The 60,948-nt window shown below is 43.5% G+C and overlaps 2 protein-coding genes across 4 annotated transcripts; both read right to left on the bottom strand.

Annotated features, from left to right (window-relative positions):
• Positions 1 to 2,310: 2,310 nt before the first annotated feature.
• Positions 2,311 to 13,553, bottom strand: LOC135517913 (BCL2/adenovirus E1B 19 kDa protein-interacting protein 3-like). Its single transcript, XM_064942617.1, has 6 exons — positions 13,273 to 13,553; positions 5,367 to 5,604; positions 4,577 to 4,664; positions 4,137 to 4,234; positions 3,634 to 3,783; positions 2,311 to 3,006 (listed from the first exon to the last, which is right to left on the bottom strand). Exons 1-6 carry the CDS (start codon positions 13,403 to 13,405, stop codon positions 2,958 to 2,960), a joined length of 756 nt encoding a protein of 251 aa, XP_064798689.1. The 5' UTR covers positions 13,406 to 13,553; the 3' UTR covers positions 2,311 to 2,957.
• Positions 13,554 to 14,516: 963 nt separating this feature from the next.
• Positions 14,517 to 25,386, bottom strand: ppp2r2ab (protein phosphatase 2, regulatory subunit B, alpha b). 3 transcript variants are annotated; one of them, XM_064942614.1, is made up of 10 exons: positions 25,231 to 25,386; positions 23,010 to 23,087; positions 19,475 to 19,572; positions 19,173 to 19,338; positions 18,954 to 19,066; positions 18,464 to 18,641; positions 18,161 to 18,325; positions 17,773 to 17,942; positions 17,354 to 17,445; positions 14,517 to 17,257 (listed from the first exon to the last, which is right to left on the bottom strand). In XM_064942614.1, the coding sequence occupies exons 1-10, from the start codon at positions 25,235 to 25,237 to the stop codon at positions 16,978 to 16,980; spliced, it is 1,347 nt and encodes a 448-aa protein (XP_064798686.1). In that variant the 5' UTR covers positions 25,238 to 25,386; the 3' UTR covers positions 14,517 to 16,977. The 3 variants fall into 3 exon arrangements, with proteins under 3 accessions (XP_064798686.1, XP_064798687.1, XP_064798688.1); XM_064942615.1 differs by lacking the exon at positions 25,231 to 25,386 and adding an exon at positions 21,010 to 21,268 and having other exon boundaries at positions 23,010 to 23,090; XM_064942616.1 differs by lacking the exon at positions 25,231 to 25,386 and adding an exon at positions 21,028 to 21,268 and having other exon boundaries at positions 23,010 to 23,090.
• Positions 25,387 to 60,948: the final 35,562 nt, after the last annotated feature.

Raw genomic sequence — 60,948 nt, 5'->3', positions numbered from 1 at the left:
AGTCAATCACCACCTTCCGGAGACACCTGAAACCCCACCTCTTCAAGGAATACCTAGGATAGGATAAGTAATCCTTCTCACCCCCCCCTTAAATGATTTAGATGCACTATTGTAAAGTGGCTGTTCCACTGGATGTCAGAAGGTGAATTCACCAATTTGTAAGTCGCTCTGGATAAGAGCGTCTGCTAAATGACTTAAATGTAAATGTTAAATGTAAATGATTACCGCCCCGTGGCACTCACTTCGGTAGCCATGAAGTGCTTTGAAAGGCGTGTCATGGCTCACATCAACAGTATCCTCCCGGACACCATAGATTCACTACAATTCGCATACCGCCTCAACAGATCCACAGATGACGCAATCTCAATTGCACTCCACACTTGCCCTTTCTCACGTGAACAAAAGGAACACCTATGTGAGAATGCTGTTCATGGACTACAGCTCAGCATTCAACACCATAGTGTGCACAAAGCTCACCACTAGGCTAAGGACTCAGGGACTAAACACCTCCCTCTGCAACTGGATCCTGGACTTCCTGACGGGCCACCCCCAGGTGGCAAGAGTAGGCAAAAACACATCTGCCACGCTGATCCTTAACACTGGGGCCCCTCAGGGGTGTGTACTTAGTCTCCTCCTGTATTGCCTGTTCACCCACAACTGCGTGGCCAATCACGACTCCAACACCATCATTAAGTTTGCTGACGACACAACAGTGGTAGGCCTGATCACCGACAACGATGAGACGGCCTATAGGGAGAAGGTCAGAGAACTGACAGTGTGGTGCCAGGACAACAACCTCTCCCTCAATATGAGCAAGACGAAGGAGCTGATCATGGACTACAGAAAAAGGTGGGCCGAACAAGCCCCCGTTAACATCGATGGGGCTGTAGTGGAGCGGGTCGAGAGTTTCAAGTTCCTTTGTGTCCACATCACTAACAAACTATTGTGATCCAAACATACCAAGACAGTCATGAAGATGGCACAACAAAACATTTTCCCCCTCAGGACAATGAAAAGATTTGGCATGGGTCCCCAGATCCTCAAAAGGTTCTAAGGCTGCACCATCGAGAGCATCCTGACTGGTTGCATCACTGCCTGGTATGGCAACTGTTCGGCATTTGACCATAAGACGCTACAGAGGGTAGTGCGAACGGCCCAGTCCATCACTGTAAGAGGAAAGCCCATAAAATTGTCAGAGACTCCAGTCACCCAAGTTATATTTTCTCTGCTACAGCACGGCAAGAAGTACCGGAGCGCTAAATCTAGGACCAAAAGGTTCCTCAACAGCTTCTACCCCCAAGCCATAAGACTGCTGAACAATTCATAAAATCGCCACCGGACAATTCACATTGACACCCCCCTCCCTTTTGTTCACGGTTGCTACTCGAGTTTTTTTTTTTTTTTTAACCTATGCATAGTCACTTCACCCCCAACTACATGTACCCCCACACACACACACACTGACTCGGTACCAGTGCCCCTGAATATAGCTTCATTATTGTTATTGCGTTGCTTTTTATTATAACTTTTTATTTTAGTCTACTTGGTAAGTATCTTCTTCTTCTTGAACTGCACTGTTGGATAAGGGCTTGTAAGTAAGAATTCACGGTAAACTCACTGGAACAAACCATAGAGAAGCCCGGGTGTCAGATCAAAGACAGACACTGACCAACAGAACCACAATGGAGTCTTGAGAACAGAGGTGAGGCACGTGGCTACTGAGAAGAATTGAGGTTCAAGGTGGACCTCAGTTCCTTTTGGCAGATGTGTAGAGGGAAATAAAAAGAGGTTGATGTCAGCAATATCCAACGGTGGATTGTTAGTACAAACAGCCCCATCTTAAATCTCAACTTTGAAACACTGCGGTCCCTCTTTGAGCACGGTGACGTACTGCAGGTCGCAGTGACATTCAGAGCATGCTTGAATTTGTCCATGTAGTTGTACCTCTAAAACTAATCTGCCTTTGGAATCCATTCCAACTCCAGCTATCAGTGTGGTGAAACATCAGGGTTAATCCCCAGCTGGACTAACAAACTACATAAACTCGTTCTTAAAATGTCTGCATGTATGCTGTACAAGTGTGTAAGATGACCTGTCAGTTGCGCAGGCATATCAGAGGTTTACCCATTGAACCAAACCTAAATAACTAGGTCCATGGTATGTCGTAGAGAAATCAAGACAGAAACAAAACAATGACACGTACTGGACACATCTCATCTGGCAGGCCAAGCGGATTCTCTCCAATGCACAGCATCTGGTGGTTGTGGATATGACATGGCCACAATGGCCAAATAAATTTGATAAACACCCTTAATCAAAACTCAGGCTTTATTATGGTGGTAAAAATATTTAAAAAAAAAGACCATAACATCTACAGTAAATTGTATTTATAGTTATAGACAAAATGATTACTTTCAAAGGCATGCTCACATTTTCAGGTTAGCTTCATTCTTTATGAAATTAGTTAGACACTTTCAGGGTCAAGTGATGGGCTTGAGAGAGTCACCCAACCACCGATGTAGCCCAAGATTGTGCCATCTACTTCTATTTTGTAAATCTGTGGGGCAGACAGCTCATTCTTGTACCAGGCATGACAGAGTGCTGGAGCTAGTGTGTAGAGGAGTTTGGTTTTATGCTTTGCCCCCTCCCCCAAAAACACACACTTTATAAACAATTACACCAAAAACAAGAGGAAAAGGGAACATGACCTCACTTTTCATGACCTCACCAATACAAATGAGGAAAGAAGGGGGGTAGGGGGGGCTGGAGGCAACACATCTGTCCTAAGAACACAGCACGGTTCAGGTCTGCGCAGTTTACAGGAGGAGGAAATGCTTTAGGCGGGAGAAAGCAGAGAGAGAAAGAGGGGGGCAAAGGAGAGGAATAGTTTGAGGAGAGAGGGGCATTCTTCATACAACAGCGGAATTTCTCCCGCAGGCACTCGTTCAGCTTCTAGCTCAGAAAGAACTCGTAGGGGGCGTGCTCAACCTCTTCCCAATGTACACCCTGAGGGGGAGAGAGAGAGCAGTTACACCCCGAGTCATTAACTAGTCGGCTGATAAGTGATAGATGGAGTTGTGGATTGTCCCTGCCGTGTCGTGTGTGCTGTCAAAGTGTGTGTTAAGGGTGTGGCGCAGCAGGTGTCAATCCATCCCAGCAGTAGCTGTTCTACTATCCAGACCCAGACATATACACAGGGCTCGAGCATTGCAGCTGCCCACTGTGTTGCCACCACACGCCCTCTGCTGTAATCATTTTCTGTACATGCAGTTTTGTTCCAGGGATATCTGATTCCCAGTAAACAAAACAACATGATATATTGGATCTGATTGGGGTTCTTCTAATTGTATGCAAACAACTGTAAACAGAAGGAAATTGAAGGCTGTTCAGGAGATTCCATGTGGGAATTGTCTACATTAATCTGTGAAGGAAGTGTTTACTTAGCCAGCTAACGGCTATAATAATGGAAATGTTATTCTCAATGCAGACGCATTGATGGGTTGAAACAAGCCTTTCGTAATGTCATCACTTAGCTTTTTCACTTCCATAAAAAAAAGTGCTATTATCCTACTTATAACACAAATGATTACCTAACGGAGGTTGATCGCAAAAGTGTCCTAGGTTTGCTCTTACCCCAGTCCCAGGACCAGGATGTGTGATAGTAGCAGTGAGGGGATGAACACTTTGAGGAACTCTGCAGAGAAGACACCTCCTTTCTTCATCGCCCCGGTCTTTCTCATGCTGAGTGTGTCTGAATGCCGGGGGTGGCGGAAATGGAACTCCCTACAGGCAAGGACAAATTATGGTTATCATACAGTAACGTCACCATCTTCCTCATCAACATTGTCCCACAGGAGGTTGGTGGCACCCTAATTGGGGAAGATGGTATCAAATACATCAAACAGAGGGTTTTCAAAGTGTTTGATGCCATTCCATGTGCACCGTTCCAGACATTATTATGAGTAGTCCTCCCGTCAGCAGCCCCCTGTGGATTCATTACAGTATTATCCATCATCTCCTTATCATGTGGAAATATTCTATTACTGTATGTACAAACACACTAGGATTTACCTAGGAGACCAGATACAATAAGACTTGTATGTTTTAGGGGCAATGGGGCTGTATACATCACTCACTTAGGAGGAATGTTCTCGGGCCGACTTGACCAGTCTGCTACCCAGTCTGAGTCCTTCATCAGGATATCCATGTCCCTCTCCAGGGTATCTTCCTCTGACTAAAGGGACACATGCTGCGCATTAGGACACTGATCTCAGTACAGACAACAGGGGGAGGCAGAGACAATATGGCTGACCGCCCATACAATACAATAAACCCAGTGTGAGGCTGCCATGGTTACAGACACTGACAGAGTGTGTGTGTGTAACTGTAATGGAACCTAAAGCGGAGGCTACTGCCGTGTACATGGATTCAAACCCACCGGGTTAGTGTTTCCTGTTGCCATCGCAACAAAGGTTATGGTTGTCATTCACAAGAGACTGAGGGAAGCAGCAGGTTATATTACCATGGAAACATACGTGACGTAGGTAGCTCAGGCACACCAAGTAATAACTCTTACTTGACCATCTCTTCTGCTGCTCACGTCCACATCAAAGATGATCTGTCCATCATGATCATCCTCCTGGGGACTAGGAGGCCGGGGAGGACTGTGTGGAGGATCAAACAACAAAATAAAAACAGTCACAGCCAATTACTGCACTCCAAGTATTCTCTCCCTTGGTGCATAGGAATGTACACTTGTATGCAGTAACCAGGTTGAAGATTTGGGGCTTGCTCAAATTCCCAATGCATTAATCAAGAGACCTCGCCTCTGATGGCTCAATGTGCATATGAATCATGCCTCTATTAGGCATTAGGCTTTCACTTTGCCTGTCAGCCTGCCACTTCAAAGTGGATGGATGAGTCTGTCTGTGAGCTCCACCATTAGTAGGCTGTTGTAGAAACACTCCTGGTAAACATTCTCAGGTGACTCATTGACAGCTGACGGACTCAGCTGACCGGGCGACCAGATAAGCCTGTGTTTATCGCAGGCAATCCCATTGCTCAGAGGGTAGGGAAAGCAGAGGTGTGAGTGGATTTAAGTCCAATGACCTCCCCCTGTGCACACACAGGTGATGAAGATGTTTACTATTGCAAACGGATTATATTTACAGCGCCATAACAGCATACAGTACTATATCAATCCAGAGATTAAATCTACATTGATTTTGGGCTAGTATGTGACCTCAACAGTGAATTGAAAAGAGTTACAGGTGATTTTTAAGAATTGTTCTAGATTTTTATTATCTGTACGTAGTTTTTTCAAGGCCAAGTTGAACTGTGTTCTTCCTCATTGTAGCACCACCTACCTGTCACAGGAAGAGTTGCTACGGCTAGACTCATGCTGAGCGTCCAGTAGAATCTTTTCCATGTCTCCGTTATGGATGGAGGATGAGGAAGGCACATGCTCTAGGCCCCCCACAATGGCCTCCACCACCTCCACCTGAGGCAGGGGGAGCAGACCCAGAGCCTGGCCAACGGTAGAGGTAGGCTGGGACAACCCCGCCGCAGCCGCAGCTCTGTTCATCTCCAACTCCACCCAGGACCCTGCAGGACAAGTACATGACATTGGTCACATTTGTCAATTGGGATACTTAGCGAATCTTATCCAACTTCACAACTTATTACATGTACATGATTACGTTCCATGTTTTGTATATCTTTTATGTTGTTTTCTGTCAAAATGTTTTGCAGACCATGGAAAAGTGTGCCTCTATGCTGAACTAATAGCGTAATGACAAAAAAAAAACATACCTAGAACAATATGATGAGGGGGATAAAGAAACACAGTCAGAGAGACTGGCAGAGACACAACCAAAGTTTAAAAAGTTCCAGCACAGTCAAAAACTTGATTATCCTGTTTTACAAAAATTGTATGTATATTTCCAGAATAGAATAATTATGAATTATCACCATGAAATGATAATTCCCTTTAAGTGTAAGAGCTGTTTGAAAAGACCGCCTGAAATGTGTCTGTTTAGGTGGGATGGAGTTTTGGCCTGCCTGGTGACATCAGGCGATATACACTAAAAGTATGTGGACACTTACTTGTCAAACATCTCATTCCAAAATCATGGGCATTAATATGGAGTTGGTTCCCCCTTTTCTGCTATAACAGCCTCCACTCTTCTGGGAAGGCTTTCACTCTTCTGTGGCTCAGTCGGTAGAGCATGGCGCTTGCAACGCCAAGCGTCGTGGGTTCGATTCCCGCTGGGGCCACCCATATGTAAAAAAGTAGTGGCCCCAGCCGACTTGTAAGTCGCTTTGGACAAAAGCGTCTGCTAAATGGGATATATATATATATATATTATAGATGTTGGAATATTGCTGCGGGGACTTGCTTCCATTCATCCACAAGCGCATTAGTGCGGTCAGGCACTGATCTTGGGCGATTAGGCCTGGCTCACAGTCTGTGTTCCAATTCCTCCCAAAGGTGTTCGATGGGGTTAAGGTCAGCGCTTTGTGCAGGCCAGTCAAGTTCTTCCACACAGATCTCGACAAACCATTTTTGTATGGACCTCGCTTTGTGCACGGTGGCAATGTCATGCTGAAACAGGAAAGGGCCTTCCCAAAACTGATGCCACAAAGTTGGAAGAATAGAATTGTCTAGAATATAATTTTATGCTGTGCTGTCAGTTTACAGCACCTGCTGTTATATACGAGCCATGGCCTAGCCTGGCTGATCCATGTTACTACATGAGCCCAGGCAGGGACTCGCTACAGGGGAGACTGCCAATCACAGCTAGGATACAAATTATAGGCAGTCACACTGACCCTGGAGAGACATCCAGTCTCTTTCTCGCTCTGGTTTCCCCATCTTAAAATGTCTCACATACTCCCCGAATTTAGGAAGCTAGGGTTCACAAGCAGAGCACATGATCTCATAGCTGAGAGAGTAAACACACTGGTCATGTGACAGTCAGCCTAGCTGACTTAGTCTCTCAGTCAGTTTCACTGGGCAGACATTGAATGACAGCAGCCCCTAACCCCAAGTCCAACTCAGCAACCCAGGCTCATCCCGAGGATTACACAGTGGCCTGAGCAAAGCCACTGTCGACAGTCCATTGTCCGTGCTCCATGGCCTAAACAAGGTTGCCATGACGCCAGCGTTGAGCCGAACATTCTGGCTGCTGCTCGCTCTGTCGTGGAGCTGTTATCAGCTGTTGTATGGAAACGTATCTTATGATAATAAGAACCAGTATGTATAATCTAACCAATGGCTCCAAAGACTCACATAATCACCAAAGAAGAGTAAGGTAAACTGAATATTCCCATTGTGTGGATGGGACTGAGATATCCTATCCAAGACAATGCAGTGGACATAAAGCTTTCTTCAATTCTGAGAATTACACAGCAAAAATGAGTATCTACTTATTTATAGACGGAGTGAGTAAGCTCTGTCTAACAATAACAAACCTTGTTCCCTCCCTGGCTCGCACTGCAGCTGGAATGTAACTGACTCAACATGTACGCTCAAACTTCCGAATGAAAGGCGCCTGATCCTCACTTTCCTACTCCACCCTACTGTGTCCTGAAAAAACGTTCTGCACTTTCCACATGTCACGGTGTCCAGAAATAGCACAGCATGCCAACTCACTCAGTTCAGGGCTTGGTAATGCTCGATCACATCTGCCCATACCCAGCAGCCCCCATAAAGGGAGGTCAACACAGTGCCGACTGTGTACTTCCTCTAGAGGCATTATATGTGTGACACTGATAAACATGCCTTTTGCTCCCCTTGCAACCCACACACACTGAGATCTTTAAATATACATCCCTCAGTTCATTCCAGACTGAGCACATACTCCATCAATATTTGCTAACAGGATATATCCATATAGGCACCATCATAATGACAAATTTGAGTAGAAGGAAGATCACAACGCAAAAGGGAAATTCTACAACTTTTCAAACTCATTCTGCTTATCGCCAGCACAATAGTGTCTACATGTGAAAACGATGCATTTCTGCATTTGTAGAAAAAAATATATTATAGTTAAATAGAACTATCCGATGACATCAAAAAAACATTTTGAAAACAGAGTTCAGCTCAGAAACATGGTACTTAACTACAATGACCATAAAAAAAGTGAAATACATTTTTAAAAAGTTAGCTTGAATGACAAAGGGGGAACGCTGTTACATTCAATGTCCATTTCCCTGAGGCTGCTGCAGCGCAGGTGCATGTGTACACAAACATTCAAATAGTGCCACACATGCACTCAAACGCATACAGCTGGCCTTGCCGTTTAGATTTTGGTTGTCCTTGATGTCTATTGTTTCTTGCATTGTTGTTTTTCCTCTTTTCTTTTTGTTGGCGCATGTTTTGGGTGGGTTGGAGGGGATGGTAGAGGGAGTCCACAAATTAACAAGCCACACCTGTTAATTAAAATGCATTCCAGGTGACTACCTCATGAAGCTGGTTGAGAGAATGCCAAGACTGTGCAAAGCTGCCATCAAGGCAATGGGTGGCTGCTTTGAAGAATCTAAAATATATTTGGATTTTTATTAAACACTTTTGGTTACTACATGATTCCATGTGTTATTTCATAGTTTTGATCTCTTCATTATTATTCTACAATTCTTTGTATTCCTATGAAAAACTTTAGATGGTGCATGAAGCCGGAAGTATTTGAATTTGAAGCGTGCCATATTGTTGAATGGGGCTGAATGGCACCAAAAAAAAAAGAAAACCCTAAAGATCATGGTGAAAGTGAGCGTAACTAGCGAAAGATCATGGTCGATGTAGTCGTTTTCACCCTGCCTGAGAGTCAACCTCAGGGTTTTGGCAATGGGTCCATTTATCTGCTGCCCCAGAGTCAGATTAACTCGTGCATGCCATTTTTCTTATGTGTCTACCATGAAGGAGGTTAGAAGTAGTTCTGCGAGCCAATGCTAACTAGCGTTACATATAAACTTCCAGTTGTGCTAGTGCTAGTTTGTGCAATTTGAAGGGAATTGTAGAGACATAAAAATGGCATCCACAAGTTAATCTGACTCTGGGGAAGTGGATAAATGGCCTAATTGCCAAAATCCCGAAGAATCCCTTTAATGGGTCTCCTGAGTGGTGCAGTGGTCTAAGTCACTGCATCTCAGTGCTTAAGGCATCCCTACAGAGCATCCCCTGGTTCGATTCCAGGCTGTATCACAACCGGCTGTGATTGGGAGACCCATAGTGCGGTACACAATTGGCCCAGCATCGTCCAGGTTAGGCCGTCATTGTAATTAAGAGTTTGTTCTCAACTGACTTGCCTGGTTAAATAAAAAATGTCTATGGAGACTACTTTTTGCCTGCCAGTCTATGATTGGTCTGTGTCAGCACGTGCTCCTGTGTGACAACAAATGTAGTAGTCAGAATGGATCACTATTTAACTAAATATATCGATTTGTTGTGACTAAAATAATTCAGTATGTATCTAACTTGATCATAATCAACTAATTTTAGACCCCAAAACTGCCATCAATAAAATAAACAAAAGTTTGGCCGTTCTGGCGATAGTAATTGACATAGGCTTTCTACGGCAGACCAGGGCTTTTGGCACTGCAATGTTGTGACTTCACGCTCCAAACCGGAAATCCACCTAACACATTGGGGGCGATTAAACAGCGGAGCCCCGTTGCTGAACATTATGCAAATAATCCACAACATTGTGTTGCTATTGACCAATCGAAGTTCACTATCGTTTCCAGGCCCTACTGAATTGGCTTTTGATGCATAGCAACTAACAAGCAGGCAAGCTTGGCTAGCCAAATTTACAGGTTAAAAGGATCTTGGCCGTTACACACACCCAGACTGCATGAGAGAGGAACGTACACAACACAATGACGAGAGGGACAGAGACAGTTTGTGAAAGTATACCTTATCTACTTTGAAGAACAGAATGAAACTATGGTTGTACGAATACCTGGAAGACCGTGAGTACGGTTGAAAGTAATTATTTATGTCACTTGACTCCACGCAGGTAGAGTAAAATGAACAAAGTCACGCCTGTGATGTGAGAGCATGGGAGGACGTGCCCACGGTTCATATAAAACCGTACGTCAGACAACGCACTGTCTCCGGGAATCTTCCCGTAAAAAGATGACACGTGACAGGAAAGTACTGACGGTCTTCCAGATGTTCGTAGAATCATAGTTACAGTTGAAGTTTACATACACCTTTAGCCAAATACATTTAAACTCAGTTTCACAATTCCTGATATTTAATCCTAGTAAAAATTCCCCGTTTTAGGTCAGTTAGGATCACCACTTTATATTAAGAATGTGAAATGTCAGAATAATAGTAGAGAATGATGTATTTCAGCTTCTCTTTCATCACATTCCCAGTGGGTCAGAAGTTTACATGCACTCAATTAGTATTTGGTAGCATTGACTTTAAATTGTTTAACTTGGGTCAAATGTTTTGGGTAGCCTTCCAGAAGCAGGCATTTGGAAAGTGCCTTGTAGGTCAAGTGCCCAGTAGGTCAAGTGCTGCTGGGTAAATCGGCAGACAGCTGCCCCCTCCCATTCAGTTTCTACCCCCACGCCTGTTTGTGGTGTTTGGGGCTGGCTGCATTGCCTTCAAGCACGTGTTAGGCTGGTGGTAGGGCCAGGGGCGTGTGTAGGGGAGAGCGGCGAGGTTCACACGCGTCAGGCCTCCTTCTGCCACGACTCTGTGATGCCTGGTTTCTGGGTTCCACAGCAGTGTAGCCTGACTCAACTGTTTTCTATGTTCGATGGCCCACTCTGCCACAGGGTCAAAGAGCAGTCCCGGGACCACTAGGAGCTTTCTCATTGTCCGCCTGGAGTTATTGGACACTGGGGCTTGGGCAAGACAGACCTGGTGACGAGTCACAACTAGGGTGAACATCAGTCTGACTAGCTCTCTGGTCATGAACACAAAAGCTTGATGCAATGCATCATTCAGGTTGCAGAGATTCAGGTTCACATGGTCTAGCTGGAGCATCCCGTTCTGTGCTAGCATGAACACAGAGAGTTCCCAACATGGGCAGCTGTGTCATAGACCCATGACAGTAGCTCATCTGTGGCCATGCACGGAGGTCTGGGGCAGCGGGCATCTTCCTTCAGGGCTTTATCTGGGGTAGAGCAGCAGCTCTGCTATGCATTCATCCACTTTAGGCATATGGTCCAGCCAATGTTCTGCGTCACGCATGGCAGATAGCATCCTACTATCCTTGGTGTGGTGGGCGAGAGCCCACGGGTTGGCCCAGCATCTCTGAAGCTCTGTAAGAAAAGCCGGTGAAGGTGGTACACTGAACGGTGTAGATGCCTCAACTCTGCCTAGCCGCGCTTCCCTCACAGGCAGGATGGCGCAGTTAATGCAGAGGTCTGAAAGGGCCTCACGCAGGTGGCTGACACCTAGGTAGCAGGGCACAGGTCATGACCCTCTTCTACTTGTAGTTCAGCTCCACAAGAGGAACAGCCATGAATGCCCAGCATCATGGTGTTGCGGTGTTCTCACAGCTCAGAACGTGATGGTTAAAAAGGACATAAATATAACATATTTCTTATACGATATACTGATTAATCAAATTAACTAACAATAGTAACTGGAGAATGTATTACAACAGCTACCACAATACACAGTAAAGGTAGAGAGCTACAATAATCTGACGGGAGTTGTATAGCACCCGCAAATAATTTCAGGTGAGCCTAGCTATGACCACAGAGCTGGAGAAGGAAAATTATGTTTAAACGTAGGCTTATTTATGGTAAACCAAGCTGAAAACACACAGTGGCATCTAGGTGGAGTTATTATGCTTTATAGCTGGCGAGGCTAACAACCTTCTTAGACGCGGTTATCTAGGGAAGTGACTCGGTTGAGTTTTAAATAGTTGAAGGATGACTAGTGCCCGGTGGCCTTGATAACGAGCAAAGCAGTGGCGGATATCTTGAAAAGGTTAGCGACAGGCTACAGTGGCCAACACACACACAATAACTGGTGGGCTAAATCAGCACAATACAAGGAATCCCAATATCCTCTGATAAAATGGATCGGTAGAGGAGAGCTGTCACATCTTGGAGGGCAAATTTTGCACTCTGACCCATAGGTCACAGGCTGTTGGGTGACAGACTGACAGTACACACAACTCAAGAGTTTTGATTACCCTACCAGGACCTGGGAAGATGCAACCCGAAAAACAGGAGCAGAGGCGCATTTAACTTGCGCGATACAGCTAAACTAACTTTCCAAGAAGAAATAGATACTTTTCTGTCATTGTAATTTCATATTTTTCTATTAAGGTTTACCTAATGTGGACCTGACAGAGGCAATGGAATAGTTGTAATGTTCTGGTAATTGAATGTTCATTATTTTGTTATTTGGCATTTCCATTATTTCACAATACATTGAATGTATAAAAATAAATCAACAAAATCAAAAAACACGATTGGTTATTAAAACAAACTATCCCCAAAATATCACTAAATTGTGTTTAAATTGTTGTTAGGGGATGATAGTGAATACACCTATAATCCAGCAAATGATCATATACCTGGTATAACAGTTCATTAGACTGATCGTATTGTATTACTATTTTCACAGTCGCAGGCTACCCAGAAGTATCAGGCTGTTACATACAAACTGAGTGCAGCAGGTGTGTTTAGAGGTGCACGTGAAGTTTTATCCGCTACTCTTTGCTGGTCTATATTTAAACCCACAGTCAGATTAACTAGGCCAGTTTGCTATGTTTACATCCACGGCAAGAAGACATATCTATTACACAATTAGCTGACTATGCATTTAATAAAGACACTTAATATTCCAAGTATGTTTCGTTAGAAGTATTACGAAAACCTTTCCCCTTTCCTATGTGCACTAAAATGTTAATTTACGAACATCTAATTTAACCCCATTTTTGAGCTCTCAAGACTTCTTCCATCTCGTCTTGTTGACATCCACTTTATCCCGCCTATTCAACACCGCGTACAACAACGATTGGTTTTACTGTTGGTCAATCTTACGGTTTATACAGCCTCTTAAAATCACATTGGTCCATGATACTGTCAATACAGAAAACAGGAGTAGCACAATGTAGGTCCTTCCACAACCCTTCTCCATGACTACATAGAAAACCAACCCAAAACTCACTAGATATTGTTTATACACTCAAAGTCAAATAGTAAAGTATCAAAAGACAATGATTTAAATTACCTGACACGTTTCCTAATAAACAATAACATTAAAATATAGCGAAGCATTTCGACGAATCATACCATTTAGTCCAGCGTCTCCGTTGTTCTCAGCTACAGCAGCAGCTTCAGACATCGTGACTGTGTGCAGGGTGGCTTGCATATGACTGTCAATCGGACACGCACACTCCCTCCAAACATTCGGACGTGCGCGCATCCGCGTACCAAAACTGACCTGAGCCGCCTTGACTTTGTTGCAGAATAGCTACCGCCAACACAGTTAAAATGTGTTCTGTTAGCTGATCTGGAACCAGTGGTTAGGAGCACTGCAATCTTCCTGGAGCTCTGTGATGACGTCAGATGAGTCAGTTCTTTAATAACAAAGGCAGGCAAAAAGCATAGGCAGACTAACATTACGTAACGTACTGGAAATTGACCACCCCCGTTCGTATTATACATCAGTGACACCACATCGTGAGAAAATAACAGGAATACATTATAAAATTGTAGTTCACTACTTTCACAACTCTGTAAAGGCATCATCTGTATATTTACAAGACGTGAAAGAATATTCATTTGAGATCGCGCACATCGGCACGTACCCCAAGATGCCAATGCCATCCCTCAATAGCCAGTTGTGTGTAGTAGATCAAAGGATACCCCTATGCGTGGGGATAAAATGTTGCATTGTGCAATAAAACCCTCAAAACAACTTAAGTTCACCTCACACTTATTTAACAGTTTGGCACTTGTTTATATAAACAAATAAAAATGTCAAGAACTTTATGTACCTGGGGCATAAACAGCCAGCACTCCTATTTCAAAGTGGGTGTTATCAGAGGGATGTCAACATCGGACTAAACAAGGCATGAATATGCTCCAATCTGAAGTGGCATCGAGTTTGTCAGTTTATAGTCCTAAAAACCGGAACTGAGTTAACTCTGCTCGTTCGGCCATTCCTATGGGGGAGGTGGGGAATTAATAGGGTTTTGGGATACCCCTTTAGAGCTTATTTCAGTGTTTAACACGGGTTTAGGTGATCTTATGTTATGTTCTATAAGATATGTTAATGTGATCTTTATGAATTAGGAAAGCCTTTATGTGCTTGTTTTGATTAGATAAACACGTCAAAATTCCCAAAAAGAGAGTTGAAGATCCTCATAGAACAAAACATGATCTCCAAAGCCTGTGTTTACCATAGACCTCATTTTCAGTGTTTATCCAAAACACAGACGAGCCCTGGCAGAGTTAGTTCCTACAAAAAGACTCCATTACTATTGCTCTCTATTAAAATGTAAAGACCAGGGCATGACACATTAGTAACAAAATAAAATTAAAATAAAGTACTTTATTCCTGTCATTGTCACTATAGACTTACAACAGCTGAATTATATTTGTAATTATTGTCAAACATGATTGGAGGTATCATGATTTCAACTGTCAAATTGCACTGTGTGTAGACATAAGTTGACGAGCAAAATCATAGAGCATGGTCTTGGTGAGTTCCACTTCACTCCGATTCAGATACATTTTTTTTTTAACATTGCCTCTTTCATGGCAGTTCTTCATGAAATGCTACACACATCTTTAGCGTTTCACTATGTAATTATATGTATAATATTGGGAGTACTATGACACAGATCAAGTATGACACTGTATAGCACTTGGAATGACTGAGGTTTTCTTATAATGAAGTATTGCTTTTCTGCAATAGAAAGATCATTAAGCGAGGTATGAAAAGGGGATACTCCCGACAATATAAAATACATCTTCAAGAGATGTCACTTCACCTTAAAGAAAACTAATAAAACGGATATTACATTTGTTCCATTTATAAATATGACAAATCTCAGAATGTCTGTCTCTTTGACAACAGAAAACCAATAATTTTTTATTTATTTTTAAAGAGACACAGCAAGAACTCCCTGGTTACCAGACTCAGTAAAGTCTCTCCCAAGCAGTTATAAGGAGTCCTCACTGGGCCAGACAGACTGGTTGTGGAGCTAGTAGTGTGTGCAGACACACACACACACACAAAATGTGGACCTCTTTCCAAATAAGTGAATTTGCCTATTTCAGCCACAGCCTTTGCTGACGGGTATTTTAAAATCGAGCACACAGCGAGCAAATCTCCATAGACAAACAATGGCAGTAGAATGACTTTACTGAAGAGCTCAGTGATTTTCAACGTGGCACCATCATAGGATGCCACCTTCTCAACAAGTCAGTTTGTCAAATTTCTGCCATGCTCGAGATGCCCCAGTCAACTGTAAGTGCTGTTATTGTGAAGTGGAAACGTCTAGGAGCAACAACGGTTCAGCCGCGAAGTGGCAGGCCACACAAGCTCACAGAACGGTATCGCCGAGTGCTGAAGCACGTAAACATCGTATGTCCTTGGTTGCAACACTCATGAGTTCCAAACTGTGTCTGAAAGCAACGTCAGCACAATAACTGTTTGTCGGGAGCTTCATGAAATGGGTTTCCATGGCCGAGCAGCTGCACACAAGCCTAAGAACACCATGTGCAATGCTGGAGTGGTGTAAAGCTTGCCACCTTTGGACGATGGAAACGTGTTCTCTGGAGTATGAATCACGCATCACCAGCTGGCAGTCCGATGGACGACCCTGGGTTTGGCAGATACCAGGAGAATGTTACCTGCCCTAACGCATAATGCCAACTGTAAAGTTTGGTGGTGGAGGAATAACTGGGTTGGGGCTGTTTTCATGGTTCGGGCTAGGCCTCTTAGTTCCAGTGAAGGGAAAACTTAACGCTACAGCATAATGACATTCAAGACGATTCTGTGCGTCCAACATGTGGCAACAGTTGTGGAAGGCCCTATTCTGTTTGAGCATGACTATGCCCCCATGCTGGCGGTTTGTCGAGATCGGCGAGAAAAAAAAACTTGACAGGCAAGCAGAGCCGAGCTCAACATCATCAAACATCAGAAAATCAGCCTACATCAGTGCCCAACCTCACTAATGCTCGTGGCTGAATGAAAGCAAGTCCTTGTAGCAATGTTCCAACATCTAGTGGAAAGCCTTCCCAGAAGAGAGGAGGCCGTTATAGCACCAACTCCATATTAATGCCCATGATTTTGGAATGAAAAGTTTGAAAAGCAGGTGTCCACATACTTTTGGTCATGTAGCATAGGACCAGTCATACTACATACAACATGCTTTCAGTAGATGTTTTAGACTGTTCCTCTGAGGTGCAGCAGTACACCAATAGCAGCTCGGCTCTTTGATAAATGTGTGTCTGAATATTTGTGTGTAAGTAAGAGATGGAGGCTCTTGGAGAAGTATGTGGTATGAGAAACAATAGAAACAGAATACCAGTTCTTGTAATCGAATTAAAACAGAACAGTTTGGCAGTTGACTACTAAAAAAAACATGACTATCGCACCAGACAATGAGAGGTGCTGCTGAAGGGGCAGGGATGATTCTCAGTGTTGGTTTTTCTATAACCCCCCCAAGAAAGTGTGCTTGTCAGACATTCATATAAATTAAACAAGTTACCCATGTTGCCCTGGGGCTGGGCAATACTGGGCAGCCGACACACAGATCGGCACATCACCACCAAAACAATATCATGGTGAGTGACACGTCACTGTGCCACAGAGGCTGATGGTGGGCAAGAATATGGTTTCAGTTTTCCACACCTGGAAACATGGCAAAGTCTGTTTTGTCCAATGACAGGTTAGTTGTTGTTGACGGCGATGTTGTCACACATTTTGTTCTTGACTAAAATTAAAGGCTGAAGGTAGTGGATGTCTGCCTTCACAGAAAACATCTAGTTCACTTTGTCCTGGAATATGTAGAGGTTGTTGGTGGTTGCCACAGCGATGACGTTGTCCTGAGGGTGCCAGGCAGTGTGGAGGATTTTCTTGTTGAAGTCCAGGCTGTCTACACTGATCTCATCCTTCTTCCGCTTCCCGTCGGCACACACCTTGCGGGGCTTCAGGACCTGCTGTGGCTTACTGCCCTCCCGGGACGCCTCCAGGGTCACGTCCCGCCTCTGGCCCCGGTCAAACATCCGGAAGAAGTTGTTGTATGAGCCCGTCATCACCACACTGGAAAGGAAAATGAGAGGGTTAAAACAAGGAAACAAAACCTAGGGCTTGTTATTTTTATGAATACAATTTGAGTACTTGGCAATGGACGTTAACCTGTCATTTCCGTTCCAGCAGCACTCAAACTTGTCAAAGATGCAGTCGTTTTCATAGAGCGAGCACAGCTTACTCCTGAGGTACTCGTGAACCTGCCATGAGGGAAAAAGACAAGCCAGAGCTAATCAACATGGTGTCACATACCGAGTTGACCGCTGAGGTTTGTGTATTTATGAGTCATTTAGGGAAAATATTCTGAATAGGAGGGTTAAGATGATTGAAATGGCCTACAACATAAGTTCAAAGTAAAACTTCTCATTTCAGGGTGTGATAGTGCAGCAGTCTGGCAAGAACAGATGTAGAGTCCCCCTAGCGGACATTATCTGAAGCTACATGCAGGAAATGAGGTGTGGTCAGTCCCTGATAAAAATGTGCACTAAAACAGCCTGTTGTCCCCACACTCCCTCTGCCAGTCTCACCTGGTACGTCTCCACGGGCCTGCTCTCCATGTTCAGGTCCCAAATCTTGACAGACAGGTAGTCCCGGGTCATCATGTAGCGCCCGTTGTGGCTGAACTTGACGTCTGAGATGGAAGAGATTATCTCAGAGAAGAAGGAGCGGTTACTGGGGTCCTCCGGCTCTTCGAACACTGGAGAGGTCAAGTTAGTTCAAGTTAACCACTATTAGAGATAATAAGGTGCATGTTGCTGTGCTAGCCCCCCCCCCGCACCTAATGTGAAAACAAGATATTCCCACATCTAACTATGCAGCGATGTGAATTCAGTCAAGCCATTTTCTAACGTGAAAACCCCGTATACAGAGGTTGTTGCAGTGGCCACTAGGTGCCTGTTGATCATAGGTACTCACATTTGGAGTGCATGTCACATAGTGCAGATGCCCTCATGTCACAGAGGCGGATGGTGCCCTTGCTGCTGCTGTAGACAAAGGTATTGCACTGGTGTGGATGGAACTCAGCTGCTGTAATCACCTCTGTCAGCTCCTCCATGTTGGCTGGCTTTATATCCACAATGTCTGGGAGGGGCTAGAGTCAAGGGGGACGTGCACACCTACTGAGAAGAGATTTGTGACACACCGGGGGTAAACGTAAACACACACACCCCTCTGTCCCTTCCCTCAACCATCCTATAATTAACAGCTTGTCGAGGATACTGAAGCTGCGGTCTGTGATCTCCTGGTGCCAGAGATTGATGCGCAGGTCGTCTGCAGATAGATACGTCTCATGGTCACTGTTTATGGAGATGGAGTTGATGTGGTAGGTGTGCGCGTTGGCAAACACCCTGCGAGGGCTCGCCTCCACCATGAGGTCCATGGGTCTAAACACAGGCACCTGCAAGGGTACAGAGGGTAGTCAGCGGGTGAGGCGCTAAGGGTATAGGCTACACCCACAGTGACTAGTGTTTCTCTATACTATAACTAAGGCCCTATTTTACTGCAATTATTTGACATGCCTAGATTTTATCAAACTGTCCCTCTTTATTTTTGTCAGCTGGTCCAGCACCATCTTCAGATTTTTGTTGGTGTGTGCAATACTCGTTTCTAGAGAGCTTAAAATACAGAATAAAAATCGCACTGTCACATGATTGCACAGAACACAGGGCCCCAACTTTAGCCCCTAGCATGTAATCAACTAAGCACATACTCGAAGTGCAGTGACAGTGTTGGGGTCTATGTAGCGTCCATCCTCCTCTTTCAGGTTGTAGCCCTCTGGTCGCTTGTCTCGTTCACTGATCTTCCACAACTTTATGGTTTTGTCTGCCAATCAGAACACAGGACTAGATAAATATATTTAACAGCTAAACAAAGCTCAGTGATGGGATGCACATATAAAAGTGAAAGTTCAGAGTGAAAACCGACTGACCGTTTGTGGACAACAGGAACTGAGCTGCGTTCTTCTGGGGCAGCCAGCGGATTTTGTTGATCTTCTCCTCGATCTCTAAACTCTTCAAGTAGTCAAACTCGGGCTCATGGCTCTGGAAAGTACTGTAAACATTGTACTCACTACGACACTGTGGCTGACTCTTATTCTGTTGGGGGAGAGAGGGAGTAGACGAAGAGAAAGAAAAAAAGGAGTAAGGAATAGAGGAGGGAGAGGGTAGAAAACTCCAAAATCAAATAAAAATGCTGATTTTGAATTTAAAAACTCCAAACTTCCAGTCTTACCTCTATTTCCTGCTGAAAGATGACTACCCTGCCACCCTTGTCTCCTGTGGCTAGCAGCTCCCCTGAGTGGTTGAACTCCACAGTAGATATGATGTCAGCTGAACACAAAACAGATGCAATTAATTTCGATTGGACTTCTATAAGTCATGAGAAAACCTAACGATGGTAGCCTAGTGGTTAGAGTGTTGGGCCAGTAACCGAAAGGTTGCTAGATCGAATCCCCAAGCTGACAAGGTAAAAATCTGCCGTTCTGCCCCTGAACAAGGCAGTTAACCCACTGTTCCTAGGCCATCATTGTAAATAACAATTTGTTCTTAACTGACTTGCCTAGTTATATAAAATACAAATTCTACCCATCACAACAGGTATTCAGAGAGAAATTAGTTAGATGGTTGTATCCATGACAGCAGTTAGCATTACTAGCACTGGATTTGTTTAGAGGTCTATCGGCTATCCTGGAGTCTTAGGGCTGGATGAGTATCTGGGTGGATGTAGGCCATAGCATTCCACTGAGGATGTGATGGCATCCAAAGCAGACAATGATCAGTAACCAAGTTCCTACAGGCTGCAGCACATTCCCCCAACAGCAGTATGGAGGCTTTGTAGACAAAAGCTGAGACTTTAACCCACTGTTGCCCATTCGAGCAGAAAGACAATGCTGAGAAATGTTGCTGCAGGAGGCTGGGCTAAACACCCTGGGGCATGTAAGTGTGTATCGTGTTTAAGGAGGCCATGGACACACCACATTGTCAATGCCCTGAACACCCACGTTGTTTTCAGCACTTATTTCCATGACTGATCAAAACTTGTTTTCTCATGACACTCTGGTTCCTCTGAGCATTGTTTGGAATATCGAATCACAATACATATAGAACCACTATAATGGTGAAAATTGATAAAGCCACCAGTGATTTTACTTGGTACCGTCTCCACGCAGATCACGGGATAGGGGTCTGTTCCCGAGGAAGCAGTATATCTCTCGCCTCTGGCTTGTCAAAGTCGCAAAAAAAAAAAAGGATTCTGCTAGTCCATGGTGAGAAATCGCAGTCATGATGTCCAGAAGTTATTTTCAGTCATAACAGATGGTAGCATCAACATTATGTACAAAATAATTTAAAAGTTCAATGCAAATAAACTAAAAAAAAATATATACAAAATTTATGGCAGGGGCACGTAAAACATCTGGCTTCTCCTCCGGTGCCAGCTCATAACTTAAGGTTTGAAATGATTGTTATAGTCAAATACATCTGTTTGGGCTTCTTGCCGTCAATTTGCAGTCTACAAATGATTTGTAAATCATGTTCCGGCCCCCTGACCAGTGAAAATGTCACCCTGTGGCTAATCTAGTTGTTGATTCCTGTCATCCATATGCCCAGCGCCAGGGTTTCTTTATTTTTTTTTGTATTTTCTACAATGTAGAATAACAGTGAAGACATCAAAACCTTACAATAACATGGAATCACATAGTAAAAAAATAAATTAAAAGTTAACAAATCAAACTATATTTTATATTTGACATTATTCTAAGTAGCCACCCTTTGCCTTGATGACACCTTTGCACACTCCTGGCATTCTCGCAACCAGCTTCATGATGAATGCTTTTCCAACAGTTTTGAAGGAGTTCCCACATATGCTGAGCACTTGATGGATGCTGTCCCCTCACTGCAGTCCAACTCATCCCAATTGGGTTGAAGTCTGGTGATTGTAGAGGCCAGGTCAACTGATGCAGCACACCATCACTCTCTTGGTCAAATAGCCCTTACACTGCCTGGAGGTATGTTTTGGGTCATTGTCCTGTTGAAAAATAAATTATAGTGGGACTAAGAACAAAACAGATGGGATATTACTGCAAAATTCTGTGGTAGCCATGCTGGTTAAACGTGCCTTGAAATCTAAATAAATCACAGACAGTGTCACCAGCAAAGCACCCCCACTCTTCACATTGGGAACCACACATGCGGAGCGCATCCGTTCACCTACTCTGCATCTCACAAAGACAGCACTTGGAACCAAAAATCTCAAATTTGGACTCCAGACCAAAGGACAGATTTCCACTGGTCTAATGTCCATTGCTCATGTTTCTTGGCCCAAGCAAGTCTCTTCTTATTGATGTCCTTTAATAATGGTTTCTTTGCAGCAAGTCAACAATGAAGGCCTAATTCACAGTCTCCTCTGAACAGATGTTGAAATGTGTGTTACTTGAACTCCGTGAAGCATTTATTTGGGCTGCAATTTTGGAGGCCGGTAACTCTAATGAACTTATCCTCTGCAGCAGAGGTACCTCTGGGTCTTCGTTTCCTGTGGCGTTCATCATGAGAGCCAGTTTCATCATAGCGCTCGATGGTTGTTGCGACTGCACTTGAAGAAACTTTCAAAGTTCTTGAAAATGTTCCAGATTGACTAACCTTCATGTTGTAAAGTAATGGACCATCGTTTCTATTTGCTTATTTGAGCTGTTCGTGCCATAATATGGACTCGATCTGTTACCAAATCAGGCTCTCTTCTGAATACCACCCCTACCTTGTCACAACTGAATGGCTCAAACTTATTAAGGAAAGAAATTGCACATATTAACAGGGCACACCTGTTAACTGAAATACATTCCAGGTGACTACTTCATGAAGCTGGTTGAGAGAATGCCAAGAGTGTGCAAAGATGTCAGCAAGGCAAAGGGTGGCTACTTTGAAGAATCTCAAACACATCACAATATGTTGTGTTTAACACTTTTTTGGTGACTATATGATTCTGTGTGTTATTTCATAGTTTTGATGTCTTCATTATTATTCTACATTGTAGAAAATAGTAAAAATAAATAAAAACCCTGGACTTTTGACTGGTACTCTATGTGTAAACCACACACACGGTTATTATTTTTGACAATATATCGTATCATGTTGATCATGTCGTAATGTTATTTTTGCACTACTTGGCTGTGCCTACACCAAAACGGCAGTGTTTCCCCTTCATAGCTTGTTCTCCATCTTTTTAAATAGGGAGCCAATTTTCAGCACTTATTTCCATGACTGATCAAAACCTGTTTTCACAAGGCTCTCTTGTCCCTCTGCAGCAGACATATGGTAAGCAATGTGTTTGGAACATCAAATCACAATAGAAATCACAGTACGGAATTGCAATACATATCCTATCGGCACCCAAGTATCGTGATAATGTCGCATTGTAAGGTCCCTGGCAATTTCCAGCCCTAGAGTACAGTGCACCATACTGGATGTTCAGACAGACTGTGTCAGCATGAGGCGACAGGACAAAAGAGATAGCAGCAAGCAAGCCATTGTGTGTCAGAAATTGACTATGCAGCCACTCTTACACATAGCACCGGACTGTCTGCGATGCTAGTAGTGTAACATTTAGGGAGATGAGAAGTCATGGGTGACCACCAGGGAATGAAAGAGAACTGGACAAGCGTGTTGCATTGAGTACCATTTATCCAGCACAACATAATTTATTGTTAAATATGAATAAATACTAGGAAGCCATGATGAATCTGCAACAACTATGACCTGTGAAGAGCTCTTACCTTCGGCAACGTCGTCATCAATGGCCCCCTTCACCTGTGAGAAGCACCACTGCACGTCATTGCTCCCACCTCCAGCTCCTGAATGGCAGAATGACAGTTACTGATCGAGATATTGGTCATGACTGGTTATGTTACAAATCTGACAGTGACCTGACTATTGGCACAAAAAAATTCTGTGTACTGCCAGACACAAAATGACCTGTCTTGGTCCCATCTTGTGCATTAAGCTCATTTGTCTTTGATAACATCTGATACTACATGGTCTGAGAACAGTCAAAAAGAACACCAATGACCTCAGGAGTCCTTGGAGACCTATGACTGTACTTCCACAGTCTCTTGATAATACACCTTTTAAGAGAGAACCCTCTGGCACAGTGTAAGATAATAAATAATTAGGTGGGTGCTTATTTGCCCTACTGGAAATGTGTTTTTTTGTATATCCCAACAAACCCTCAGAGTGGGGTCAAGGCCAGAGTCTGCCATTATCAACAGCAACACCGGAGCAATTAGGGTTAAGTGCCTTGATCAAGAGCACATTGACAGCTTTTTCACTTTGTCGTTTCGGATATCTGAACTTGCGACCCTTCGGTTACTGGCCCAACACTGTAACCACTAGGCTACCTGTCACCCTCAGCTGTTAGCGTCAAACATCATACACTAGGTCAAGGCTGGGGAAATACTACTACAGTATTATATAATGGATAAGGAATAGACATTTCCCACAGAGATGTGTAAATAACCATTGAAACAGGTCAACTAGTTCAGCTCTCTGGCTGGGTTATTACAGGTATATTATCCAGAAAGGTTCTCGATAATAATAAATGGTAATTGCACAATGAAACAGGTTGAGTTGTACATTTCCACAAGTAATAATTTATGTTATTGCATAATGGAACTGGTTAGATTCGTTGATAAAAACATGTCTGGGGTGTAGTGTGGTTGGGTGTGTGTTAACTGTAGGAGGAGCAGGTATGAATAGAATGTTGTCAATGTAGAGGGTGAAGCCTAAATGTCCCATCAATAAAAGACAATGGGAAACCTCATACATCTAGCATATGTAACTTGGCTGACTTACAAGTGATCACACTTGTAAGAGTGCTAAATTAGGTTGTCATCTGCCTCTGCAAAAAGTGATACAAGCATCATGGAGCCCTCTGTCAACAAGTAATACCTTATTCCATTATTTGGGCTCCCGAGAGGCGCAGCGGTCTAAGGCACTGCATCTCAGTGCTAGAGGCGTCACTACAAACCTTGGTTCGATTCCTGGCTGTGTCACAACCGGGCATGATTGGGGGTCCCATATGGAAGCGCACAATTGGCCCAGCGTCGTTAGGGTTTGGCCGTCATTGTAAATAAGAATTTGTTCTTAACTGACTTGCTTAGTTAAATAAAATAAATCAGACAACCACTGCAATAGAATCTGGAAAGAAGACAATTCTATATTTAGGGCGCTGCATACTTTCGACACTGAATCTCATGCATAAACTGAGTCATATATGGTTAGCATTGATTTCAGCCAAGTCATTATTGGCCCACCTAGCAATGCAATCCCAGCCTGAGGGAAATGGCACGGTGATCTTCATGTTCAAGCATACATAAATATTAAAGCCCACATCCAGCATACATAAAGCAAAGCCCACATCCAGCAATAGAACCGTGACTCATGGCTAAATCGATAATGGTGGTGGTGTGGCATTAAAGGTGGACATCGTAACGTTACAGGTGCCGTTCGGAAGAAGCCAGTCATCATCCACCCACCCCACCATCTTTCACATCAAGACTCCCGCTCAACTCGCCGATCATGCTAGCGCGACAGTGCCACATTAGGGACAATTTAGCTACCAGAAATACTACTTGGCTGGCTAACTCACTAAAAAGAAAGTATGGCCTTTGGCATAGTTAGGTAGCTAACGTTACAGCTTCAAACTAACAGTCTGCATGAAATAACAGCGAACAGTATGTGATTGAGAGGAACGTGGTGGTAACTATAACTTAGCCACATCTAGCTAACGTTAGCCTGTAAAGTTGGACGTCCCCAGCTAAGATGATTGGTGAGGCCCAGTGACACATGAGTTAGTTAGCTTTAGCAATTTGTTAGCAGACGTACATATACGTCTAAATACAGTATTGTATACAACTAGCTAGCTGGTTAAGGTCGCTAGCTAACGTTATTGCCACCGGTAGAGTTACTGGCAGCTAACGCGTTACTATTTCCATTTACCTGCCATGGCTAGAGCGATTCCCAGGCTTGTTTGTCAGGTTATGACTCGTGCAAGCGGTCTCTCAAATGAAGAAACTGAATCGTGAGACCGAGACGTTCCGGCTTGTTCGCTCACTCACACACCCTCCCAGACAAGTCTTCCCACCCTTCCGACACCCACCATTCACAGACAGTTCAAAATGGCGCTACCGCATCCCACATGACATCATCATAACCCGCCTATTCTTGAGTGGAAACGGTGGGCGTATAACCAGAGGGGACACACCCACTGATGGGACGCACCGTTCTTATTATCATGTATATTATTCAGCATCCTGGGGACGTCCATAACCTTACCTTACCAATTGCCTTTGGCTGATCAGTGGGCAACGGCCGGCCCCTTACCAAGATGGGCAAGCCCGGTTTTCTGATAGGTTGAATTGAGGTCGGACAAAATCAGATTCAAAGTGATTATTACATAAGTTCTTACAATATACGATCATATATTTTAATATGTATGTCACGTTTACATATGGGTTTTAAATATATGATCATATTTTCAAAGTTCATCCAACTCGGAATTCCAAGTCGGAAACTCAGGCCACTCTCGAGAGCTCCACCTTTCAACCTGAGAATCACTGATGTCATGATTTGACCTCGTTTTTCCCCCAGAGTTCTTAGTCATCTTGAAATCATCAGTTAGACAGAAAGGGTGCCTATAAAAATAGCACATTTTACATTGTCACAAAAACGTCCTATTTTGATTTTGGGGGCGGCTAAAACCATAATTTGGTCAAAATACTTATGTAAATAAGGCTTTTATGTTTTTTAATATCTATAAATTTACAAACATTTCCAAAAACCTGTTTTTGCTTTGTCATTATGGGGTATTCTAGAGCAATGGGCCAGTAGCCAAAAGTTACTGGCCCCTTCGCAGGGCTGCTGGGCCAGATGGCTGTTCCCACTTGCTACAAGATGTCCACCATAGTTCCAGTATCCAAGCGAAGGTATTATCCTCAGTAATCTTCCATCCAAGTTGTCAGACCCAGGTGGCTTGTCATTGTTGATAGTCAACAATATGCTTTTTGTCTTCCACACTGACTTTTCGGAATTCAAAATTGCAGTGCTTGTCTTTCATAATTAGGTCAGTCATACTTGGATGTGTAATTTCAGCGTTTGTTGCTGGCATGTCATGCCTAAATCTTGCAGATTAAAAAATCCTTAAAGTAGTTGGCAATATCAGTGGGTTTTGTGATAAAAATGAGCCATCTGAATCAATGAATGATGGAGCTGAGTTAGCCTTTTTGTCCAAAGTGTCATTTAAGGTGCTCCAAAAATTTGAATATCATTCTTTATATAATTGATCTTTCTTCTTTTTATTCAGTTTAGTCACATGATGATGTTGTAATCTTTAATTTCTATGTTGGTGTGAGTATGGTTCCCAATTGGAGGCAGCAGATGATCGTTGCCTCTAATTGGGGATCATAGCACCTCTGGACGCTCCGGACCGAAGGGCGCCTCTCGACGCTGGAAGCTCCTGACTGGAGGGCGACTGGAGGGCAACGCTGGAAGCTCCTTACTGGAAGGCGACGCTGGAGGGTCCGGACTGGAGGGCGTCGCTGGAGGCTCAGGACTGAAGGGCGTCGCTGGAAGCTCCTGGCTGGAGGCCGTCTCTGGAGGCTCAGGGCTGGGTGCAGGCACAGGACTCACCAGGCTGGGAAGACACACAGGAGACCTGGCTCTAGGAGCAGGCACAGGACTCACCAGGCTGGGGAGACATACAAGAGGCCTCCTCCTTGGCCGAGGCACTGGATACACTGGGCCGTGGAGGCGCACTGGTGGTCTCGAGCGCAGAGCTGGCACCACCCGTTCTGGCTGGATGCCCACTTCCACCCGGCGGAACACTGGCACCGAGCACACCGGTCTGTGAATTCTCGGCCGAGGCACATTACGCATCACCCCATAGCCCGGGGCCTGATCAGTCACATGCTCGCCACGGTAAGCACGGGGAGTGGGCTCAGGTCTCCAACCTGACTCCGTCACACTCCCCGTGTGCACCCCCCAAAAACTCTTTTGGGGCTGCCTCTCGGGCTTCCTTGCCAACCGTGTTCCCTCATAATGCTGGTTCCCTTTTCCTGCTGCCTCCGCTCTCCTGGCTGCCTCCACCTGTTCCCATGGGAGGTGATCCCTTCCAGCCAGGATCTCCTCCCATGTGTAGGATGCTTTGCCGTCCAGGATATCCTCCCATGTCCAGTCTTCTCTTCCACACTGCTTGGTCCTTTGGTGGTGGGTAGTTCTGTCACGGTCGTCATATGGAGGAGACCAAGGCGCAGTGTTGTAAGCATACATACTTCTTTATTAATAAGATATCGCCAACAAAACAATAACCATCAACCGAAACAGTGACGCCAACGTAGTGCTCACAGGCAACTATACATGGAAAACTACCCACAAATACAGGGAAAAAGGCTACCTAAGTATGGTTCTCAATCAGAGACAACGATAGACAGCTGCCTCTGATTGAGAACCACACCCGGCCTAACACACAGAAATACAAATCATAGAAAAAGGGACATAGAATGCCCACCCAAATCTCACCCCGACCAAACCAAAATAGAAACATATAAAGCTCTCTACGGTCAGGGCATGACAGAGTGCAATGAGAGGCAGGTGGTTAGAGCGTTGGACTAGTTAACTGTAAGGTTGCAAGATTGAATCCCCCAAGCTGAAAATCTGTAAAAATCTATCGTTCTGCCCCTGAATGAGGCAGTTAATCCACCGTTCCTAGGCCGTCATTGAAAATAAGAATGTGTTCTTAACTGACTTGCCTTGTTAAATAAGGATGAAATGAATTAGTTCATTTTTTATTTTATCTGCCAAATCGGTGTCCAGAAATACTGATTTCCGATTGTTATGAAAACTTGAAATCGGCCCTAATTAATCGTCCATTCCGATTAATCGGTCAACCTCTAACACTGACCATAGAGACTAGGGGGTGTTCTAGTCTTTAATTTCTATGTTGGTGTGAGTATGGTTCCCAATTGGGGGCAGCTGATGATCGTTGCCTCTAATTGGGGATCAGACTTAGTGTGGTCCTTTTCCCACCTGCGTTGTGGGATATTGTTTTGTCTCGTGCTATGTGCGCTGTGAACTGCACGTTCATTTATTTATTTGACGGTTCACCTCAATAAATATGTGGAACGCTACTTACTCTGCGCTTTGGTCCACTCATTATAACGAATGTGACAGCCTCATCCCTCTCCAGCATACAGTTTTTAAATTTCTCATCAATCCACGGGGATTTAACGGTTTTTATAGTCATTTTCTTAACAGGTGCATGCTTATTGGTAACTGGAATAAGCAATTTCATAAATGTGTCAAGTGCAGCGCCTGGTGACTCCCTCATTATACACCACAGACCAGCAAATATTCTTTACATCATCAACATAGGAATTACTACACAACTTTTTGTATGACCTCTTATACACTATATTAGGCCCAGCCATTGGAACTTTGGTTTTCCTAGATATGGCTTCGAGTGTATATTGTGATCACTACATCCGATAGATTTGGATACTGCTTGAAAGCAGATTTCTGCTGCATTAGTGAAGATGTGATCAATACATGTTGATGATTTCATTCCTGTGCTGTTTGTACATGCCCTGGTAGGTTGACTAATAACCTGAACCAGGTTGCTGGCCCTGGTTACAGTTTGAAGCTTTTTCTTGAGTGGGCAGCTTGATGAAAGCCAGCCAATATTAAGGTCACCTATAAAATATACCTCTCTGTTGATATCACATACATTACAAAGCATTTCACAAATATTATTCAGCTATTGACTGTTAGCACTTAGTGATCTATAGCAGCTTCCCACAAGAATGGGCTTTAGGTGAGGCAGATGAACCTGTAGCCATATTACTTCAACCGTATTTAACATATTCTAATTCTAATTCTATTCTAACCTTTACATGAATGTGGCTCTGAATATAGGCATTTCTGTCTTTTCTGTAGATGTTATTGCTACAACTGTATCATCAAATGTATTATCTATCTGTTACTAGCAAGTTATTGATTTCATGAACCTTGTTTCTTAAGTAAAATATGTAAATGTATTCTATTTTTAGCACTTTTCTGGGATTGTTTTTATTGCTTTACTGAGAAGTTTATCAGAAGTAGACATGACAATATTATTTATGTTTGAGCTGATAGGGCAGGGTGAGCTGCATACAGTGGACTTCCTACTAGGGCACACCGCCTCAGTGCAACTCTGGTTCATTGGGCACAAGATTATTGTATACAATAGCTATAGGATCGACATAGGCATTCAGGGGATTTAGAGGGACAAATATTAGGTTACATACATTGTGAATTTCAACGCCCCTGTGATAATGTACATTTGCTGCAGCATTATGACAACTCAATGAGTAAAGCCAGTGTGTCTATGTATGCGGATGACTCAACACTTTACACGGCAGCTACTACAGCGACTGAAATTACTGCAAAATTTCACAAAGCGCTGCAGTCAGTTTCAGAATAGGTAGCGAGAAGTAAGTTAGTCCTAAATATTTCTAGAACATCCCAAAGGTGTTCGATGGGGTTGAGTTCTGAGCTCAGTGCAGGCAACTCAACCATTTCAGTATGGACCTCGCTTTGTGCACAGGGGAATGCCGAAACAGGAAAGGGCCTTCCCCAAACTGTTGCCACAAAGTTGGAAGCACAGAATCGTCTAGAATGTCATTGCATACTGTAGCGTTAAGATTTCTCTTCACTGGAACTAAGGGGCCTAGCTCAAACATGAAAAGAAGTCCAAGACCATTATTCCTCCTCCACCAAACTTTACAGTGTGCACTATGCAAATGAGAAGGTAGCATTCTCCTGGCATCCACCAAACCCAGATTCGTCCTTCGGACTGCTTGATGGTGCGGCGTGATTCATCACTCCAGAGAACGTGTTTCCACTGCTCCAGAGTCCAATGGAGGCAAACTTTACACCACTCCAGCTGACGCTCGGCCATGGAAACCCATTTCATTAAGCTCCTGACGAACAGTCATTTTGCTGAAGTTGCAGTTTGGAACTTAGTCGTGAGTGTTTCAGACGATTTTTAAGCACTACGCGCTTCAGCACTCAGTGGCCCCATTCTGTGAGCTTGTATGGCCTACCACTTTGCGGCTGAGCCTATGTTGCTCCTACATGTTTCCACTTCACAATAACAGCACTTACAGTTGACCGGTGCAGCTATAACAGGGCATAAATTTGATGAACTGACTTGTTGGATAGCTGGCATCCTATGACGGTGCCACGTTGAAAGTCACTGAGCTCTTCAGGCCATTTTACATCCAATGTTTGTCTAGAGATTGCATCGCTGCGTTCTCAATTTTATACACCTGTCAGCAACAGATACTGACTATGCGTGCTCTTCCTGGTACAATAGCGCCCCCAAGATAGACATTTTAGTCAGCATTATACTGAAACTTCCAGTACTTACGCATTTTGACCATTCCCACTTTGAAAGCCTTAGATGGCTCAAAGTGGAGGAGAGAGTCTCTCAGATTAAATTGTGTCTTGTACATAAGATTGTCCACAGTATGGTCCCCAGTTACCTATGTACTGTAAGTACTTTAACTTGGTACAGGATAACCGTAGCTATTCCACTAGAAGGAGTGAAACTGACGTTGTTCCTTTTAGATTTAAAACTGGTATGGGGAAATAAACTTTTTTATACTCAGCTGCCATTCTTTGGAATAGTCTTCCGAAGAATTTGAATCTTATAACCTCCATAGGTAGTTTCAAGTTCTCACTGAAATAATAGTAGTATGTCTCAAGAGTGAGTCGTAAGATTATATTACGTGGAAGAGAAGGAAATGCTAGCATTTTGTCTGCCTTTTGGTGCCTGTTGTTTATCATATTGTCTTGTATATATTAGGGATTGATTGTTTTATATATTAAGGTATGTGAGACAAGGGAGATGTACCTTTCCATAGTTGTTTATTAGGAAAGGGAATTGTACTAATTATCTCATGTTATGTAGGTCCAGCCGTTCGGATAGCCAAATAGATATAGATAGGTTCTGCTGGCCAGAAAGGTAGGTCCCGCCGATGAGATAGCTAGGTCCGGCAGGCCAGCCGACCAGATAGGTAGCCCACCTAGCTCTTTGGCAGGTCAGATATGCTGGTCCTGCCGGCCAGATACAGTGGGGCAAAAAAAGTATTTAGTCAGCCACCAATTGTGCAAGTTCTCCCTCTTAAAAAGATGAGAGAGGCCTGTAATTTTCATCATAGGTACACTTCAACTATGACAGACAAAGTGAGAAGAAAACAAATCCAGAAAATCACATTGTAGGATTTTTAATGAATTTATTTGCAAATTATGGTGGAAAATAAGTATTTGGTCAATAACAAAAGTTTATCTCAATTCTTTGTTATATACCCTTTGTTGGCAATGACAAAGGTCAAACGTTTTCTGTAAGTCTTCACAAGGTTTTCACACACTGTTGCTGGTATTTTGGCCCATTCCTCCATGCAGATCTCCTCTAGAGCAGTGATGTTTTGGGGCTGTTGCTGGGCAACACGGACTTTCAACTCCCTCCAAAGATTTTCTATGGGGTTGAGATCTGGAGACTGGCTAGGCCAAACCAGGACCTTGAAATGCTTCTTACGAAGCCACTTCTTCATTGCCTGGGCGGTGTGTTTGGGATCATTGTCATGCTGAAAGACCCAGCCACGTTTCATCTTCAATGCCCTTGCTGATGGAAGGAGGTTTTCACTCAAAATCTCACGATACATGGCCCCATTCATTCTTTCCTTTACACGGATCAGTCATCCTGGTCTCTTTGCAGAAAAACAGCACCAAAGCATGATGTTTCCACCCCATGCTTCACAGTAGGTATGATGTTCTTTGGATGCAACTCAGCATTCTTTGTCCTCCAAACACAACGAGTTGAGTTTTTACCAAAAAGTTCTATTTTGGTTTCATCTGACCATATGACATTCTCCAAATCTTCTTCTGGATCATCCAAATGCTCTCTAGCAAACTTCAGACGGACCTTGACATGTACTGGTTTAAGTAGGGGGGGGGGACACGTCTGGCACTGCAGGATTTGAGTCCTTGGCGGCGTAGTGTGTTACTTTCCCTTGGGCCTTGTCGTAGCATGGTGTTGTAATGCTACCAAGGCCTGCTCTTCCAGGAGTCACTGTACACACCAGCATGCTGTGCCGTAGCCGTGACTCAGCCTGCTCACTGCGTCCTGAGCTCTCCACTTCCTTCCTGTCCTCACCGCTGTACTGGCCTAGGAGACTTTCGGTGTTGCTATACTCTCTGTATTGTAGCAGCTCCTTGTGCTTCTGCCTTAGGAGCCGTTTGGTGAATTCAAAGGGATTTGCGAAAAAGGCAGGCCGCTTCCCGGCCCTCTCTTTCCTGCGCCTTCTATGCCAGTCAGCTCTCTGCAATGTCCTGAGGATGTTATGTAGCTCTGACATAGCTGGTTTTTCTCCCTGACTCGCATCCTTGAACTGTTCTCAACTCCTGCCTCATCTGGTGGTTCTTTGCTGCTCTGTTGTTTATGGTGCATGGGGCCTTCTCTTTTATCTTCTCCTCCATGCCAAACTTCTCTGCAGCCAAGGAAACAATGATTCTTGTCATTGTCTGGAGATGTCTATCTGCTTCACTTTTTAGCTGATGCTTCAAGGGTTTTTTAGCATCTTCATCAAACTGGAGCCACTCGTATTCCTGTCTGGCTAGAGGACAAACAGGAGGTTGAAGCTTGCAGCACTTGGAGGTTCCGGGTACTGTGGGGTAGTAGTGGAAAAGTACTCAAATGTCATACTTGAGTAAAAATAAAGAGACCTTCATAGAAAATGACTCCAGTAAAAGTGAAAGTCACCCAGTAAAATACTACTTGAGTAAAAGTCTAAAAGTATTTGGTTTTAAATATACTTAAGTATCAAATGTAAATGTAATTGCTAAAATATACTTAAGAATACTATAAACTAAAGTATAAATAATTTCAAATTACCTATATTCAGCAAACCAGACCACATTATTTTCTTGTTTTTTTAAATTTACCAACAGCCAGGGCCACACGCCAACACTCAGACATAATTTACAAACAAAGCATTTGTGTTTAGTGAGTCCGCCAGATCAGAGGCAATAGGGATGACCAGGGATGTTCTCTTGATAAGTGCATGAATTTGATAATTTTCTGTCCTGCTGTAAGGTCCTGGGTGTTGTGAGGGTGAAATCAGGTACAGGAAAGCAGAGTTCAATAAAGTGCTTTTTTAATGCACATACGGTGAACTATGGTCACCCCACTTACGGGTGCTTAAACCAAATGCCCCAGACACAGGGAAACAAAAACAGTCTAGCACTAAATACACGAACATGTACATCTAATGCAAACATCTGGGTTACAACAATCAATCCCGCACAAAGAACCAGGCGGGCCGGCTGACTAATAAAGCCTCACTAATTATAACCAACTCAAAACAGGTGTACTCAATAAACACATAAGGAGGGGGAGAAAATAATCAGTGGCAGCTAGTAGGCCGGCGACGACGACCGCCGAGCGCCACCCGAACGGGAAGGGGAGCCACCTTCGGTCGGAGTCGTGACAGTACCCCCCCCCCCTCCTGACAGGCCTCGAGGTCGACCCGGAGGACGAGGCGCAGGGCGATCCGAATGGATGTGATGGAAATCCTTCAACATTGACGGATCCAAAATGTCCCCCACCGGTACCCAGCACCTCTCCTCCGGACCGTACCCCTCCCAGTCCACGAGGTACTGCAGGCCCCTCACCCGGCGTCTCGAGTCCAGAATGGCCCGTATCGTATACGCCGGGGACCCCTCGATGTCCAGAGGGGGAGGAGGGACCTCCGGCACCTCACCGTCCTGTAGGGGACCAGCTACCACCGGCCTGAGGAGAGAAACATGAAACGAGGGGTTAATACGATAATAGGAAGGGAGTTGTAATCGATAACACACCTCATTTATTCTCCTCAGGACTTTGAAGGGCCCTACACACTGCGGTCCAAGCTTCCGGCAGGGCAAGCGGAGGGGCAGGTTTCGGGTCGAGAGCCAGACCCTGTCCCCCGGGCCTCACTGCTGTGGCGGTCAGCACTCCTTTTCTGCCGTCCACTGGCTTTTTGGAGGGATTCCTGGATGGCCCTCCAGGTCTCTTTGGAGCGCTGCACCCATTCCTCCACCACAGGAGCCTCGGTCTAGCTCGGATGCCATGGTGCCAGGACCGGCTGGTACCCCAACACACACTGAAAGGGGGACACATTAGTAGAGGAGTGGCGTAGTGAGTTCTGGGCCATTTCGGCCCAGGGGATGTATCTCACCCACTCCCCTGGCCGGTCCTGGCAACACGACCGCAGAAACCTACCCACCTCCTGGTTTACTCTCTCCACCTGCCCATTACTCTCGGGGTGATAACCGGAGGTCAGGCTGACCGAGACCCCGATCAGAAATGATGTCCTCCGGCACCCCGTGGGTGAATAATGCCTCCGCAGGTTGTAGGGCTGTAGGGATACCGGGCAACGGGAGGAGACGGCAGGACTTAGAGAACCGATCCACAATCACCAGAACCGTCGTGTTCGGGGGGCTAATCGGTCAGGAAATCTACGGAGAGATGAGACCATGGCCGTTGTGGAATGGGAAGGGGTTGTAACTTCCCTCTAGGAAGGTGCCTAGGAGCCTTACTCAGGGTGCATACCGAACAGGAGGAGACATAAACCTTAACGTCCCTAGCCAAGGTAGGCCACCAATACCTCCCCTGAAGGCTCCCCACTGTCCTCCTCACCCCAGGGTGACCCGAGGAGGGTAGGACGTGAGCCCACAGAATCAGTTGGTCCCGAACACCAAGCGGCACGTACTTCCGCCCCGCCGGACACTGAGGAAGCACGGGTTCAGCCCGTCCACCTCCCATACCACTGGTGCTATCAGCCTTGAGGCAGGAAGGATGGGAGTAGGTTCGGTGGACCTATCCTCGGTGTTGTAAAGGCGGGACAGTGCGTCCGCCTTCACGTTCTTGGAGCCCGGTCTATAAGATAACGTCATCAGTTTGACCGGGATGTTGAGCTGTTGTTCTATTGCGCCCATCAGCCTATAGCACAGACTTCTGCCAAGCCCAGTGAGGGGAGGCTGGGTGTAGTCTGTTGTATATTTGTGTATGTGAGATAATTTGTGGATCTTTTGGGGCGGTATGTGAATAGGAGATTTGCCAAATTGATCTTTGTAAAGGTGTAAAGGTGATCTAGAGTTTTTTCTCTCTAGTTGCACACTGATAGAAATTAGGTAAAATGGATTTCAGTTTTCCTGCATTAAAATCCCCAGCCACTAGGATAATTTTATTGTTTGCTTATGGCCCTCTACAGCTCGTTGAGTTCAGTCAGTGCCAGCATTGGTTTGTGGTGGTAAATAGACAGCTACAAAAATATCTGGAGCTCATCCAGTTTATTCTCCAGTGATTGTACATTTGCCAATAGAATTGAGGGTAAATGCAGATTATCCCTTTGTCAGTTATCCCGCTCGCCAGCCTCTTCTTACAAATTATGTGGATTTGGGACTGTTCTGTGAAGAGCAGTATGTCCGTTGCATCCGACTCATTGAAGAAGAAATCTAGTTCACACGTACAGTGGGGAGAACAAGTATTTGATACACTGCCGATTTTGCAGGTTTTCCTACTTACAAAGCATGTAGAGGTCTGTAATTTTTATTGATCATAGGTACACTTCAACTGTGAGAGACGGAATCTAAAATAAAAATCCAGAAAATCACATCGTATGATTTTTAAGTAATTATTAATTTGCATTTTATTGCATGACATAAGTATTTGATACATCAGAAACAGATAACTTAATATTTGGTACAGAAACCTTTGTTTGCAATTACAGAGATCATACGTTTCCTGTAGTTCTTGACCAGGTTTCCACACACTGCAGCATGGATTTTGGCCCACTCCTCCATACAGACCTTCTCCAGATCCTTCAGGTTTCAGGGCTGTCGCTGGGCAATACGGACTTCAGCTCCCTCCAAAGATTTTCTATTGGGTTCAGGTCTGGAGACTGGCTATGCCACTCCAGGACCTTGAGATGCTTCTTACGGAGCCACTCCTTAGTTGCCCTGGCTGTGTGTTTCGGGTCATTGTCATGCTGGACGACCCAGCCACGACCCATCTTCAATGCTCTTATTGAGGGAAGGAGGTTGTTGGCCAAGATCTAGCGATACATGGCCCAATCCATCCTCCCCTCAATAGGGTGCAGTCGTCGTGTCGCCTTTGCTGAAAAGTATCCCCAAAGATTGTTTCCACCTCCATGCTTCACAGTTGGGATGGTATTCTTGGGGTTGTACTCATCCTTCTTCTTCCTCCAAACATGGCGAGTGGAGTTTAGACCAAAAAGCTCTATTTTTGTCTCATCAGACCACATGACCTTCTCCCATTCCTCCTCTGGATTATCACGATGGTCATTGGCAAACTTCAGACGGGCCTGGACATGCGCTGGCTTGAGCAGGAGGACCTTGCGTGCGCTGCAGGATTTTAATCCATGACGGCGTAGTGTGTTACTAATGGTTTTCTTTGAGACTGTGGTCCCAGCTCTCTTCAGGTAATTGACCAGGTCCTGCCGTGCAGTTCTGGGCGAATCCCTCACCTTCCTCATGATCATTGATGACCCACAAGGTGAGATCTTGCTTGGAGCCCCAGACCGATGGTGATTGACCGTCATCTTGAACTTCTTCCATTTTCTAATAATTGCGCCAACAGTTGTTGCCTTCTCACCAAGCTGCTTGCCTATTGTCCTGCAGCCCATCCTAGCCTTGTGCAGGTTTACAATTTTAGCCTTGATGTCCGTACACAGCTCTCTGGTCTTGGCCATTGTGGAGAGGTTGGTGTCTGTTTGATTGAGTGTGTGGACAGGTGTCTTTTATACAGGTAACGAGTTCAAACAGGTGCAGTTAATATAGGTAATGAGTGGAGAACAGGAGGACTTCTTAAAGAAAAACTAACATGTCTGTGAGAGCCGGAATTCTTACTGGTTGGTTGGTGATCAAATACTTATGTCATGCAATAAAATGCAAATTAATTATTTAAAAATCATACAATGTGATTTTCTGGATTTTTGTTTTAGATTCCATCTCTCACAGTTGAAGTGTACCTATGATAAAAATTACAGACCTCTACATGCTTTGTAAGTAGGAAAACCTGCAAAATCGGCAGTGTATCAAATACTTGTTCTCCCCACTGTATATAATACATGATGAGGTTATTATAATGGACAAAAGAGCAAGATTATTTGTATGTGTCAAACAGCAACCAAGCATCGATTATCATATCACCAGAATAAGACCCTCAATATTTTTGGAAAGGAACATCAAGCTCATCACTTTGCACTTTCACCACCCTGTGAAATTCGTCATTATTTATTTAATCTGTAGGCTAGTAAATTGCATGCTTTTTCTGACGAGTTATCGTGGGAGGACCACACAACATGTCATCACATGACTCCAAGTTTACTTCAATATGATGGTTATTACAGTATATCAATATTTGCTCATAAAAGCGTTTCTCTCATAATTAATTTTACAGACACAAAAAGAGCCCACCTTCTCTATATTATTTTTGTTTTGTCGACATTTGGATAGTTTCCCGAAAATGTTCTGTTTCCATCATGCCCATCATGAAATGTTTTATTCTACATGTACTTTACTCCCATAAAAAGGTTGAATGGAAATCTGGTTATTAGCTAGATTTTCATGTGATTCTTCTAGAACCCCCATAACGAAAATATGCTCATTTTCCCAACATTGGTGCTTCCACCAAATTGACTTTTTGTGGATTTAAATCAGTGCGTGATGACACGGTGCACACAGAATGTACTTTTTTGTTTAGTTTTCATGTACACAATAAAAATACACATTTCAAAGTGCTTCTGTTGCATTTTTAACTCTACCGATAGTTTTGTCACAAAAACTGTTGCTTTAAATAACAAAATGTGCAGTTTGGCTCGTCTACACGATGAGATTATTATGGATAAGAGCAAAAATATTTTTATTTGTCAAACGGCAGTCAAGTATCGATCATCATGTCACCAGAATAAGATCCTCGATATTTATTGGAAAGGAGCATCAAGCGCATCACCATGCATTTAAACCATGCTGTCAAACTCCTCATAATAAACTGCATGGTTTCCTGAGTTGAAGTGGAAGGACCACACATCATATCATCGCGTGACTCCAAATTTACGTTGACATGGTGCGATTATTTTGGGGACATGATGATTGATGCTTACAAATAATATTGCTCTTATCTGCAAGCTGTTGGCTAGAGCACATGTGTCAAGACCACAATGGACACAGTTGCTATATAACCCAACAGTTTTTGTGACAAAACCACCAGTAGAGTTGAAAATGCAATGGAAACCCATTAAACTTATTTTTTTCATTTGGTACATCAGAATTGACTGTAAAAGTTATTTTTTTCTGCAAAGACTAGGTTTGATGGGAACACATATTGTTTTATGCAGATTTTTCAATATTCGTATGAAAATCTGGTTGGAAGGTATTTGGGTGATGGGGGACGGTTTGTTAAAGGTAGTAGATCTCTTTTCTTATCTTCTTAGTTGTATAGGATTAGGTAGGAGAGTTTAGTTTTTCTTAATGCTTGTTTCTTTATTCATTTCGTCTGTAAACTGTGATTGACTACATACTCCAGTACAGTACATGAGAGCTTCACCGTCATGCACCTCATTTGTTTTCTGACCTCAATAATACCATAGAAGAAGAAGCAGTTCGGCTGATTTTGGAGTGTTTTGATGGTGTAATGAGAGATCAGCTGGCGTTAATCTGTTCATCGATGGTTGCAATAGGCCCATACATTTCCAATTGAGCAAATAAACAACACATTTTAAATACTAAAGGTTTTGTGCTTGAAACACAAAACATTTTGTATTTAAAATGTGTTGAATTCTTGAATCAAGACATACTCCATATGTTAGAGCACACTATATTAGAGCACACTATAAGGAGTACAATGACACCAATATGTTGTCTGTATCATGTACGGTTCACAGATCATAGGGTCTTACAGGAGACATAGGTCTAAAAAGGTTCTAAAATGGCCACTTTCATCATGATTTTTCTCAAATTGTTTGTGATACAAATGTAAAAAGTATTTCAAACACCTCCTAATTCAGTTTTTATGTGAGAATTGCCAGAACAATCTGAGATACCAAAAATAGTTTCATCTTCCATGGAATCACCCATACACAAGTTCACCGGGTTAGCAGAACCATTGGCTCTGTAACCGGGTGGCCTCCCAGGCATAAGCACATACACGCATGTTCACAAAACATCTTCTTTCGGGCACATTCTTCGCTAGCTGTAATGTGCCTCTAACTGGGGGTACTTGATTCCATTTTGTGGGGCGTGCTGACAATCAGTGGTATTTGTTGTCTAGTGCTCCTAGCAGCCAGCGATCAAAATAGGTCTAGTTCCCCCACCTGCTGGCTGTGGTATGTAGGCTAAGCATTCAGACAACCTTTCATCTCTACTGTCAGAAATCACAACATTGCTCATTAGAACTCAGTGGTTTATGGAGTAGATTAATCAATTGACAGTGAACCAAAATATCACTCGATGAACAATGTTTTAATTAGCACAATGTAAAAGACTGATTAACTCTGGGTATTATCAGTTCTGACATAGTCCCAGCTGTCTCTTGTGTGTGAGATATTACGTGAAAATGTATTGAATAAGACTGTATATGTGGGAGGAAGGCAGAGAGCCATGTGAGTCAGAGTACAAATAGGAGAGATATGGTGAGAAGGAGATATAAAGAGAAGACCAATGGAACCACTGTGTGAGAGTGTCTGCCTTTAGGTGTATCTGTGTGAGTGAGCTGCTGTTAAGAAAAGTCAGGAACTGCTCTGACAGTCTAGAGATGGGGGTGGAGGGAGTCTTGCAGCTACAGTTATGATAAGATGTTTTACAGATTAGGCTAATTACAGATAAATTAAGTAAGTGGCATGTATTGTATGAAAAAAATATAATAATGTACAGCAAATATTCCATAAAATATAAAATATTCCATAAAAAGCTATGTAATTATCATATTTGAATCACATCCATATCAAGTTTGTTGCAACAATATATCTACAGGCAATGAAACATGCCCCATGAAGACAGACATTGTGAAGCTATAGGAAAGTATTTAATACAAGCAGAGCCACCAAATGTTTTTTTTTCAATTGAAATGACTACCTACTTTATTTAGTAATATTTTAATGCAGCAGGTGGCAGTGTTGTCCTACCTCTCTGAAGCCATATTGCAAAGAGAATAGCTCAGAAACAATCAGAGAATACTAAAGACAGTAGATGGCAGTCTTTCTCCATGACACAGTTGGCTCCACCTAACTAAAGACCCACAGGGACTGCAGCACGGAGGGGGATGGACTGACAAGCGAGAGGAAAGAAGGAAACCATTGTTATGACTAGAGGGCAGTCTTGCCCAACTATACCAGACCGAGAGAAGGAACGAGATAATGCAGAGGGCTGTTGGGGTGTGGGCAGAAGAGAGGGAGAGATGGAAGTTGGGCTTGGGGGGTGATGAGCGTGGGAACGACGGGGGGTTGGCAGTGGAGAGTAGTTAGGGAAGAGAGCTGGAGAGAAGAGGATGCAATTTAGCTAGTCTCGCTGAGGGAGGGGTTGTTAATCTGGCACCCATAGGATCTCATAGACAGCTTCCCTGGTCGACAGGATTTCAAGGGAATGTCTTTTAATTACACTGTGAGAGTCACCCGGTGGTGTGTTAGCTAAGGGTGTAGTCACAGTTTAGCCAAGTGCCTGACTTTGTTATTTATCATAAGCAGGTCAGTTGATGTGAAGATTTGTTGCAGAAGTCCCTCACTACTTTTCCTCCAACACTCATTACACAGGAATACATATATTTCAAAGCTCAAGTGCTACGCCAACAGACATTTTCTCATGTACGTTAAGCAGAATACAGAAATGAAGACAGAGGAGACAGAAAACAAAAGGCTAAAAACAATCATATGTTGTTGTGCTTGCTTTTTATGTACCTCGTATGTATTACCATGCCCATGGTGTCCATTCAATCCAAGGATGATTGGCAAGTTAAGTCACAATTAACCAAACAACCCCCCCCCCCCACCCCAATCGTGTCATTTTTCAGTCTGTTTATGTCTGATGGAAATGAGCACATTTAATCATAGCACTCACTCTGGCTGGTACGCCTAATGCAAAATAAAATAATGGAAAACTAATGAAGTGTTGGAGATGCCCTTATTGTCTCTACTACAGTCACATTAAAGAAAGCCCTTCTCCAGCACACTGTGGTACAATTGAAAACTAAAAAAGGAAAGGAAGCACTGTATGTATAGGACCTACTATTTGATTCCCCTGTGGTTCCATAGTAATCTGATCATTCTGTTTGTGTTATGCCTAATTCCCTTGAGTGTAAAAAGGGATTACTTAAACATGAAAACAAGGTGAAACACGTAGTGATGGAGAATCTCTTCCTTCCTTGTGTGTAGTCTTTCAGCCCTCCATTTATTTTCATTAAGTGCTGTCAGTAAGGACCATTAACCAGGCTAGAGTATAATAGGTAGGTAGCCTAGAGGTTAAGAGCATTAGGCTGGTTACTGGTTTGAATCCCCGAGCTGGCATTAAGCAAGGCATTTAACTCCCAACAACAACTGCTCCCCGGACACTGTGATGTGGACATTGATTAATTAATAGTTTGTATTTCAAATCGTTCGGACACTACAGATGATTTTGTGAGAAGACCGATTTTCGGGATGTCTTATGGTCTCATGGCAAACACAGATCTAGCTCTGACACCTTTCACCTCAGATACGAAAGTGTGACATAAGCTGATGCGATGGATTGGGACTCATCCAATGCAAGAAACACAAAAAAACGAATCCAATGCTTTTTTAAAACCTTTATTCAACTAGGCAAGTTAGTTAAAACCTCTTAAGGACCAGACATATTCTTATTTACAATGACGGCCTACCCCGGCACCACCCTATGGGACTCCCAATCACGTCCGGTTGTGAAACAGCCTGGAATCGAACCAGGGTCTGTAGTGACACATCTAGCACTGAGATGCAGTGCCTTAGACCGCTGTGCCACCCGGAAGCCCCTCAAAATGCATATCTCTAGCTTAAACTGACAGAGTTTTATGGGTATTTGTTTAGTATGCTAATTAGGTTTCTGTGCGGGTGCGGACATCAACCTTAGAGAGTTAAAGCAGCCCCCTCTCTGATTCAGAGGGCTTGGGTTAAATGCGGAAGACACATTTCGGTTGAATTCATTCAGTTGTACAACTGACTAGGTATCCCCCTTTCCCTTCCACTTTCTCTAATCACCTCCCCTGAGTGGTGACCCGTTTTGTGGTTTATGGCACCGGACAAGGTTAACGAAAACAGCCCACCTTAGACTGACAAGACTGAAAGCACAACACAATAGGCTTTCTGGAACAGCTCATATTAGATGTACATACCAGAGATTGAAATGGTACTGACACAAGACTCTGAGCACAACACACACAATAAGCTTTCTAGAACAGGCAGCTCACCTTGTAGTCTCAAGAGCATAGGCTCAAGAGTGAGAGTATAGTTCAATCAGTTCACCGATATGTACTGTAATAGATCACACAACCCATAATTAGCAACTTACTGTAAACATAGAAGCACTCTTTGTGTTCTCTCTTTACTCGTGAAGGCAAGATGAAAACATGACTGTATAAATAGCTTGTTCGCAACGGCCAGCATATACCCAAATGGACATTTCGGTCTTGGTTAATACTTTTGGTATGCATGAATGATTTTATAAACCCACAGGAATTCTTCACACGTCTTAATCTACAGAGACCCTTTATAGAGCTATTCCTGTGAGGATATTTTCCCTTAAGGGTGAAGTGATTAGTTGACTGTCAGGATCTAGAGGGTTACAGAGAATATTCTGTGGATCAGATTTGTGGGATTATGATCATTTATTTTTGGCCGTATAACATCTATGGGATAAGGCACTGTCTATGACATGCATCTCCAATCCCTTGGTGAGGGATATAAATACCTCATCATTCAATGCTGTGAATACAGCTAAAGTATGAATATCTTCATTATCTATCCTACATGTATTTCAGGTTGTCAAAACTTGTATATGAGGGAGCATTTGTCTACGTGTAGCTTAACAGTGTTATGAACATACCGTAAAATCACTCCACAGCGAGCTTGAAATGTCGCCAATGGAGGTCCTGGATTCAATCCTCTGTGAGCCGAATCAGGAAGAAAGCGGTACTCACTAAGCAAACAGTGTGACGTCTGTTACACATAGAGGGGAAGCCAATTGGTGTGACACAGATGAAGAGTTATATACTATAGGATTCTCTCAGCCATCTCCGAGCCCACTCTTTCCGTGTCATTTGATGAGTTTTGGCCTAGGGATACCAGACAGAGAAGAACAAACCCTAATGCTTTCATTCTCTGAAGGTCTTTCTGCAACCAACATCCTACCCATGCTGCTTATTTTTCAGGCAGTGATCTGCTTTCTGCAGGGGGGAGAGTATGGAAGAGGCCTATTAGATTGTAACCCCCAGCTCTATATGCCATTTTGAGCTATCCAGCAGAAAACCAATTGTCACTGATCCCACATTCGGATGCTGAAGAGCTCTCTGTGGCGTCAGAGTTCTCCAACTCTGTGTTTAGTCATTTGATCTCATCAACTGCAACATACAGATCATTCAAGTTGGACAAGCTGGACACATGGTTTTAATGGTGTTTCACTTAAAAGAAGATAAGGCAAATCACCTTAAAGAGGAGGATAGCCAGTTTAGCCACATGCTACAAAATAATGTGCAACACTGGTAGAGATTCATCCTACTATTTGACTAGGCTATTCCTAATTGCTTCAAATGCATCTAGTTGTATATTTTATGCATTGTTTGTTTACTGTTGTTCAGTAGATATCACAGTTCTAATGCTTGTTTTCCCCTATCAAAACTGCATTTATTATAAACTGTATAATTTGTCTAAATTGAACATTGTGCTGCACATTTGTTAAATTATACAGTTGCAATGGGCTCTTCAGTTACAGATGCATAAACTAGACTGATTATCAAGGATTTGTGTCTTGCCTTCTGGACATACATTTGAAGGCAGCACAAAGTGTGTGTGTGTTTGTTATGTGTGAACTGTGTTTTCTTAGTGGTAAACAAACATTTGTCAGGGAAGAATGGTACATGCGCAGACACACACTATACTATGGTGCAGTTCATATAAGATTGTCAGGGACATCAATCATATTAAGAGGGAATGCCATCCAATTTCAGTGGGTAAGATTGGGATGGAGAATAGAAAGGAAAGCATTTGGGGACTATGAGATTTGCAACATTTCAGATACTGTCAGCGTGGTGAAAATGTTTTATTTGCCATCACGTAGACATAGAGATTTGGCAGGCCTCCCCTCATAACCTCATTAACACAACAGAGCCAATCAGGTGGCACACATACCAGTAAACACATAGCTCTGGAAAAGACACAGCAATCCTAAACCAAGGAAAAAAATCATAATTACAACCACAACTTACAAGCCACACAACGGTCTTTTCCCTCTCTGTTTGATTTGAGCCATGCCATTTTTGCAGTCTTGTGACTTTATTGTAGTCAATGATGACTGAACGCATGACTCTATCCAGCACATCACTGACAGTCATTACGCACATCATGCCGTTGATAAGAGGTGTCATTGGTCATGCAAGATGGGGTTGAAGAACTTCACCTCTACACTCATATGAGCAACCAACATTTCCCATCCAACATAAAGAGATGGCTCTTCTTAATATGGATCATCTCCTTGCATCAAATATGACGTGCTATTAGACAAGACATCAAAAATGCATTATGCATCTTTTATACATTTTCTGCAGGGAAAATTTGATTTGTTTAATCTATTCCATGCAATCATAGGCATAGGCCATTTAGACAAACACAATGGAATCGTATTTTTTCACCACATGCACAGATGTTATTTTCCATCATAGGTTTTATTTTTCATCAGTCATAAGGGAACAATAGAGCAGAGAGCGTAGGATTGCTTGTACTGTGTACAGAATGTTCTGTGTTTGGACAAGATGTAATCAGTTGCTATGGCACTGAGAAGAAAATATCTTACAGTTTGGGAATGAGGGTCTGGTTCTTTTGACACTTTTTACTCTGTTCCAAACCACTCTGTTCCAGAGTGAAAGTGAAAATCAGCTATGCCCTCCACGTCAGTACAGTACAGAGACAAAGTGGAGTCGCAACTCAACGGCTCAGACACAAGACTTATGATAATCACCAGTCTCAACGTCAACAGTGAAGAGGCGACTCCGGGATGCTGGCCTTCTAGGCAGAGATGTAAAGAAAAAGCCATATTTCAGACTGGCCAATAAAAAGAAAAGATTAAGATGGGCAAAAGAACACAGATACTGGACAGATGAACTCTGCCTTGAAAGCCAGCATCCTGGAGTCGCCTTTTCACTGTTGACGTTGAGACTGGTGTTATGCAGGTACTATTTAATGAAGCTGCCACTTGAGGACTTGTGAGGTGTCTGTTTCTCAAACTAGACACTCTACTGTACTTGTCCTCTTGCTCAGTTGTGCACCGGGGCTTCCCACTCCTCTTTCTATTCTGGTTAGGGACAGTTTGCACTGTTCTGTGAAGGGAGTAGTACACAGCGTTGTACGAAATCTTCAGTTTCTTGGCAATTTCTCGCATGGAATAGCCTTCATTTCTAAAAACAAGAATAGATGGATGAGTTTCAGAAGAAAGTCTTGATTTCTGGCCATTTTGAGCCTGAAATCAAACCCACAAATGCTGATGTTCCAGATACTCAACTAGTCTTACGAAGGCCAGTTTTATTGCTTCTTTAAACAGAACACTAGTGTTCATCTGTGCTAACATAATTGAAAAAGGGTTTTCTAATTATACATTAGCCTTTTAAAATTGTCAACTTGGATTAGCTAACACAACGTGCCATTGGAACACAGGAGTGATGGTTGCTGTTAATAGGCCTCTGTATGCCTATGCAGATATTCCATAAACAATCAGCCATTTCCAGCTACAATAGTCATTTACAACATTAACAATGTCTAGACTGTACTTCTGATCAATTTGATGTTATTTTAATGGACAAAAAAAATGGCTTTTCTTTCAAAAACAAGGACATTTCTAAGTGACCCCAAACTTTTGAACGGTAGTGTATATACACCCACACTACCGGTCAAAGGTTATAGAACATCTACTCACTCGAGAGTTTTTCTTTATTTTTACTATTTTCCACATTGTAGAATTACCAAATAGGGCTATCTTCTGAATACCCCCCCCCCTCCACTCCCCACCTTGTCACAGCACAACTGATTGTTTCAAACAACATTAAGAAGGAAAGAAATTCCACAAATGGACTTTTAAGAAGGCACATCTGTTAATTTAAATGCATTCCAGGTGACTACCTCATGAAGCTGGTTGAGAAAATGCCAAGAGTGTGTAAAGCTATCATCAAGGCAAAGGGTGGCTATTTGAAGTATATATAATATTATTTTCCGGACTCTGACATTGCTCGTCCTGATATTTTTTTGTATATAATTGTTTGGTATTACTGCACTGTTGGAGCTAGAATCACAAACATTTTACTGCACCAGCAATAACATCTATAAATTGTGTACGCGACCAATACAATTTTATTTACACAATTCAATGTCCACATCAATTCACAGCACCCACCAGACTTTTTGTTATAATATGACCAATGTTTCAACCAACCCCTCCTGTGAACCAGAACCTGTTCTATCCTGTTCTTTTCAGCAAGCTCAAACAGTCTCACTGCAGAATTAGAAGTTTATCCTTGTTTTTCCAAAACTCAAAATGCTAAGTTGCTCCAAATGTCAAATTTACAAGGTAAAGGGTTGGGATAGGCTTAAAACAAACAAAAAACACTCAACCTTCTGATCCAGAGTCATGGGATTACGCCCATCCGACCCCCTGTCCACAATTCCCTAGCAAAACCCGAAATTCAACTGGATGGTGATAGCGCTCACTGTTACCCCGAGTGGCCGGTTTTGAAGGCATGAAGACATGGATTGACATCCAATTTTGAAGTCACTCTGGAGCGATCTGCCTGATCTTTTGCTTAGTCTAAAATGGCCTTTTAGGCAGAATATCTAGCCTCTCCTTGACTCTGAGCCTGTTGATACAGGACTTTCTGAACTAATCATAATAGCAAGCAATCTCCCTTTGTATCCTTTCATACACTATATATGCAAATGTATGTGGACATCCCTTCAAATTAGTGGATTTGTTTAGTTCAGTCACACCTATTGCTGACAGGTGTATAAAATCAAGCACATTGGCAGTGAATTGGCCTTTACTGAAGAGCTCAGTGACTTTCAACGTGGCACCGTCATAGGATGCCACCTTTCCAGCAAGTCAGTTCATCAAATTTATGCCCTGCTAGAGCTGCCCCGGACAACTGTTATTGCTGTCATTGTGAAGTGGAAACGTGTAGGAGCTACAACGGCTCAGCCATGAAGTGGTAGGCCACATAAGATCACAGAACGGGACCGCCGAGTGCTGAAGCACGTGGCTAGTAAAAATAATTTGTCCTCAGTTGCAACACTCACTACTGAGTTCCAAACTACCCCTGGAAGCAATGTCTGCACAAGAACTGTTAAGCGAGCAGCCGCACACAAGCCTAAGATCACCACGCACAATGCCAAGGATCGGCTGGAGTGGTGTAAAGCCATTAGACCCTGGAGCAGTGGAAACGCGCTCTCTGGAGTGATGAATCACTCTTCACCATCTGGCAATCCGACTGACAAATCTGCCAGGAGAACGCTACCTGTCTGAATGCATAGTGCCAACTGTAAAGTTTGGTGGAGGAGGAATAATGGTCTGTTGCTGTTTTTCGTGGTAACAGAACAGCATACAATGACATTCTAGACGATTCTGTGCTTCCAACTTTGTGGCAACAGTTTGGGGAAGACCCTTTCTTGTTTCAGCATGACAATGCCCCCAAGTACAAAGCGAAGTCCATTCAGAAATTATTTGTCAAGATTGGTTTGGAAGAACTTGACAGAGCCCTGACCTCAACCCCATCAAACACCTTTGGTATGAACTGCAAAGGGAGGGACCAACGCAGACTGCAAGCCAGGACAGATTCCTACTTCTGGCGCCGACAGAGATGGCCGCCCCGCTTCGCGATTCTAGGAAACTATGCAGTATTTTGTTTTTTTTACGTGCTATTTCATACATTGGTACCCCAGGTAATCTTAAGGTTTTATTACATACAGCCGGGAGGAACTACTGGATATAAGAGCAACGTCAACTCACCATCGTTACGACCAGGAATACGACTTTCTCGAAGCGGATCCTCTGTTTTGCCCACCACCCAGGACAATGGATCGGATCCCAGCCGGCGAACCAGAACAACAAAGCCGTAAATGGGGCAGTCGAAGCGGTCTACGGTCAGGCTCCGGAGACGGGCACATCGCGCACCGCTCCCGAGCATACTACTCGCCAATGTCCAGTCTCTTGACAACAAGGTTGATGAAATCCGAGCAAGGGTAGCATTCCAGAGAGACATAAGAGACTGTAACATTCTTTGCTTCACGGAAACATGGCTCACTCGAGACACGCTATCGGAGTAGGTACAGCCAGCTGGTTTCTTCACGCATTGCGCCGACAGAAACAAGCATCTTTCTGGTAAGAAGAGGGGTGGGGAGGTATGCCTTATGATTAACGAGACGTGATGTGATCATAACAACATACAGGAACTCAAGTCCTTCTGTTCACCTGACTTAGAATTCCTTACAAACAAATGTCGACCGCATTATCTAACAAGAGAATTATCTTCAATTATAATCACAGCCGCATATATAGATGGCCCTGAACAAACTTGATTTGACTCTATGTAAACTAGAAACCACAGATCTTGAGGCTGCATTCATTGTAGCTGGGGATTTTAACAAGGCTAATCTGAAAACAAGACTCACTAAATTCTATCAGCATATCGATTGTGCTACCTAGGCTGGTAAAACCCGAGATCATTGTTATTCTAACTTCCGCGACGCATATAAGGCCCTCCCCTGCCCTCCTTTCGGAAAAGCTGACCACGACTCTATTTTGTTGCTATCTGCCTATAGACAGAGATAAAACAGGAATCTCCGCGCTCAGGTCTGTTCAACGCTGGTCGGATCAATCTGATTCCAGGCTTCAAGATTGCTTCGATCACGTGGACTGGGAAATGTTCCGCATTGCGTCAAACAACAACATTGACGAATGCGCTGATTCGGTGAGCGAGTTTATTAGCAAGTGCATCGGTGATGTCATACCCACAGCAACTATTAAAACATTCCCAAACCAGAAACTGTGGATTGATGGCAGAATTTGCGCGAAACTGAATGCGCGAACCATTGCTTTTAACCAGGGCAAGGTGACAGGAAACATGACCGAATACAAACAGTGTAGCTATTCCCCCCACAAGGCAATCAAACAAGCTAAGTGTCAGTATAGAGACAAAGTAGAGTCGCAATTCAATGGCTCAGACACAAGAGGAATGTGGCAGGGTCTACAGTCAATCACGGATTACAAAAAGAAAACCAGCCCTGTCACGTACCAGGATGTCTTGCTCCCAGACAGACTAAACAACTTCTTTGCTCACTTTGAGGACAATACAGTGCCACAGACACAGCCCGCTACCAAAACCTGCGGACTCCCCTTCACTATAGCCGATGTGAGAAAAGCATTTAAACGTGTTAACCCTCGCAAGGCTGCAGGCCCAGAAGGCATCCCCAGCCGCGTCCTCTGAGCATGCGCAGACCAGCTGGCTGGTGTGATTACGGACATATTCAATAAATCCTTATCCCAGTCTGCTGTTCCCACATGCTTCAAGAGGGACAAAATTGTTCCTGTTCCCAAGAAAGCTAAGGTAACTGAGCTAAATGACTACCGCCCTGTAGCACTCACTTCTGTCATCATGAAGTGCTTTGAGAGACTAGTCAAGGACCATGTCACCTCCACCCTACCTGATACCCTAGACCCACTCCAATTTGCTTACTCGCCCAATAGGTCCACTGACGACACATTCGCAACCACACTGCACACTGCCCTAACCCATCTGGACAAGAGGAATATCTACGTGAGAATGCTGTTCATCGTCGACAGCTCAGCATTTAACACCACAGTAGCCTCCAAACACGAGACCTGGGTCTCGACCCCGCCCTGTGCAACTGGGTCCCGGACTTCCTGACGGGCTGCCCCAGGTGGTGAGGGTAGGTAACAACATCTCCACCCCGCTGATCCTCAACACTGGGGCCCCACAAGGGTGCGTTCTGAGCCCTCTCATGTACTCCCTGTTCACTGCTCACCCACGACTGCGTGGCCATGCACGACTCCAACTCAATCAGAGACGACACTACAGTGGTAGGTTTGATTACCAACAATGACGAGACGGCCTACAGGGAGGAGGTGAGGGCCCTCGGAGTGTGGTGTCAGGAAAATACCTCACACTCAACGTCAACAAAACAAAGGAGATGATCGTAGACTTCAGGAAACAGCAGAGGGAACAGCCCCCTAGCCACACCGACGGAACAGTAGTGGAGAGGGTAGTAAGTTTTAAGTTCCTCGGCGTGCACATCACAGACAAACTGAATTGGTCCACCCACACAGACAGCGTGGTGAAGAAGGCGCAGCTTTGCCTCTTCAACCTCAGGAGGCGGAAGAAATTCGACTTTTCACCAAAAGCACTCACAAACTTTTACAGATGCACAATCGAGAGCATCCTGTCGGGCTATATCACCGCCTGGTACGGCAACTGCTCCGCCCACAACCGTAAGGCTCTCCAGAGGGTAGTGAGGTCTGCACAACGCATCACCGGGGGCAAACTACCTGCCCTCCAGGACATCTACACTACCCGATGTCACAGGAAGGCCCTAAAGATCATCAAGGACAACAACCACCCAAGCCACTGCCTGTTCACCCTGCTATCATACAGAAGGCGAGGTCAGTACAGGTGCATCACAGCAGGGACCAAGAGACTTAAAAACAGCTTCTATCTCAAGGCCAACAGACTGTATGTTTGCATACCCTACATTATTCATCTCATATGTATATACTGTTCTCAATACCATCTACTGCATCTTGCCATCTTTATGTAATACATGTATCACTTCCACTTTAAACAATGCCAATTTTTTATGTTTATATACCCTACATTACTCATCTCATATGTATATACTGTACTCAATACCATCTACTGCATCTTGCCTATGCCGTTCTGTACCATCACTCATTCATATATCTTTATGTACATATTCTTCATCCCTTTACACTTGTGTGTTTAATAAGGTAGTTGTTGTGAAATATTTAGGTTAGATTACTCGTTGGTTATTACTGCATTGTCGGAACTAGAAGCACAAGCATTTCACCCACACTCGCATTAACATCTGCTAACCATGTGTATGTGACAAATAAGATTTGAATTGATTTGATCACCCAACATCAGTGCCCGACCTCATTAACGCTCTTGTGGCTGAATGGAAGCAAGTCCCCGCCACAATGTTCCAATATCTAGAGTGGAGGCTGTTAGAGCAGCAAAGGGGAGGACCAACTGTATGTGAATTCAGAAGTCTTATGTCTGTAATGTATTTTTGTGTAATATGTCGGACCCCAGTAAGGCTTAGCTGTCACCATTGGCGTTGGCTAATGGGGATCCTAATACATCAAAACTCAAATCCATATTAATGCTGATGATTTTGCAATGAGATGTTCGACGACCAGCTGTCCACATACTTTTGGTCATGTATTGTATCAGAACGAAACATTGTTGATACAGTAGAGATATCTTTCTGCCTGTTATGAATCTTCCTGAAACCATTAGGGGTATAGTACCTGCTGCTTTAAGATGAAACCTTAAGGGTGTCTAACCCATATGTTGCTCAACCATGAAGAAGATCAGATTACGTAGATACTTGGCCAATATCTTGGAGAAGGCTTTCACTGAGAGGGAATAACTGAAATCTTACTAAAGCATGCTGGATGTTGTCAGGCCTAAGGGTGCTTGACAAACAGTAGTCTGAGGCCCCTTTGATCAATACTTACTCTACATTACACAACTGGCATTAAATAGCCTCACTATAACAGAGTCCAAATATATACATCAGAGCATGAATCCCTTCTTAATTATCAATTACAATACATCTACACGCATGCTATAGTATAACTGTTGCTTCCAAGGTCCTGTATTTCTCTGACTTTGTAAAAGTAGTAAGAGAAGGTGTAGAAGTGACAGAGGCATTTAGTGTGAGAGGAAGAGTTTTTGCCTCTCTGAGGAGGAGTTTATGAAAAGGGATCTAGCAAATGGTTGTTGACAGGGCAGGAGGTATTCATCAAAGAAACAAGTATCGAGAACGCTGAGAACAGAGTTGGGGCTGGAATGAATCTCATATAAACAAATCTAATCTAAACTCAGCCAGAGAAGCCATTTATAACCCTATAACATCACAACGTACATCCACAAAGAGGAGAGGGGGAGTGGGAGAGGGGAGAGAGAGCACGGGGGGGGGGAGGAAATGTCCTCCCCTCATGACCAACTAATCAATCATTTTTCTCATGCGGTAGTTAGGCTACCCGTTCTCATAGTATAGCCCAATTTACCATAATGTTTATTGGATTAACAAAATAATGAATACATACAGTTGAAGTCGGAAGTTTACATACACTGAGGTTGGAGTCATTAAAACTTGTTTGTCAACCACTCCACAAATTTCTTGTAAACAAACTATAGTTTTGGCAAGTTGGTGAGAACATCTACTTTGTGCATAACACAAGTCATTTTTCCAAAAATTGTTTACAGACTGATTATTTCACTTATAATTCACTGTTTCACAATTACACTGGGTCAGAAGTTTACATACGCTAAGTTGACTGTGCCTTTAACAGCTTGGAAAATTACAGAAAATGATGTCATGGCTTTAGAAGCTTCTGATAGGCTAATTGACATCATTTGAATCAATTGGAAGTGTACCTGTGGATGTATTTCAAGGCCTACCTTCAAACTCAATGCCTCTTTGCTTGACATCATGGGAAAATCAAAAGAAATCAGCCAAGGCCTAAGAAAAAAAATTGTAGACCTCCACAAGTCTGGTTCATCCTTGGGAGCAATTTTCAAACACCTGAAGGTACCACGTTCATCTATACAAACAATAGTACCCAAGTATAAACACCACGGGACCACGTAGCCATCATACCGCTCAGGAAGGAGACGCGTTCTGTCTCCTAGAGATGAGTGTATTTTGGTGCGAATAGTGCAAATCAATCCCAGAACAACAGCAAAGGACTTTGTGAAGATGCTGGAGGAAACAGGTACAAAAGTATCTATATGCACAGTAAAGCGAGTCCAATAGCAACATAACCTGAAAGGCCACTCAGCAAGGAAGAAGCCACTGCTCCAAAACCGCCATAAAAAAAAGCCAGACGACGGTTTGCAACTGCACATGGGGACAAAGATCGCACTTTTTGGAGAAACGTCCTTTGGTCTGATGAAACAAAAATAGAACTCTTTGGCATTAATGACCATTGTTATGTTTGGAGGAAATAGGGGAGGCTTGCTAGCCGAAGGACACCATCCCAACCGTGAAGCACGGGGGTGGCAGCATCATGTTGTGAGGGTGCTTTGCTGCAGGAGGGACTGGTGCACTTCACAAAATAGATGGCAATTTGAGGGAGGAAAATGATGTGGATATATTGAAGTAACATCTCAAGACATCAGTCAGGAATTTAAAGCTTGGTCGCAAATGGGTCTTCCAAATGAACAATGACCCCAAGCATACTTCCAAAGTTGTGGCAAATGGCTTAAGGACAACAAAGTCAAGGTACTAGAGTGGCCATCACAAAGCCCTGACCTCGATCCTGTAGAACATTTGTTGGCATAACTGAAAAAGCGTGTGTGAGCAAGGAGGCCTACAAACCTGTCTCAGTTACACCAGCTCTGTCAGGAGGAATGGGCCAGAATTCACCCAACTCATTGTGGTAAGCTTGTGGAAGGCTATCCAAAGTGTTTGACCCAAGTTAAACAATTTAAAGGCAATGCTACCAAATACTAATTGAGTGTATGTAAAATTCTGACCCACTGGGAATGTGATGAAAGAAATAAAAGCTGAAATAATTCATTCTCTCTACTATTATTCTCACATTCCACATTCTTAAAATAAAGTGGTTATCCTTACTGACCTAAGACAGGGAATTTTCACCAGGATTAAATGTCAGGAATTGTGAAAAACTGAGTTTAAATGTATTTAGCTAAGGTGTATGTAAACTTCCGACTTCAACTGTACATACACAGACATTGTCGTTTGAGTGTAGGATTTCATGAAGTAACACAGTACATGTGGAAGCATTCAAACACTGTAGTTTTCACTGTCATATCTTTAATTCACAAGTGCCCGTGGGCCAGTGGAAATCCATCCATCTCCAAAGCTCTACAGACCTAATGGTTAACCTTTTTAATTCGGACACTTGTGTTTCCTTTACCTCTTTGACTGCAGACAAGTCTTCTCCTGGGATGTGCTGGATAATACAGAGGAATATAGAGGCCGACTTTGGTTACTATGTTGGTCTACGTTAGAGTATTGTCTTCTGACTGCTGTTCAATACACTTATCTCTGATAACAGTGAATTCAATAGAACGCAGATCTTGTGTGTGATTCATCACCTAAACCTGGTTTTGTTGTCTGTTGCTGTCAGAGTCAAGGGGCTAATAGTAAACAAACACATAAAAAATCACCAGAAACTCACAGTAAACACTGCATTTCTAGAAGAATAGAGGAGAAACAGCTTAATGAGAAAATTTGTTATATTAATTCCAAGAGCCAAGCTACCAATAGTTCATTCAAGAGATTTCAAGGAAATGTAATAGGAAATCTCTTCTCGCATCAGTGGGTTATTACCAGAGAAATTGGAGTTTACTGCGTTTTCTGCCAACCCAAGAAAGTTAGCAATTGTTTACTGATCGACTAACGTGAGTGCTGGCCCTGACTGGTTCACAGTGGACGTTGCACTGTTCACTTCAGAGGCTTTGACAGTGCACCTCAGGCACATCCATGAGCTTTCCCAGGCCAAACAATGAGCTCCATCCTCACCACGCTCCCTGTGTAATCCCCGATCAAAGGTCCCAGGGAAATGAGGATGGATTCTCCACTCTAACAACCACACTTTTTCTGATGGGAAAAATTGAAGCCATTTCTTTATCTTCATTCTGCAGGTTAGCGCTCAGTGGTTTGGAGAGATAGACCTTGCCATGATAGTGCGGCCTGGCACAATGCAGAACACACAGGCAGACGTGACTGAACGCTTCTCAGTGCGTTTGATGTCTGTTTTCACCCCTGCATTTATGTTCCCCCCTGAGCAACACCATTTACGATAAGTAAAATGAGAAACAGCAGTCCAGTGCCCCCCCCCCAAAAAAACAATGAGTTCAACAGAATGTCTCTAGCAATTATTCCTCCAGACTTTGAATTTTATGCCTGATTGATAGTGTGTTATTTTCCAAATAACATTTGAAATATCAACTAAATATTTTTCATGTTAATCAATATACTAGACTGATAGCTTTATTGTGTATGGGGGATTCTGAGGACATGGACTGAGTTTTATCTTCATCTTTAAAAATGGTTTTTAATCTTTAACTCTGCATTGTTGGAAAATAACTTGTAAGTAAGCATTTCACTGTTAGTCTGCACCTGCTGTTTACGAAGCATGTGACAAATAACATTTGATTTAGATAGTATTTGCTATTGATACATCGCAGCATCATTACGAACCTTCTTCATAACAGGTTCTCCCCATTTGTTTTGTAGTGGTTAAATGTCACTCCCATTTCTTTATTAGCCAATGCTGCTGCAGTGTTGAAGATGAATATCAATTCTGCTCTCCTTTTTAGTTCATATTTATGTCACTCTGTCCCATCTCAACACTCTCTGTGTTTGGTGATCTGTGGTTCTGGTGGTGACAGCAGAGTGAGATGGGAGACTGGCGGCCTGAACTATATGGCATTCTAACCGTGCGTGCGTGCGTGCATGCGTGCAGATAGGGGAGTAAAACATATGGGTGAGTAGTATCTATCTTCAACCATATGACTAGAAAACTGGAGATAGAGGAAGAGTGGGGCACAGAGGGAGATCAGAGGGTGCAAACTAGACGGATGTCCAGATGTCCAGACTGACTGATTCATGCTCTGGAGCCTCCAAGACAAAGAGGGGGTGATTGGCAGACACATCTGAGGCTTCAGGGGGAGAAACTGTGAGGACAGAAAGAAACACACCAGGAAACGGCTAGGATGGAGTCAAACAGAGTCAATAATACATCAGTCGGACTGCTCATGTTTTATGGTTCTGGGAAACAACCCAGAAAGATAAACCAGACACGGAATAAAGACATATGCCAAAAAACTGCCTGAATTACAACAGACGATTTATGAAACTGAAGCCCCTCATATTAAATTGAATACCCCTCACAACCACACAAAAGGGAAAAATTATGCATTGAAATCTGAAAGCTGCAGATCGGTTTGCAAAAAAATTATGTTGACAACCCTTTGAACCTCTGGCATACTTTTATCATGTTAAAGAACCTTGCTTGAACCTTCAACAAAATAACTGATCTCTCTGACATCAAATATTAGGTTGTAGTTCAGGTAACTTTGAACTTGCATTTTGTCCTTTGATAATGGGTCGGTATACCACAATGTGTAAATACATTATTTTCTAGAAATATCAGTCTGTATGAACAGTGTTTTGAGCTCAGTGTAACATGGAATTTGCAGTCTTTCTGTAAATATCACAGTTGTAAACTGCTGTCTTAAGTACAGCAAGTGGTATCACATTCAGCAGCTTGTTGACAGCTCGGAGCGACAGTGTGAACTATAACAGACAAACAATCTTCCATTAGAGCTGAGACAGTGTATTCAGAAAGTATTCGGACCAGTTGAATATTCCACATTTTATTACATTACAGCCTGTTTCTAAAATGGATTAAATAGTTTTTTCCCCCTCATAAATCTGCATACAATTGAATAATTACAAAGCAAAAACATGTTTCTAGAAAAAAAATATTACATTTCAACAAGTACTCAGACCCTTTACTCAGTACTTTGTTGAAGCACCTTTCACAGCAATTACAGCCTCGAGTCTTTTTGGGTATGACGCTACAAGCTTGGCACACCTGTATTTGGGGAATTTCTCCCATTCTTCTCTGCAGATTCTCTTAAGCTCTGTCAGGTTGGATGGGAAGCGTCGCTGCACAGCTATTTTCAGGTCTCTCCAGACATGTTAGATCGGGTTCAAGTCCGGGCTCTCGCTGGACCCCTCAAGGACATTCAGAGACTTGTCCCGAAGCCAATCCTACATTGTCTAGGCTGTGTGCTTAGGGTTGTTGTCCTGTTGGAAGGTGAACCTTCGCCCCAGTCTGAGGTCCTGAGCGATTTGAAGCAGGTTTTCATCAAGGATCTCTCTGTACTCCGTTCATCTTTCCCTCAATCCGGACTAGTCTCCCAGGCTCTGCCTCTGAAAAACATCCCCATCATGCTTCACCGTAAGGATGGTGCCAGGTTTCCTCCAGATGTGACGCTTGGCATTCAGGCCAAAGAGTTCAATCTTGGTTTCATCATACCAGGGAATCTTGTTAATTATAGTCTGCGAGTTCTTTAGGTTCCCTTTGGCAAATTTCAAGTGGGCTGTCATGTGCCTTTTACTGAGGAGTGGCTTCCGTCGGGCCATTCTACCATAAAGGCCTGATTGGTGGAATGTTGCAGAGATGGTTGTCCTTCTGGAAGGTTATCCAATCCCCACAGAGGAACTCTGGAGCTCTGTCAGAGTGACCATCAGGTTCTTGATCACCTCCCTTACCAATGCCCTTTTCCGCCGATTGCTCAGTTTGACTGGGCGTCCAGCTCTAGGAAGAGTCTTGGTGGTTCCAAATTTCTTCCACTTAAGAATGATGGAGGCCACTGTGTTGTTGGGGACCTTCAATGCTGCAGAAATGTTTTGGTACCCTTCCCCAGATCTGTGCCTTGACACAGTCCTGTCTCACAGCTCTACAGACAATTCCTTCGACCTCATGGCTTGGTTTTTGCTGTGACATGCACTGTCAACTGTGGGACCTTATATAGACAGGTGTGTGTCTTACCAAGTCATGTCCAATCAATTTAAATTACCAACAGGTGGACTCCAAGTTGTAGAAACATCTCAAGGATGATTCATGTAAACACGAGCACTCTCCATAGAGAGTAGAGACAACTTGCATTGCTTCCTTTTCAATATCCTTTTTTCTCCAGTGCAGTGCTGTGGTGGTCAGGGCAGTTTCACCATGCATGAGCGTAGTGTGTTGTCTTGTAATTGACAACTGGACAATGAGAAGTCATACTTTATCAGAGAGCTACCTTACTGAGATATACAACTGCGTAATCTTACATGGACAGATGCACGTAACATAAATGGTAGTAGCATCTGTCAACAGAGACTGGGATGTCATTACTCACAAGGAACTTTGTTTCCCGTATGCTTAATGTTCATCACTGATCATTTGGATAAATCACGATTTCGCAGGTGCTCGCATTTCTTTTGAATTTAGGAAGGGGAGGGAGCATTTGGCCCATTGACTTCGGAAACTGTCTGAGTGTTTTCGTTTAGAGGGGTGGAGACTTTGATACTGACTTTAGTACATTATCTAACATGTTTTCCACAAGAACTAAATCCAGCATATATTACAATTACATGGGATTTTATTCATGGGTGTCCGAGATTAACCACTGAGAACCACATTGACATGTGGATGGACACCAGACATGATACAATAAGAATTATGTTGGACCATTACTTTGTGCAAATCCAAAGGTTTAAATGTATAGTACAGCCGTTCAACCAAATGGACACTGGTAGCCTGCCAACTGTATAATAATCTTTCATCAAGTGCTAATACATGCAGGTTTGAAAGCCATCCTTGCTATTCAGTGCAACTGCCAATGCAGCACGCTCTCTCTTGCTCGCTTGAGCTCTCTCGCAAAGAACTGTCTCCCGCTCTCTGTCCTGATGAATGTAAACAGGCGCAGAATTGCACTCCAGAGCCTGTCTTTGTGGCCTGCTGTGTAGGAGGAAACCAATCAGTAGGACAAAATGCTACTCCCACACAGAGCAGTGTAAATGGTTGGGTTGGTTGAAAGCCAACACTGTGCTGCCATAGCATCAACAGACAACTGTACTCAGAAACGTTCACAGCATTGCAGAAAGAAAAACGGGCAGGTATAATTCTTATAATGCAACTAACACATTGTAAGATTTTTCATAAGCATGTATTACTCCCTTACAATGTCTACATTAATCTCAAAATGATCCTGACCAGATTACAGTATTTTTCACTAAATCTTATTGGCCATGGTGGGATTTTGTGCACTCTAGATAGGGCTGTCACCACCACACCAAAAGTCACCAGTCATGACCACCGTCAAATTCACCGCAATCCCATCCAAAAATGGCATTGATGGGTAGCCTACCAAACTTGTTAAAGTCCCTCGCTAACGGCTCTATTGTCCCTCTAATCATTCTCTTAACTTCATGATTGAATTTGAATAATCTGAATGATGAGGACAAATGGTGATGGGAGTTGGAGCGCCCTTACTGAAATGGACACCAGAAAGAGCCGGACCCAACATGCATAAATTAATTTTGATAAACGTTTTGAAAGGACCTAAAGGACAACCAGTCCGATCCAAGTGAGGGAAGCAGCAGAAAAGCCAATTGTTTTGTTACTTTATTAAACCGGAGAGGGGCAACAAGCGTGCAGCTGTAGGCTATTAGGGAGGCTATTAGGGAGTGGAGGGTCTGCGGTGTGTGTGTGAATGTGTGCGTAAGACAGGGAGCATAGGTGGCACGTCCATAAGGCTAGGGGAAGGTGAGCCTTCCCTAAAGTAAAGTAATTTCCAAAATTATATAGCCTAATTAGCTTACCTCTATCTATACAGACAGGAGTAATTCCTTTGACCTCATGGCTTGGTTTTTGTTCTGATGTGCACTGTCAACTGTGGGACCTTATATTGACAGGTGTGTGCCTGTCTATAAAATAATGTCCTGAATACAAAGCGATATTTTTGGTGCAAACACCACATCACTGACTACCATTCTTCATATTTTCAAGCATGGTGGTGGCTACATCATTTTATGGGTATGCTTGTCATCGGCAAGGACTAGGAAGTTTTCCTAAGATAAAAAGAAACTAAATAGAGCTAAGCACAGTTAAAATCCTAGAGGAAAACCTGGTTCAGTCTGCTTTCCATTAGACACTGTGTCAGGACCCGGTAACGAACCTGGGTCTCCGGAGTGAGAAACAGTCACTTAACCAACTGAGCCACGAATAGTCAGCAGAACCCAGAAGATGAGGCAGACACAGCAGTACTTAAGACGGTGTATTTAATAAAGTAAAAAAGAGAAGTCCTTCAATACAAAAATAGTAAATCCAAAAGATGGTAGGAATAGCACAAAAAAACCTTAAGAGATCCTCAAAAACAAAAACAGAATTCCACAAGAGCATCCACCGGAATCGACAAGAATACACAGAACACTAGGGCTGGGTGCTAACATACAAACACAGAGCACAGAACTGAGGGAAACTAAGGGTTTAAATACAATCAGGGGAAACGAG

Source organism: Oncorhynchus masou, chromosome 28 (genome assembly GCF_036934945.1).
Source record: "Oncorhynchus masou masou isolate Uvic2021 chromosome 28, UVic_Omas_1.1, whole genome shotgun sequence".
NCBI lineage: Eukaryota > Metazoa > Chordata > Actinopteri > Salmoniformes > Salmonidae > Oncorhynchus > Oncorhynchus masou.
The sequence above is the reverse complement of the archived record's forward strand: the minus strand, read 5'-3'. Positions and strand labels throughout refer to the sequence as shown.

Excerpts from the sequence above, each read along its gene's own strand:
- ppp2r2ab (XM_064942614.1), bottom strand. Across the intron at positions 18,642-18,953 it reads ACACTGTCACTGCACTTCGA|GTGCCTGTGTTTAGACCCAT; the intron begins GTATGTGCTTAG and ends GTACCCTTGCAG. Across the intron at positions 18,326-18,463 it reads GATCACAGACCGCAGCTTCA|ACATTGTGGATATAAAGCCA; the intron begins GTATCCTCGACA and ends AGCCCCTCCCAG.
- LOC135517913 (XM_064942617.1), bottom strand. The coding sequence starts at position 13,405 with ATGCGCGCACGTCCGAATGTTTGGAGGGAGTGTGCGTGTCCGATTGAC. Across the intron at positions 5,605-13,272 it reads CGGAGACGCTGGACTAAATG|GGTCCTGGGTGGAGTTGGAG; the intron begins GTATGATTCGTC and ends CTTGTCCTGCAG. Across the intron at positions 4,665-5,366 it reads AGCAACTCTTCCTGTGACAG|TCCTCCCCGGCCTCCTAGTC; the intron begins GTAGGTGGTGCT and ends TCCTCCACACAG.